The sequence below is a fragment of the Macaca mulatta genome, chromosome 9 (assembly GCF_049350105.2).
Source record: "Macaca mulatta isolate MMU2019108-1 chromosome 9, T2T-MMU8v2.0, whole genome shotgun sequence".
Classification (NCBI taxonomy): domain Eukaryota; kingdom Metazoa; phylum Chordata; class Mammalia; order Primates; family Cercopithecidae; genus Macaca; species Macaca mulatta.
Genome location: NC_133414.1, coordinates 28,743,131 through 28,815,219, shown reverse-complemented (window position 1 = coordinate 28,815,219; position 72,089 = coordinate 28,743,131). Strand labels below are relative to the sequence as shown.

At 38.0% G+C, this 72,089-nt stretch overlaps 1 protein-coding gene across 3 annotated transcripts; it reads right to left on the bottom strand.

The window, feature by feature from the left end:
* Positions 1–15,795: 15,795 nt before the first annotated feature.
* RAB18 (RAB18, member RAS oncogene family) lies at positions 15,796–57,610 on the bottom strand. 3 transcript variants are annotated; one of them, XM_015146650.3, is made up of 7 exons: positions 57,477–57,610; positions 51,927–51,982; positions 29,081–29,142; positions 23,414–23,486; positions 22,131–22,249; positions 21,978–22,056; positions 15,796–18,098 (listed from the first exon to the last, which is right to left on the bottom strand). In XM_015146650.3, the coding sequence occupies exons 1-7, from the start codon at positions 57,542–57,544 to the stop codon at positions 17,923–17,925; spliced, it is 633 nt and encodes a 210-aa protein (XP_015002136.1). In that variant the 5' UTR covers positions 57,545–57,610; the 3' UTR covers positions 15,796–17,922.
* Between the last annotated feature and the right edge of the window lie 14,479 nt (positions 57,611–72,089).

The following is a 72,089-nucleotide window of genomic DNA, read 5'->3' as shown; positions in this document are numbered from 1 at the left end:
ATGGCGTGAACCTGGGAGGCAGAGCTTGCAATGAGCCCAGATCTCGTCACTGCTCTCCAGCCTGGGTGACAGAGTGAGACTCCATCTCAAAAAAAAAAAAAAATCAGTCAAAATTCCAACTCTATTTGTTAGCTTTGTGACCTTGGAAAAGTTATTTAATCTTTCTAAATTCCTGTTTCCTTCTCTGTAAAATAAAAACTGTCACACTCACTTGACTGTTGCGAAGGTTTAAATGATTAATAGGAGTAAAAGCCAAGCATGGGACCTGGCACTTATGAAACAGTGTAACAGTGTTTTTTCTTGCTGTTATCATATTTCTTCCTGGTCTTCATCTTCTGCAACTTGAATGCTAAGTACTTTTCACTGCATCTTCATATCACACCTCTCTATTACTTGGAAAAATTTTAGATGCCACAAACTGGGCTACCCAACATATTCCAACATCATTGCAGCTTCGAATCAGAGTCAGGCAGTTTTATAGACCAGCATGTCCAATGAACTTGTCTTGCCCTTAGCCTCCCTGTATTATCCAACTGTAAGTCTAAAATAAGTAATCATCAAATAGAAAGAAACCAGCCAGAAAAAAAAAAAAAATAACTGAATTCTTGGCCAGGAAGAAAATCTTAATCAATTCCAAAAAATAGAGAGATTTTATGTCTCACATTCTCTAACCATACTTGAATTATAAACTAGAAGTTTACGACAAGAAGGAAAAAAATACCCTAAAGGCAGAACAATATGAAATTAAGGCACACTTCAAAATAGTTCCTATCCGAAGAGGTACTTAAAACTGATATTACAGTCTGGGCAAGATGGCTCATGTTTGGAATTCCAGCACTTTGGGCGGTCAGGGCAGGAGGATTGCTTTGGACCAGGAGTTTGAAACCAGCCTGGACAACATGGTGAAACCTCATCTCTACAAAAAATTAAAAATTAGCCAGGTGTGGTGGCACAAGACTGTAATCGTAGTAATTCGGGAGGCTAAGGTGGGAGATCACTTGAGCCCGGGAGGTAGAGGCTGTAGTGAGCCATGATTGTGCCACTGCATTCAGCCTAAGCAACAGAGTGAGATCCTGTCTCAAAAACAAAAACAAAAACAAAAAACACTGATATTACAAATAAAAAGAATAGTCTAGGCATAGCTAAACTTTATACTACAGTAGGAAATATCTTAAATGCTTCTATTACTAAAAAGAAAAACTAACATTAAACCAAGTAAGCCAACTAATGAACTTTCTAAAAATTGTGATAAATCAAAAGAAAGTCATAGAGAATGAAAAATCAAGGATATTGACCAACCAATCACACTTCTGGCCACACAGTCTCTGTACACAATTGTTCATAGCAGCTTTATTTATAATAGCCAAGAACAGAAAACAATCAAAATGTCCTATAACCGGTGAATGATTAAATCTATCTGTGGAACATACATGCCTTGAAATACTACTGAGCAATCGAAACAAGTTGTTGATATGCCCAACAACTTGCATTAATAGCATAGGCATTACGCCAAGTGGAAAAAGCTACTCTTAAAAGATCGCATGCTGGCTGGGCACACTGGCTCACATCTGTAATCCTAAAACTTTGAGAGGCCAATCACTAAAGGCCAGGAGTTCGAGACCAGCCTAGGCAAAATAGCAAGACCCTGTCTCCAAAAAAATTTTTTTTAATTAGTTGGGCATGATGGCATGCACCTGTAGTCGTAGCTACTCAGGAGGCTGAGGAAGGAGGCTCGCTTGAGCCCAGAAATTCAAGGCTGCAGTGAGCTATGATCACACCACTGCACGTCAGCCTGGGTGACAGAGCAAGACCCTGTCTCTAAAAAGAAAAAATTAATTTTAAAAATCACGTACTATATGATTCCATTTATATGATACTTTTGAAATGACAAAATTATCTATATGGAGAACAAATTAGTAGTTTCCAAAGGTTAGGGAAAGTAGGAGAAGGAGGAAGCATGACTGTAAAGGGACAGAACAAGAGAGACCTTTGTGGGGATGGGCCTGTTCTGTATCTTGATTGTGGTGGTGACTACACTCATCCACACATGTGATCAAATGGCCCAGAAGTACATACATGCCTTGTACCAAGGTTGATCTCCTGGTTTTGATATGTAAGCCATAACCATTGGGAAGACTGGATCAAGGGTACGTAGGAATGCTCTGTACTATCTTTATAACTTCTCATGGATCTATAATTAGCTCAAAAAAAAGGTGTTTTATAAAAAAAAAAAAAAAAAAAGATGAAATTTTAAAATAAAAAGTATTTAAAATTTATTTTAAAGTTTTTAAATAAAATCTTGGTTTTTGAAAACACAAAGGAAATCTCAAACACAGAGTAAATCTCCAACAAGGCTGAACAAGGGGGAAAAAGAGAGATGATAGAAAATATACAAGTAGGAAGAAGAAATATAACCCCAATACAGGTGATATTAAAAGTAAGAGACATGATATACACAATTCAGTGGCAATACATTTGGAAACTTAGGGTAAACTGATCTACTATGGGCCAGACATGTTCTTAGGTAGGGTCTCCCTGGATAACCACATAATTTTTGCTCACGGAATCCCCAGGAGGCACCATTCCCATAGAACACAATGGAACCCCCTAGAAATCTACAGGGGGAATACAACTGTGTCTATGAGCTGCCCTCATTATAGGAGCTTAATGTGGGTCAATTTACAAGACCCCATCTATGCCTTTCTGCAGCATATAGATGCAAAAGCTATAAATACACACACGAGTAAGTCGAATCCAGCAGTGCATTGAAAAAAATACAACATGGACAAGATACATTCTAAGAATGTAAAGATGGTTTTGAAATAGAAAATCTTCAACATAATTCATTACATAAACTAGCAACAAAACCATTTGATTGTATCAATAGGTGGCCAAAAAAAAAAAAAGAATCTGAAAAAAATTAGCTGCTATTCCAAAAAAGATTAAAGTAAAATATTAAAATAATACAGTTAACTCAATATTCTAAAATAGTAAAGATTATTTCTTGAAATAAAAGAAAAAAAAAAAAGCAAATGGTACCTTAAAAGACAAAGTACTAAAACTATTGTTATAAAACAGGAACACACAAAATTATCTTTACTCACACATATTGTGATGAATCTAAAAAACAAGAAACACTAAAAGGAGATTAGCATTAGTAGCAAATTTGGTAAGACACTTTCCATAAGAAATACATGAACAGTAATTTTTTCTTTTTATGGAGAAAAATAAATGAGAAATGGAAATGGAAAAAAAACCTGGACACACGATAGTAACAACATATGATAAAATACCTAGAAATACATTAACAAATGTAGCTAGACAGTCTATATGAAGGAAACTCTAAAATTTTATTAACAGACATAAAACAAGAACTGAATAAATGGAAGGGTATGTCATGTTTCTGGATGGGAAGACTTTTTAAAATGTCACTTTTATAAATTAATACATAAATTTAATGTAGCTCCTGTCAGGATTCCAAAGAACTTTATTTTGTGACTGGGTAAAATGCTTGCCAAAATAGTAGTTACTGAAAAAAAAAATAGTGAGAGGAGAGCTTAATTTACAAATATACTGTAAATCAAAATGGTTGTGATTTTGGCATAGGACTATGTCAGTGGAACAGAACAGAATCTAGAAACAGACTCGACTGTATATGGGAACTTACTCTTTGAAGAAACAGCAATGATTCATCCAGCACCAGGGCCTCCTCCCTTTCAACTTTCTCCCAGGTTATAACCTGGACCTACCCTCAATGTCTGAATGTCAAACATCTCTCTGACATTTCTTTCCAGGTCCCTTGCCTGAGTATATCTAGGCTGAAATATTTGGCCACATTAGGAACACCCACCCTTTGGTTCTATCTACTTCTTTTCCCCCTCCATCGTCAGCTTCTCACTGACCTCACTTCTCTCTTTATCCAGTTCAGATTCCATAATGCATCATTATAATTTGTCCCCTGTGTTTACTTTCAGATAACTTGTGGGGTGGACCTATCCCCATTTCACTACCTTAGGAAAATCCCAGCCCTGCTTAAATTCAAATTTTTACCCACTCTGTGTCCCTAGATGAACATGCCTAGAAAAACACACAGAATTAAACTGACTGGCCTCTATTTTTTACCACACATTTTAAATAATCACTTTGCACTACTGATAAGTTCTATTATATTACCCTAATAGAGTTTCTTTCCTATTGTCCTAGATAATTATTTCCCATTTTCTCTTTTCTCAAATCCTCTCTTCCATTTACCCTAGTGATGATCTTGCTTTTTACATGAATAACACAGAAGCAATCAGAAGAGAACTCTCACATCCTCCTACCCCAAACCTGCAAGTCTGTCCATATCTGTGCTCCCCCCCAGTCTTGTCATCTGACATGAGGACTGCACTACCTCTGCTCCTGTCTGAGGTCACTGTCTCCACTCAAGAAGTAGATCCCTTTCCTTACCTACTCAAGAGCGTTGTTGCTACCAGTTTCCCTTTTCATGACTGTTATTTTCTTTCTAGTAGATCATTTCTGATGTAGGGCAGGTGACCCCCCAAACTGGGGGTTAGCCCAGGGGACCTCTTGACTTTGCCCAGAAAAGAATTTAACAGCAAGCCAGTGATGCTGGACATAACTTTCATTGAAACAGCAGTGCATGGCAGCAGCGGAGGGACTGCTCCTTGTGGAATGGGGCTACCCATCAGCAGTGCACCCAGAGCAGCAGCCCAGGGGCAGTTCTGCAGTCATATTTATACCAGCTTTAAATCACATGCAAATTAATGGACAGGTTATTTAGAAATTTCTAGAAAAACGGTGGTAACTTCTGAGTGTTGCCATGGCAATGGTGAACTGACATGGCACTGGTGGATGCGTCTTATGGAGAGGTGCTTTCACCTCTTCCATACAGCCAGTCTTCATCTGGTCCAGAGTAAAGTCCTGCCGCCTACCTCACTGTCTCATTCCCATCAACACAAAAGTATTCTGTAACATCTCCCATTTTCTCTCTTCCTAGGCCCACTTACCCTCTCCTCACTTCCAGCTAGGACTCTATTCCAGCAAAATGTCTATTCTCTCTGCCTCCATTTGCTTCTTTCCCTATCTTCCTTTACCACTCTTTCTAGGCTTTCATCTCACCCACCTCTGAAATCTGTCAAAGTCACCAGTGACCTCCATATTACCAAATCCAAATGTGAATTCCCTTTTCCTATATGTCTCAGCTCAGCAGCGGGGGATAGTGTCTAAAAGCACCTTACACCAGAGGACAAGAATCTGGTCTTCAACCAACTGTGAAAATATGGGCAAGTTACTTACCTCCCTGTGCCAAGGTTTCCTCATTTGTAAAGGATGATGATCATACTACTCTAACACTGTATTATAGGGTCGTGGAAGGACTCTGTGATTTAATATGTATAAAGCACTTAGACATTGTCTAGCACACCATAACAATTCCATAAATGTTAGCTATTATTAGTATTGATTGTTCGCTTCTTCTTGAAACCTTTTTTTTTTTTGACTGACTTCTAGGATGCCACACACCCCGGATTTTTCTGGCAACTTCCCAGTCTCCTTTGCTGACTCTTTCTTCTACTGTCTAAAAAGCAAAGGGTTCTAGGATTACTTAGCACTTTCTTATTATCTATCTATTTTATAGATATATTCTTCCCTTGGTGATCTCCTATATATCTCATGTGTCTATGGCTTTAAATTTCATCTATGTGCTAATAATCCTCAAATATATATTTCCAGATCTCTATTCTCTCCTAAGCCCCAGACTCTTATACTCTTATATTCAAATATCTATTCAAGGCCGGGCGCAGCGGCTCACGCCTGTAATCCCAGCACTTTGGGAGGCCGAGGTAGACGGATCACCTGAGGTCGGGAGTTCGAGACCAGCCCGACCAACATAGAGAAACCCTGTCTCTACTAAAAATACAAAAATTAGCCGGGTGTGGTGGCGCATGCCTGTAATCCCAGCCACTCGGCTACTCAGGAGACTGAGGCAGGAGAATCACTTGAACCTGGGAGGCGGAGGTTGTGGTGAGTTGAGATTGTGCCATTGCACTCCAGCCTGGGCAAGGAAGAGCGAAAACTCCATCTCAAAAATAAATACAAAACAAAAAAAACCTATATTCAAAATTTCCACTTGGATATCCAACAGGCAACTCAAATTTAATAAGTGCAAAATAATTTTTCCCCACATCTGTTTCTCCCTCCATATTTCCCATCTTATAATGGAGCACCGTTACCCAGTTGCTAATGCTAAACACCCAGGAATCATCCTTTGATTCCTCTCTTTTCCTCATCCAATCTATTAGCAGGTCTTACTGTATTTACCTTCAGAATACATCTTGGATCTGACACTTCTCACTACAACCCTTAGTCCAATCCACCATCATCCCTTCATTAGATTTAAGCAACACCCTCCTCATAGATCTGCTTTCACACTTGCTCCCAAATACCAGTTTAGCAAATTTTTTGAAACAAGTATCAGATCACATTACTTCTATGGCAAAGTTGGCTAATTATCTTCCCAATAACCACCTAACACTTCTTCCTTACTTCCTTACTGCCATTGGAGACAGCAATGTGCCTAACCTAGACTGCATTTTCTAGCTTGTTAGGTGTGGCCAGATTACATCCAGCCAGTGAAATAAATGGGAACAGTATTATGTATATCTTCAGGAAGTTCCCCCAAAAGACAACTGACTCAGTAGGGAGTGTGCCCTTTTGTCTTCCTCTCTTTCCTGCTGCCTGGAATATGGATGTGATAAACAGAGCTCTCCCACCCTGCAGCCACTTTGGACCATAAGGTAGTCTTGAGGATGAATAGAAATGGCCAATAGAGTCACTCTCAACAGTCCTGAATGATCATTTTTGGACTTCTCTGGTATAAGAAAACAAACCATTGCACATTTAAACAATTATTATTCTGAATTTTCAGTTAATATACATCCAAACCCAATCCTAAATAATACAACTCCTCTATTTTTTCTTAGTCAAGCTAGTTAACATATCCACCACTTCATGTACTTATTTTTCTGTGGTGACAACTTTTTTATTGGTACATAATTTTTGTTTGTATTTATGGAATACAAATGATATTTTCATACATGTATAAAATGTGCAATAATCAAGTTATTTGATTATTCAGGCTACCCATCACCTCAAGCATTTATCATTTCTTTATGGTGAGAACATTCAAAATCCCCTCTTCTAGCTATCTTGAAATATACAATATAGTGTTAACTACAGTCACCCTACTGTGCTATTGAACATTAGAAATTATTTCTTCTATCTGTATTTTTGTAACCCTTAACCAACTTCTCTTCATCCTCTTGCCCACCTTCCCTTTCCAGCCTCTGGTAACTATCATTCTACTCTCTACCTCTGTTAGATCAACTTTTTTAGCTCCCACATATGAGTGAGAACATTCAATATTTGTCTTTCTGTGCCTGGCTTATTTCACTTAACATAATAACCTCCAGTTCTAACCATGTTGCTGCAAATGATTTCATTCTTTTTTATGGTCTAATAATATTCCTCTTTCTTTGTCCATTCATCCACTGATAGACACTTAGGTTGATTCCATATTTTGGCTATTGTGAATAGTGCTGCAATAAACATTGGAATGCAGATATTCCTTTCATAGACTGATTTCTTTTCCTTTGAAGAAATACCCAGTGGTGGAATTGCTGGATCAAATGGTAGTTCTATTTTTAGTTTTTTTGAGAAACCTCCATTCCATGGTGGCTGTGCTAATTTACATTGCCACCAACAGTGTATAAGAGTTCCCTTTTCTCTGCATCCTCACCAGCATTTATTTTTGTCTTCTTGATAATTGCCATTCTAAAAGGTGTGAAATAGTATCTCATTATGGCTTTGATTTGCATTTCCCTGATGATTAGTGATGTTGAGCATTACCTTTTCTTATACCTATTGGCCATTTGTATGTCTTCTTTTGAGAAAAGTTTACTCAGATCCTTTGCCCACTTTTTAATGGGATCATTTGTTGTGCTGTTGTTTGTAACTTCTGTATTTAAAGCTCTTCAGTGGTTTCCCATCACACTCAGCATAACATCCAAACTCCACCAGGATCTACAAAGTCTTACATGGTTTGACTCCTGCCTCCTTCTAACACCTCCCTGCTCACTTTCTATGCTACATAAACACTGGCCTTGTTATTCCCTGAACTCACCAAGCAGGATCTGCTCAGGCCCTTTCACACTTGCCAGTTCCTCTCCAGTAAACTCTCTTCTCCCACACATATGCGTATGTGTAGCAACATCTTTTTTCTTGTTGACTAGAGTCTCTGCTCAAATGTCACTTGCCCAGAGAGGACTTGCTTGAGACCGATACACTTTTTATCCAGTCAGTGTGGTCTATTTTCTTCCCACTCTTATTTCAAAATCATGTAATTCATCTGTTTACTCTCTTTTCCATCCTACTACATAAACTAACATGAGGACATTGACTCTGATTTATTCACCACTCTATCCCTAGGACTTAGAACCGTGCCTGGCAAATAGGAAGTCTGAAATAAATCTTTACTGAATAAATCAACAAGTTATGGAATTTCTATTCAGGGGAGAAAAGATTTATTAAATTGTGTTGGCAAAGTTTACTATCTGCCTGGAATAAAATAAACATCATAAAAACACCATAAACACAAATAAATTCCAGATGGATTACATAATAAAATATAAAGACAAATAAGCAAACAACAAAACTATGAAAATAGTAGGAAAAAAATGTTTGAGAATGGCTGTATAACCTTGGGATGGGGATGCCTTCTTGACTAAAAGGGAAATACAGAAGACATAAAGGATTAACAATGTCATCTGCACAAAAGTGAAATAATTAAGAGTTAAAAAACAAATGATTGGCCAGGTGCAGTGGCTCACATCTGTAATCCTAGCACTTTGGGAGGCCAAGGCAGTGAATCACTTGAGCTCGGGAGTTCAAGACCAACCTGAGCAACACAGTGAAATCCTCATCTCCACAAAACAAAAAAAAAACAGCCAAATGACTGCTCTGAACCATTGCATCCGGCCAAGAACAAATGCTCTGTCTCGGACAAGGACAGGAGCTGGTTCTTATGCCCTCCCTGAGAATATGTTAAAAATATATTTTAAACATTAAAGAACTTTGGGAGGCCGAGCGGGCGGATCACGAGGTCAGGAGATCGAGACCATCTTGGCTAACATGGTGAAACCCCGTCTCTACTAAAAATACAAAAAATTAGCCAGGACTGGTGGGGGGCACCTGTAGTCCCAGCTACTTGGGAGACTGAGGCAGAAGAATGGCGTGAACCCGGGAGGCGGAGCTTGCAGTGAGCCGAGATTGCGCCACTGCGCTCCAGCCTGGGCAACAGAACGAGACTCTATCTCAAAAAAAAAAAAAAAAAAAAAAAAAAAAAAAAAAAAAAAAAAAAAAAAAAAAGAAAGAAAGAAAAGAAAAGAAAAGAAAAAAATTAAGGAAAAGAACAAATCTTTGTTGTTGTTGTTTTTGTGATGGAGTCTTGCTCTGTCGCCCAGGCTGGAGTGCAGTGGCACAATCTCGGCTCACTACAACCTCTGCCTCCTGGTTCAAGTGATTCTCCTGCCTCCTGAGTAGCTGGGACTACAGGCGACCACCAGCATGCTTGGCTAATTTTTGCATTTTTAGTAGAGACGGGGTTTCACCGTGTTGGTCAGAATGCTCTCGGACTCCTGACCTCAAGTGAACTGCCCACCTTGGCCTCTCAAAGTGCTGGAATTACAGGCGTGAACCATTATGCCCGGCCAAGAACAAATCTTAATAGTAAAGGGCTGAGGCAGAAGGATCACCTGCGCCCAGGAGGTCAAGACCAGCCCGGGCAACATAGAGACTCTCTCTCTCCAAAAAGTAGAAAATTTGCAGGGCATGGTAGTGCCTACCTGTAGTCCCCACTACTTGGGAGGTTGAGATGGGATGATTGCATGAGCCCAGGAAGCTGTAGTGAGCTATGACGGCAGCACTGCACTCCAGCCTGGGCAACAGGGTGAGATCCTAAGTAAAAATAAAATAGTGAAGGCAGCGAAGAATATTATCCTATGATATATTTCTACAGATTTATGCAAGATAGAGGCCTCTAATAAATAAAGGAAGAAAAAAAGGAAGTCTAGAACACGTAGGTAGAGACTGCAGAGTGATGAGAGCCAACCTGCCTTGGAGTGGCCACGAAAGCCCTGATCAGTGTCAGGTATAGTAGAGGTGGGAGGAAGGAGTCCAAACATAATCACAAGGAAATTTTCTGGTAATGTGAATATTCTGTATCTTAACTGATAGTGGTTCTTTCGGGAGTGGGGAGGAAGGGTCTCACTCTTGCCAGGCTGGAGTGCAGTGGCACAATCACGGCTCACTGCAGCCTTGACCTGGATTGCTCAAATGATCCTCCCACCTCAGCCTCTGGAGTAGTGGAAACCATAGCTGCACCACAATATGCCTGGCTATTTTTTTTTTTTTAAGTTTTTTATAGAGAAGAGATCCCATTATGTTGCCCAAGCTTGTCTTGAACTCTTGGGTTCAAGCAATCTTCCTGCCTCAGTCTCCCAAAGTGCTGGGATTACAGCCATGAGCCACACCCGGCCTTGATTGTGATAGTATTTATACAAGTGCATATATTTATTAAAACCCATCAAGACATAGCCTTATATAATCAAAGTAGATTACAATACTTATGGGAATTTCATCTAAGGCAATAAACACTGAAAAATTACAAATTACATTTTTCCTATTTTTGCCTAGAAAATGAAAGAAATCCTAGTTAAACCTAAGTGCCAAATGAAAGAAATTAATTAGGTGTCTCAATAAACTTAGAAAAGTCTATAGCTTTTATTAGTGACAACTACACAGATTTCTGAAACGAAGAAAACCTATGTTCCATTCACACTGACAAAATGAAATTCATAGGAATAACTTTAATAAAGAAGGTATAGGTCCTATGTGAAGCAAACCATAAACTACTAAAAACTATAGAATCTGAATACAGAAAGATACCCCATGTATCCTCATGGCAAGTCTTGTAACTAAATTATCAGTTTTCTCACAATGAATGCAGGAATATCATGTGATCCCAATTAGAATTCTAAAAACTAATTAAGAATTAAATTTTTGGTTTTTAAAACTTTTAAGGATGTAAAACTTCAAGCAAATTCAAAAGACAAGTCACTGGGTGAAGATGTCAGCAATAAATATTAATGACAAAAGATTAGTAACCATATTCCATTAAAAGAAATAAACCTCCTTCATATGAATATTTTTTAAAGGACCTACCAAAAGGAAAAATGGGTAAGGGATCATTTGAAGATTCACATGTGAAGAAAAAAATATAAGCACATAGAAGAATGTGCCTTACAAGCCATATACTATGTTTTCTGTTATCTAAAGCCACCATCAAGACTTTTGCTTTACCAAACCCCTGTGGCAGTCTGATGAAACCTGCAGAGCTATTTTAAGAAGGTTTTTTAAAACATAAAATACACAGAATTAAAGAAAAACCAATTATACTAAAATACATTACTTTTCAAGGTTAAGAGCCCCTAAAATAGAAGGTCAAAGTAGATTACAGTACTTATGGGAATTTCATCTAGGGCAATAGCGGTACTTCGGCTCAGTAGGAAAAGGCAGGTTTATTTCATGTTTTGTGCAGAACAACAGGCTACATGTATGAAGAAGAATGAGATGGCTCCTTATCTTGTGCCATAAACAAGTGAATTTCAAATTATTCAAGATTTTAAAAGAAAAAATAAAATAAAAATCTCAGAGGAGGTTAAGGAAACTATGTCAAATCTAAGAGTTGAGGAGCCCAGAAGTGATAAAACATTTTTTTAAAAATTGTAAGGAAAATATAGCATAAACAAAAATTTAAAAGGCTGTTAGAAAAAAAATCCTTATAACATACACATTTGGATTAATATCTGTAGTATACAAAGAACTCATATAATAAAACCACAAAAAAACTGAACAGAAAAACTGGCAAAGGATATAAATAATCACTTCAAAAAAAAAGCCCACAAACATGAAAACGACTGCAGAAAATGCAAACTAAGTTACACCTCAGAAGTTACACCTGCTTATAATCCCAGCACTTTGGGAGGCCGAGGGGGGGCGGATCACCTGAGGTCAGGAGTTCAAGATTAGCCTGGCCAACATGGTGAAACCCCATCTCTACTAAAAATATAAAAATTAGTCAGGCATAGTGGCACATGCCTGTAATCCCAGCTACTCGGGAGGCTGAGGCAGAAGAATCGTTTGAACCCGGGATGCAGAGGTTGCAGTAAGCTGAGATCACGCCACTGCACTCCAGCCTGGGTGACAGAGTCAGACTCTATCTCAAAAATATATATATACACTCACTATCTGGGAAAGATTCATTTGTATTCCAAACCTCAGCATCACACAATATACCTTTATAACAAACATGTATAGGTACTCCTGACTCTAAAATAAAAGTTGAAAAAAAATTACACCTTATAAGTATCAAAGTAACTAAAACGTGGTAACACCTCAGGGCTGATGGGGAATGTAGGAAAGAGGGAAAGTGGTATGTTCATAGGTATTACACTAGTGGAAATGTAAAAGATTATAGACTTTGGGAAGCTATTGACAAAATATGTCAACACTTAAAAAATGCATTGTCTGATCTATGGATCCAACTCATAGATATCTAACAAAAGGAAATATGTACAAGGATATTTATCATGGTACTATCTACAGTAGCAAAAAAATAGAAACAAGATAATTGCCCATTACTAGAGGAATAGTTGAACAAATTGTGGTATCCGACACATTCGAATTTTAATACTGTACCATCACTGAAATGGATCTTAGATGTACAGAAATTGGCTTGGAGGGATTTTCACAATCTACTGTTAGGAAAGAAAGGCAGCCAGGCGCAGTGACTCATGCCTGTAATCCCAGCACTTTAGGAGGCCAAGGCAGGATAGCTTAAGCCCAGGAGCTCGAGACCAGCCTGGGCAACACAGGGAGACCTTGTCTGTACAAAAAGATGTTTAAAAAAATTATCCAGGCATGGTGGTGCACACTGTAGTCCAGCTACTCGGGATGCTGAGGTGAGAACATCATTTGGGTCTGGAAGGTCGAGGCTGCAGTGAGCTGTGATCATGCCACTGCACTCCTGCCTGGGAGACAGCGAATGCCTGTCTCTAAAAAATAAAGAAAAAAACAAAGAAAAACAACATGCAGAGATGAATATACAGATGGTTCCAATTTATAATATATATTTAAATGTAAAGAAAATTGTAACTATATATAAATATATATGTATCTATATGTATTTGCATATGAATATAAACATCAAGAAATGCAGAAAAAGCACATGTGCTAGGATGCAACAGATACCTCAGGGAGGAGAGGAATGAGAGGGCGTGCTCGGGTGACAGAGGAAATGAAAAGAAACCACATCATATAAATCAAGAGGTCCTTAAAATAGCATGTATGAAGTTAACTCATTTACAGTTTTCTATGTATATATCCATAAAGAAATATGTAAAAGGAATCTCACTAAAATGTTAATAGTTATTTAAGAGTAGTGGCTTTTCAAGTGGTTTACTTTTTTCTTTCTTATGCAAATAATCAATCTATTATTGATGTAACTAACCTGATGTACAAGTACCTCTGTAAATAAGAAAAACACACACATTCTCACACAACATATATTTGGTTGCAAGAAAAAAGAAAATCCAAGTCAAATTGCCTTCAACAAAAAAGGAATTTATTGGCTCACATAAGTGAAAGTTGAGAAACAGATCTCAATTCAGGTCCAATTTGATCCAGAAGTCCCCAAGGGCTCCAACAGACTCCCTCTCATTCTCTTGGTACTGCCTCAGGCTGGTTCCTTTATATTAGAAAAATGAGCTGCAGCAAGTTCAGAATGTGACTCCTCCCAGCACACTATCTCCAAGGAGATGTCTTCAATAGCTCCTGAAAAAGCCTAGGCAAACATCTTTATCTCAGTGGTCTGGTCTGGTCAGGTGCCTACCCCTGAACCATTGCTACTGGGAAGTGGGGCACTGCTTAAAGGTAACTGGGTTAATCTAGAAAGCCGAGGGTGTGACAATGCCACCCAAACCACATGCATGATTCTTTGCAGGGGTTGGCGGGGGGGGTATGGTGAGAGAAGGAAGTAGGTGCTGGATTGGGCAGCCACAGCACACACGAACAAGAAATTAAAGTCGGTCACAAACATATCCAATAAAATATTAAAAGTACTCAAGCTCACTAGTAATCAAAGAAACACAAATAAAACTATGTAATTTGTTGCTTCTCCGGTCAAAAAAGAGGAAAAAAATAAACAATAAATAACTTGTATATGTATGAGAAATGGTAAAGGGGGCAAGACTGAGAACAGGCACTCACATGACTATTCAAAATATGTGTGTGTGTTTGCGTACATGGAATAGCTTTAACTATGGGGCACTTAAGCAAACTTTATACCACAATCAGAAACATGACTGATTCCTAAATATGAAACAATAAGCTAGCAACAAAACAGTAAAATGTAAAGCCCCATCACAGCAGTCCTCCAGCATGATAGATGTTCCCATTTGGGGAGAGAAAAATCAAAAAAAAAAAAAAAAAAAAAAAAAAAAAAAAAAACCTGGGTGAGTCTATATTCCTTAGTCCCTAGTCTTGACTTAGCTAGCCTATCTATGTCTATTTATTCTCGTCTTTCAATAGTTTAGGCAAAACCCAGGGTGAAGTCTATATAGTCGAGTATACAAGGCAGGGTCGGAGTCAGAACAATGTCTTCTGAAAACTGAATAATGTTTTTACTCCTATACCTAACTAGGGAAATACAGGAAAGACAAAATAACTTCCTAAGTATCACTGGTGAAATGTACCTCCAAGAAATAGAAGCATAATGCTTGAATATGGAGAGGATCTCTGATCTGTAATACATGAAGAATTGTTGAGTTCATTTGAAAAAAATACACAGAAAAAATATGCATTAAGTTGTACTTAAAGATAGACTATGAATATTGCGTAAGTCTGTGCCAACTCACAGGCAGAACAAGTACTGGTGTAAGAAGGATTCTTTCATGAGCTATGGTGCTAGTCCCACCCTTAGTAGAGAATCATGTCTATTTCTTGACTATGCAAACTACAATGAATCAAAATCAAGTCTATTTCCACAACACTCAACTAGAATGTCAACACCAAGTATGAGTTTGTGGATGGCCATCAAATACATGAAATGAAAACATCACCCCCAGATTTCAGTTTTGAGCAAATTACTGTTTCCATACTTTCTGTTCTCACATAGAAAGTGAATGTACCATAAGTCCCTAACTTTGCACCTTTTCTAAGTCAGGATTTTCATTCCACTCTGAGCAGATGAAAGAAATAAGATCACCTACTCCACTACCTTAACTTTTATGTCACATGACTTATGAGGTAGGTTTACATCATGGGATTTACTCTATAACCAAAAAGTCTGAAATACTTCTATTACATATAACAAAAGAGTGATAAAGAAATAGTGGACCTGCCTTAACTCAGTTGTGTTACAAAAAGCTGGTAACCACCCATTGTAAAACGAGTGATGGTGAAGAGTATGGGCTCAGGCGTAAAAATGCCATGACTGGAATCCAGCTCAATGACCGAGTAGCTATGTGATCTTTGGGGGTTACCCAACATACCTACATAGTGTTGTCCTCACCTTTAAAATGGGCATAATAGGATAATCTATTAAGGTTGCTGTGAGGTTTAATGAGATAATTCAGCACTTAGAATGGCACCTGGCACCAAGGAAGCTTTCAACAAATGTTAACTGTTACTCAGAAATTGAATAGTTCTTTATTTGTTTGGGTCAATCTCAGTACTCCCAGAACTCAAAATACTACATTCTAATTGTTCTAATTTGTACCATCTGCAAAAGACCCTTTAAGACTGCTTCAATGATTCTGAAAAGAATTAACAAAACCCTGCTACTAGGTGCCTGACTTTAGATATTACAACTGTTGTCACTTACAAAACCTCCACTACAAAACACTAAGCGTGCAACAAAATAATAAAATGAAAGCCACATAATATCAGTAACACCATAGTACATATTCCTCAGCTGATGAGAGTAATAGGGAAATGTATATACTTCCTGCACAAATGCATCTAGGGAAGGTAGGCTATATTTATTCAAGAACTAGAAAAAGGTTACAATATAAATCTATCAAACAAAATTCATTTTTGTTATATTCAAGTAACTTGTATATATTCAAATTTAGACCAAATCAAGACAACAATCCAATACACAGATGATTATATAGCTCAAGGAGCAAAAAACAACAGTCTTGTCAATACAGACTCTACATAAATACACAAATCTCAAGTTTTAATATAACATGAACAAATCACAAGTACCTGTGTTAGTGTTCTTTCTCCAAATTTCTAGTAGTAAATCTTGTATATTTAGTAAAAGCATATAGAATGTATAAAACCTTCAACCACATGTAATGTAGACTAGGAAGTGTAAATCAAATAAATGTGAGGTTTTTATATGTAAAGATGTACATTTCAGAAAGAACCCAACATGAAGTAAATTAACAAACATATTGCAAAGGTGGTCACTCACAAAAATGCTTATCATTTGCAATCGTATACAGAGAACAAACTGCCCAGAAATTAATACTGGAATCTTACTAAGGGGTATTATAGTAACCAACCTTAAAGGACAAATAACTTATTTGGGGGGTTAAAATAGCAGAGATCAGTGTAAATTAAATAACACATGAGTGAAAAAAATCTACAATATACAATAGCAAGAGGTGAGAAAACTGAATACTATGAAAAAGATGTATTAGTCTGTACAAGTTGGTTTTGATGAACTATTGGTTACTTGTTAAGTAAATTGTCAAGATTTTCATTGTGACAGTATTTTCCCTCACACATCAGAATCTGAAAGTAATATGCCTTTCTCAAATTTTCACTCAGTGTTTTTCTTCCCCACTCCTCAAAACACAGAAATAGGTTTTTCAACGTCAACTAGCCATTATGGAAGCCATAAGATACAGATATTCATCAACATTACACAAGCTACAATTGAGGTACCTGGACAAATACTACCAACATTTATGAAAAAAGATGTTGGTTTTAAAAGTGGTTAGTACGAGGAGTCACAATAAACACACTATTCATGTCCTCCTGAAACCAAAATGGGGGAAAACCTTATTGTCATTCTGCCAAACACCACATAACTAAAAATGCTGCACAGAGTCATGAATCCAATGTACATATCACAGGATTAAAACTCCAGTTAAGCAACTGAGCTAATCATTGAAGTAAATTAAAAGTACCAAGCTTCTTTAACCTATCAATGCTGTTTTAGAAGCATCATCAGAACAAATAGAGATTTAGTTATAAATTGGCCTGGGCTACATTCTGTAATGAGAATTTTGCTTCGTACTAAAAAAGAATCTCAAACATCCTAGAAAAGCTGTGGAATCATGCTCTTTATTATTCCTGAAAGAAAATTTGCCACGTTTGATGATACCTCTATTCTTCTCCGTGGGTCTAGGAGTTCTACATACCAAGTAATTCAGAAAATGATAGGAGTATTTAAGCAAAAAGAATAGCAAAAGCAGACTTTGTATCAACATATACTAGATAGGTGGATTTTTTTTAAAAATTACATGATAAATGTAAATCATAAAATTGAATGTACTTATAAAGGTACACCTATTTTGTGCTACATAAAAAAACTGTAGACTGCAAACTGTGCATGCGTACCATAACATTTTACCCGGGGTCAATGAGTGGGATTTCTTGCAAATATTTACTGCTATGATATAAAACAATTATGTGCAAACTGCAAGGTCCCTAAAATAGCAGTTAAAGAGTTTATATACAGAAAGATGTCACTATCTGATCAAATACACAAGAGATGGAATTTCCCAGAGTTTATAACACAGAACAATAACCACCACAGGCTCCTCCTCCTTGGCCTTCTTCCCTGTGTGACAGTTTGACTCCTTTATTCTGGTTCTCACTTTCCCACAGTCCAGGGGTCTGAATGATCTTTTCAACAAGTTCTTCAAAGGCACATTGTACACCATCACAGGTTTTTGCACTTGCCTCTGAAATTCAAGGAAAAAGGTCATTCATAGTATATTCCTTTCTGGCCATATTCTCATGTTTTTCTGGGAAACGATCAGGGCATAAATATCAGCCTATAATACATTAAGATCCAAATCAGCAATTTTTCCCCACAGTCAACAACTACTGAATTTCCAAATCTCAAAACTGAGTTACTTAAATTCTATCCATAAGAATACTAGTGTATAAATTTATACCAAAAAAATACTGGTTTATAATCTTAAAACTGTGATAGAAGTATAACTTGTAAAGCCCTACTTAACTAGCATGTGAAAGTTTTTTCCTTAAGCTTTCAGTTAATTCTTACAACTTGCTCCCAAGGCAGATATTATTCCTATTTTAAAATAAGGAAATTCATACAAGTTATAGAATTAACCTGATTATTCTGTTAATAATCAGGCAGCTCCAGGTAGCTGGACAAAATGACAAACCACCATGAAAACTGGTCCCACAGCAAATGTTTGCTCATGAAACTCAAGTGGACACTCAGCACTGCTTCCAACCCTACATTTCCTTAGTGGTGATCTTTCTGTCTGAGATGATGACTTTATTCCTGCCTCTCAAAACTCTATCACAGCTAATAATCTAGCTGCATTATGCTGAGAAAATCAGAAGCAATCTGGCAAGAACTACCTGATCATCCCACTAATAAATTTACCAAGTTACCTGCATATGTATCCTCATGCTCTGCCTTCCCTTCTGTGAGAACGGATGAACTGTCCCTGCTGCTATCCAAGCCATCGCCTTCTCTTGTTCCTGGAGTCCCACCCCTTCTCATTCACTGAAGGATCAAACACTCTCTCTATTGGATCATACCAATCAGCCTAAAAGTCTGCCAAATTATTTTCCATCCTATTAAAAAACAAACTTGCTCTCTACGCCACATGCCCTTCTTATAGCCACCCATTTCTCTACTCTCTTTGAAACCTCTTCTAAAGAGTTATCCACATAAGCTGTTTCTACCTTCTTATCTCACATTCTTTCTTCAAACTACTCTAATTAGGCTTTCATTCCCACCACTCCACTGAAATCATTCTTTTCCAAGACCACAACACCCTTTATCTTGTCAAATCCAACATCCTAATTTGATTTGACATCTTTGGTATTTGATACTGCTAATCACTTCTTCTTTTAAACAAGTTGTTCCCTTGACTTCCAGGACACTGAACATCCTGAAAATCCTCTATCTCATTGGCATGTCATGTGCAGACTTATTCGCTGGCACTTCCTCTTTCTGTGGACCTCTAATTGCTGGAGTCCCCCAGGGTTCAATCTTCTGCCATTTTCTTTGTTTCGTTTTGTTTCGTTTCCGAGACAGGGTCTCACTCTGTCACCTAGGCTGGAGTGCAGTGGGAGCTCCACTATAGCCCTGGACTCCCAGGCTCAAGTGATCCTCCCACCTCAGCCTCCAGAGCAACTGGAATCACAGGCACATGCCACCACACACAGCTGATTTTATTTGGAGATGAGGTCTCACTAGGTTGCCCAGGCTTCTTCAGCCCTTTTCTATCCACATTCTTTCCTGAAGTCACCAATCTAATCACGTGATCTTAAATGCCACCTAAATGCCAATGACCACCACGTCCACCGGTTATCAGAAAAATGTCTCATTCTTATGTCAAAGTGAAATTCTTGATTTCTCACTTCCCTACTGTAAACTTGCTCTTATCTCAATCTTTCATATCCCAATTATTGGCAGCACAATCTACCTCACTGCTCATGCCTAAAACCCGGAGTTAGCTCTGATTGCTCTCTTTTCTTTTTCCTTTTTTTTTTTTTCTTTTCTTTTTTGAGACGAAGTCTCGCTCTGTCACCCAGGCTGGACTGCAGTGGCCCAATCTTGCTCACTGCAAGCTATGCCTCCCAGGTTCAAGCGATTCTCCTGCCTCAGCCTCCCCAGTAGCTGGGACTACAGGCGCCCGCCACCACTCCCAGTGAATTTTTTGTATTTTTAGTAGCGACCAGGTTTCACCATGTTAGCCAGGATGGTCTCGATCTCCTGACCTCGTAATCCACCTGCCTCGGCCTCCCAAAGTGCTGGGATTACAGGCATGAGCCACCGTGCCCGCCTGATTGCTCTCTTTTCTTATCCTCCATACCCAATCCACCCACAAATTCTGTCAGCTGTACCTTCACTGTACCTCCCAGAACTGCCAGTTTTCCACCACCCTCTACTGCTACATAGTCAAACCACTGCTTCCTTCATCTGAGCCACCGCAAGAGAAGAACTAGTCTCTTGCTTCTGTTTCCCCTAGTCCATTTTCTACACAACAGGATCTTTTTAGAGTATCAGGTCACACGCTGCTTCCCTGCTTTCCACCACAACTGGAACACAATTCATCTCTTTACCATTTGAATGGCATCTCTCACCATCTGCCTTCTCCTTAACACACACTATGCTCCAGTACACACGCTTTCTTCCTGTTCCTTTAACACACTAGCCTGGTTCCTACCTCAGGAAATATTCGCTCTTCTCTCAGCCTGAGATGATCTCCCTCTAGACTAGGAGTGTCCAGTCTTTCGGTTTCCCTGGGCCACATTAGAAGAATAGTCTTGGGCCACACATAACATACACTAACACTAATGATAGCTGGAACTTAAAAAAATAACTCACAAAATCTCATGTTTTAAGAAAGTTTACAAATTTGTGTTGGGTCACATTCAAAGCCATCTCCTGGGCCACATGCAGCCCGTGGGCTGGACAAGCTTGCTCTAGATCCTCACCTGAGGGATTTCTGCTCAAATGGGACAGTCTCTAAGAACTTTCCCTAATCAGTCCCCACTCCAGTCGTTCTCTCTCCCCTTATAATGTTTTATTTCCTTCATAGCACTACTTACTTATTTAAGTCTGTCTCCCTTACTAGAATGTAAGCTCCATGTGGGCAGAAAGTTTGTCTGTTTTGTCCACTGTTACATCTCGAGTGTTCAATAAATATTGGGTAAACTAATGTATGGAAATCAGGGATATACAGCAAGTAAAAGTACTCAATTCCTTTCTGAAAATCTCAATACTTTCCACTAATTCCACTCTGCTTCTATCTATATATGAAGTCCTCTCAACGTCATTTGCAGATTCCTAGTAGTTTCTAATGCCATGGAATGGTTAAATCAGTAATTCCTAAAGCTGGCTTCACATCAGAATCAACTAGAGTGCTTTTTAATAAACTGCCTCTCAAACCTGTAATAAGGCACAGGGCCCAGGTGATTCTGATATGGCTCATCCAATTTTCTAGATGAGGGGTTGGCAAACTCTTTCTGTAAAGGGCCAGATAGTAAATATTTAGGCTTCGTGGGCCATATGGCCTCTGTTGTAACTACTAAAATCTGCCATATGGCACAAAAGCAGCCACAGACAACATGTAAACACATGGACATGGCTGTGTACCAATACAAATGGTGAGGCCAGATTTGGACCAGGCTGTAGTTTGGCAACCCTTGCTGGACCATGTTTCTCAAAAATTAATGTGCATATAAACCATAGGAAGAGCTTGTTAAAATGCAGATTCCAATTCAGAAAGTCTGGGGTAGGGCCTGAGCTGAAGCACTGCTAACAAGCTCCCAGGTGGTGCTGATGGTATCAGCATATGGATCAGCAAGGCACAACTTTAGCACTGGGTGCCAAACTTTACTGAATGCCATTATATCCTGTGAGGAATGATTTGACTTTTTAAAAATGTGATTTCACATAATATGATCATACATTTTACAGAAAGAAGAATAAAGAACCTTGTTATATAGTTAGATTTTGTAACACAGGGCAACTAGGAACAATAAATACATTTTATGGTTCATAAAGGAATAAACTTAGCAAAAATTCCATTTAAAAATTCCTCATTAATAATGAAAGGATAGATACTCACTCACACACCTACCTATAAATAACATGGAATGCTTTCGTGCAAATTTCAGGCCTTCATTTCTATCGACTTCACGATTTTCCTAAAACATAAATGCAATGATTAAGAAAGGCTACCAAAATACAGAACCAAAATGCCAAGTGTCTACCTTCTTACCTTATCGATTTTATTTCCAACTAGCATGTTTACTATGTCATTTCTTGTACAGTATGTTTCCAATTCATTTAACCAATTATCCAGTTTAACAAATGTGTCTCTTCTTGTGACATCATAAACTGAAATAAAAGGAGTCATTTGTTAAATAAGCATTAAAGAAAGAAGCAATGGTATATTTCTGATACGTAGCTAGGAGTTAGCATTACTAAGCAATATAGGCAAGTCTGTTTTTTATTGTCTCCAACAATTAATAATGAGTGTCTACTGATCCAAATGGAAGAAACAAGTGTTTTGTTTTAAAGCACACACACACATTTCAATCCTATTAACATATACTGTCACAGAAATGAAATTATATCCTGTGTAATAAGTGAAAACCCATTTAATACCCATTAAAGCAAAATAACAGCTCTTCCCATTCATAATGATGAATGAGGTCTAGCCAAAAACCAGAGTATTTAGATTTGAATCTGTGGCAAAATATCAAAAAAAAAAAAAAAGAAAATACATGAATGTAAACATCTATGACCCCATTAATTTGTTTCTTACAAGAACCAAAATTTACAGCTTTGAAAAAATTGTAGTACAGTTAGTGGATGCGTTCCTAATGGTCTTCCTGTTATCACTTTCATCTTACGTCATTCTGCATTACAACAAAAAGCTTATTAAAGTGTTTTACAAACTCAAGAGATGCTGAACCAAAAGGCTGTCACTATCAAGTCATAATATTAAAAAAAAGAGAATTCTACCTATTAATACAATTGATCAATATTCATTTTAAACTGTTTCCCAGGAATATCAAAAACAAGCACTTTTCAACAAATTACACTGAGAAGCCACATTTGGTTTGTAAATTTTGTTTGATTATAAATCAATAGTGTTAAGTGCTTTGTGATATTTTTAGGACTAATAAAGCAGGTTCTACTAATCAACAAATACTTTTCATCCTTTATAAACTGCAGCAAATATTAATATGCTGATGACTGAAGCCCAGTTTCCGTAATACTCCAAGACAGTCGAACATACGCTGATTAATCCTCAATTACGTTCTCATTGACATGTGTTTTCAAACCAAATAGTCTTGTCTTTATTTTTTAAGTGCTAGACAAAAGACTAAAATCAGAAGTTTTAATATTCATTAATATTACATGAAGTTAATACAACTACAAGTTACATAAAAGTAGCTCTAATGAGAAGTAAAACAAAAACACACTAACTTTCACACACTAGGAAAATCAGAAACTCCAATAAATATTTTTAAATTAATTAAAGTAAACACTTACCTAATATAACACCCTGTGCACCTCTATAATAGCTGGGAGTTAATGTTCTAAACCTCTCTTGACCAGCAGTATCCTAAAAATGATCATTATTATTAAATTAAACAAAGTATAAATAGACCTTCAATATACTAGTTTAAGAGTAGAAAGTCAAACAGCATTATTAAAAATAGTATTAATGCATGAGCTCATTAAAAAACTGGAACTTAAATAAGATGTGTTCACTTACTGACAAGTGTCACAAAATAAAATTACTTATAATTACTGATCTCTAGAAAAATGAAACTATGTAAAGGTTTTCTGCTGTTTTGAATTTAAGAGTTTTATCATACATGAAATGAAACCCATGGTTCTAAACTCCAGTTGCACAATGAAATTTTCTGGGAATCTTGAGTCTAACCTCCAAAAAACTTCTGCTTAATCGGTCTAAGGTAATGACACGAATTTTTCAAAAAAAAATCTTACCAGGTGCTTTTAATGTAGAATCAAGGCTGAGAACCACTGATTTGAAGAAAATTATGGGGACGTATTACTTTAGGTAACAGATTTTTAGGTTGGGCTCTTTTAAGTGTTTTCTATGTATCTCCTTTTGAGAGAATGCATATAACCAAGCCATTCTTTATTACATGTTGTTTCTGACTCATGTTAGGGTTAATGAACAACGTACACTAGGTAGAAAATGTAAATTTCATAAAGCAGGGACTCATCTGTTTAATCACCAGTTTAACCGTTGTGCTGAGAGCAATTCTTGAAAAAAGACAGTTGCTCAGAATTTGTTGAGTAAAAACAGAAAAAGAAAAAGAATGAACCTATTTAACAAGCCTTTACCTCCGGGCCCAATTCCTTCTCTCTGTTGTCTTTCCACTATCCTTGGACTATGGATTCAAAGTACCTAAGATTATACAAAGCAGCTCAGCCCACCACCTGTTTTATTAAATAAAGTTTTATTGAAACACAGCAGGCCTATTTGCTTACGTATTGCCACATGGCCCACTTCAGGATTGGACTATTTCCTATCTGGCTCTTTAAGAAAAAGTTTGCAGTCTGCTGATGCAAAGTAACCTAAAGAAAAGTAAAAGTAAACACATGTATCAAACCTCAACTTAGCTACCAGTCCCACTGCTGTAAATGAGGGTTTTCTATGGGACAAGCAGAAGCTCCTCTAGATATAAAAAGTGCTAGAATAACCTGTAAGAGGTTTATAAGATTGGAGAGGAATTCAAACCAGGGGCTTGAGGGGCTTCAGCAACACAGTAGGGAGGATCTGCGGTCATTTATAACCCCAGAAGAGAAACTTAAGAGGAAAGTAACTTTCCAATGTAAACCACTTTGAACATTCAGCACTCTTCCACAGATATACTTACATAAATTTGAATGCCTTTCCTTCCAGATTCTCACCACCACAGAAACTAATCCCCACCCTGCCATGCTTAAGTGAAGAAGTAACAGATTTAAAGTAAATGTTCTAAACAGATAAATTTATAAAATAAATGATTTTTCTCTTTACAAAACTTCTTGCTGCCTCTTAAGTTTCTTACAAAACCCGCTTTGGATTTTAAAATCATTCAATTTGCGTATTTACTCAACTTTTCAAGAACAATAATATGAATTAAAAGCTGCTTAAAGCAAAGTGAACTTGCCGCTATCTAAAGCAGATTATAACTTTGGTAACATGAGACAAGTCAATATTGTAGTCTAATAATCATTAATGAAATGGCACATGGATGCCCAGTGATCTTTTTTGATCACTATGCTCAAGTAATCAAAACCCAAATTTGCAGGGAAAGAAAAAGTAATCAACTAGAAGCCAAAAGATATAACTACTATGCATATCATAGTAAAATGATTACTATGTATATCAGTAAAAGTGTCACCGCTTTTAGGAAGCAATTGGTAATATATACAATAAGAAACTAGAAATGCTCTTCATAGCCTTGTACTAGTACCTATTTCACACAATCTGATTCATAAAAACTCAATAAAAAATGTATATTTTAAAATGACAAATCATTATGAGAACGCATCCTGGCGATTTGCTTATATGCAAAAAATGACAAATTAGTAATATTCAAATTATTCAGTATCCAGATACATAATAACTTCGAGAATTGCACCATGTTAAGCATTTAACTTTTAGTGGTACAGACTATCTTCTTTAGAGAGAAATAAAGAAAAAAGGAAGGAAAAGCCATTATTGAAAAGACAAGCCTTGGGTTTGGAACAGCAAATTAGTGAATTTGGAAATTTAAGCAGCAGCTATTTTTCCATACATGGAACACTGTTCTATATTCATAACAAATAGTTTGGGGCAAAGACCAAGTATGAAATATTTTTAGCCCCAAGACTTTGTGATAACAGGAAAAAAGTTTATTCTATTTGCATATGGAAACTGTGTCCATAAGTTCCAGAGCTGGCAGAAAAACAAGTGAACATGAAATTTGTTCTCTCTGGTCTTCATTGAGATCAACTTCAAAAACTGCCTTAATGAAACACAACATAAAAATCAGAACTGCAATTCCAGTTAAAATATCCATAAATCCCGATGTTTTAAAAGTAAAAACCATAGCAAGAAAGTTTTAATGTTGAAATACTACACTTGACTTTGAAACTTTGCTTGTGAATATTTATTAATAATTAGGCCAGATGTTTAGAGCCTTGCCATTTTTGGATTCACTTATAAAAATGTTTAAATAGGTGTTATAATTTAGAGGGTGGAGGGAACCATGTGCAATAGCATTGGATCAGGATTTATAGTAACTATAAAGTGTATACGCTTAAATAGAAGTTAGATTGTTGCTTGTGTTTGTTTTCAAAACAGGAATATGTGGTAGGTATAATAACATCTTTGTAAGATAAATGAAGTATAGCTTTTTGTCTCTATCCTGTGGTTTTATTTTCTGATGGAGGAAGAAGAGAAGAAATTACTGAAAGATATATAGATCAGGGCTAGGAAATTCAGGGCTAGGAAAGATCTAGAAAGGCTTAATAATAGATGGAGGGAGTGAAAGTGAAGTAAGGACATAGAAAAAGGCAGTAGAAGAAAACAAGGTCATGGTGCGTATGCACTTTCAGGAGGCAGGAGGGGCAGGGCTATGCTTAACTATTCCATTTCATCCTAGAAAAAGCTTCCAAGTAGGAGAGAAACTCATTTTATTTTATAAATAAAACTATAGAAGAATTAGGCAATATGGATTTATATATTTCTAATAGAGAGGAAAGGCCTTCCTAAATACATTACACCCAAATGCCATGATGAAAATAGCTGATCTAACCATATAAATATTAAAACCTTGGTATGACAAGAACATCCTTTACCTCCTCTTCACCTCCCCATCCCCATATTCATCCTTAACAATATTGGAAGGTAAATGACAAACTGGAAAAAAAAAATCTGTAACATATGGCAGTTAGTATTACACACACACAAGAACACAAACATATATTCAACTGAAACACGATTTTAAAGGCAAATGATAGATTAGAAAATTGTACCACATGACAAAGAGCTAATACTTTTATTATATAAAGACTTTAATGACAAAAAAGATGAATGCTAACATATAAAATGGGTAAAATATGTAAAAGAAAACTTATTTTTTAAAATGATCAATAAATAGGCAAAAATCTCTTATCAAAAGAAATGCAAATATAAGTAAAACAGCAACACTCAGAGGCAAAAACAAAGAATGATAACAGTACAGATAAGGATGTGGCAGAATGAATATAAATATAATTGGTGGAAGTATAAACTGAAAAAAAGGCTTTTTGGTGTACATTAATGTTAAGACTTCACATTTATTTCTACTTCCAGCTACACATTTTAAAGTAACTGGACACGTACACACAGACGTATAAATCAGAATGCTCAAAGAGCTCTAATCTTTGTGAAAAGCTGGCAAAAATGTAAGTATCTCTCACTGAAGGTTGACTAAAGTACAGCTATGAAATGGAATACTAGGTGGCCATCTAAATGGCTACAGCACATACTGTGTGTGGGGGTGAGGTGGTAGGAAAGGAGGACAAACAGGTTTAAAAATGTAAGATATAATCTCTTTGTTTTGGAAAACTCACATACTCGTAGGTATAGTGGTATGTATACATATCCCTAGATATTTTAAAGAATGCTCACTAAAATGTACTCGGTGGTATACTTTTATGGACATTTTTCTCTACTACTGTCTTACTGTCTCAATTATCCTTTTTAGAATGACCCTGTATTATTCTTACAGCCAGGGGGAAAATCTCTCTTCTTTAAAGAATGTTTATAGGCCTATGGTAAAAATTCTCTTAAATAATACCTGCCAGCCTTTTTATTAGGCAGGAACTAGAAAGTAAATTTAAAACAAAACGAAACTATGAGAGAAAAATCTCACTGCAACCAGCAAGCCTCAGATACTACTCTAATCTATATATTTCACAAAGCAGCAGCAAGGACGGAAAGGGATAATAAATCAACCACGAAAAGCATATGGAAATCAGGCCCCTACTTTAGTATGGAAAAAGCCAGCATTCTTACATCGTTCAACACATTTTACCATAGTCTAGTCCAACATTTTCCAAATTGTTCTCTGTTAGACATTACTGTTCTGATTGATATTAAATATATTTGCGGGAAAGGGGCAAACAAGTTAACAAATTTAAAGTAGTGTATGTTAGGAAAAACTGACATAAAAACATTAAACACACTTACACAGTTATTTGTTATTTGGGGATAAATGTGTATTAGAAACAGTGTGCCATTCAGAGAATGCCAAGAAATATGACATCATACAATGCATGAACACTTGCTGTTTTCAATCTGTGACTGATGTACAAACAGCATTTACCATTTAACCATCTTGTGGAAATATGTCTCGATTTGATGACTGCTGATCAGTTCTAATATGATTTCTTATGTTACAAACATATATGTATAATTATCAGAGCATATGTGGAAATTAGATATATAAAACAGTATATATTTAGAATTAACATATGTATATATAGTACCGATCATATTTAGATAGACAGATATAGATAGATCGGTATGTAGATGGGTAAATAGACTGATAAAAGGGAGACACACAGAGAGACAAACATAGACACTAAGCATCTTGGATATTTTTGACAGTTAATGCTACCTTATCTGACACTAGCATGAGGAGGTCTAGCTAGTACAGCAATGGGGATCAGAATGGTTGGATTCACAGGAAAATGAAAAGAAGTCAGTAAGGAAAAACGAGGCATTAAAAATAAGCCCAAAGTTTGAAACCTCAAATTTTATAAATATCTATACTAACAAACAAGAAAAATAAAATTTTTCCTAAACATCACGTCATTCCTCCTCCCCTTAACAATTACCTTTAGTGTTAGTTCAGTCTAGACGGTCTTTTTAAAACTTAAAGAAACATATCCAATTATGATTCTCTTTGGCAGATGAGATGATTTTTTAACATTCTGTTCTGTTTTGAAATATTCGTAAAGAATTATGCATTGTAAAAATTTAAACAAAACATAGCTGCCTAATTACCCAATTATATTACTGTTTATCCTTTAATCAGTATCAAATCTCCCAAAAGTTATTTAATACAAATTGTTCATTCACCACCTCTAGAACACTACACAAATCAATTTCTGCATCCTTAAAAAGTAAAGTTTAATATTTTCAAAATACATTTTAAAAGCTCTTACCCATATTGCAAGTTTAGCCTTATTTCCATCCACTGAAATTGTTTTCACCTTAAAGTCAACACCTTAAAGAAATGAAAATTTTGGTAAGTCTCCCAGTAAAACAGACTTTTAACATCCATTACCAAGAAAACCAGAAAACAGAAAAGTCACCTTTATCACATGCCCAGTTCACACCCCAAATTCTTAGAATTCTGGATGTGGAGATAAAATCCAGGATCTTAGGATTTAATCAGGATAAATAAATAAAAATCAAATGCTTGTAGAATTCACTCACTCACCTACCTTCCATTCTTCCAAAAAGGAAAAACAAAAGTCAGTTTAAGGTAATAACTCACTATACGAGCTAAAAGTCAAGAGCTGCAATTACAGTGCTCACATGAAGATTATGCATGGCTGACCGTGGATCATGGCAGCTTCCAGGGGCTCCCTAAGCATCCACATGCTACCGTTAAGAGTGCTGTCCACTGTCAGCCAACCACTAACTCAGATGTTGACTGTAAGCAGCTTGGGGAACCAGTAAAAATATAAAAGGGTCCCTCACTCTTTGTCATATAATTTCTTTATTTTGTTTTTATCCTTAAAAAAATACTATTTTTATGTGATAACCTAATCAATGATAACCTGCTACAGCACAACTTCAATAAAAGAATTTATACATGAAAACATTTATATACAACCATCTAAGAATCTTCATAAGTGAAAGAGGAGTGCCCAAAGTTCTATGAAAAGCTTCTGTAAGTACTAATTTATGTAAAGAAAAGAGTTTCATAAGAAGTCACACAAGGCTTTATTACAGCAGCCAAAAAAGAAACCTCTCCCTTTCCAGGAAAAGGAGTTGACACATGCCATCTGGCTTAAATGAACAGCAACTGCCCACAGGTCTTTAAAGAGTTCAGTCTACCCCACTGGCCAGAGGGAAAACATTAGCTCAAGAAGCTTGGAAAGAAACTTTCAAAAGATCTTATTAGCTTGTCACAATTAATTCAGAACAGCCCCAACTAAGATGAACAGCACCCTCACATACTAAATGCTTAATAGAACACCTGTCACCAATATGGAAATATATTCGTAATTCTTGGAAGACTTGTGTTGATCCATTACAAATACAAATTCGGTAATAAAAATGCACATTCAAAATGTGCATTATGCCAGGTCTTTCTGTATACCAAATATATATATTTTTTAAGTTTGGTGTTTTGAGCTGGGGTGATAAAGGAGTTGATAAAGCCTAGAATGACGGGCAACCATTAGTAAAAGCACAGTGCTGATTACACAGCCCAAGAAAAACCTAAATATAAAATTTCTTCACAGCCAAACAAACAAAAAATCCCACATGCTAAATAATCTTTTATTTACCAGGTCTAAATAAAGAAGCTACCATACCATTTTAAAAGTGGAACCATCTACATAAACATGAAATTATCTACATTTTCTTCCTATTGCTTTTAAAAAGAAAAAAGAAAAAAAAAAGCACAAAACCTGAGAAAATTCAGAAAAGGAAAATGGTTCTGACTTGGCGCAGGTACTAAATGATAGCCACTGGCAGACATTACACAGAGACAGCCTCTGTCATGCACACTCTACAGTTAAATTCTCCAGGTTTTTCAGGAAGTATATAAATAACTAATTTTTTTTTCTTAATAATCCCAGGTACATGTTCAAGAGCAGACAAACATCTTTCCTAACTATCAGCTAATTTGTTTACCCAAGAAAAGAAACCCACCACTTCCAGAATGTATGTGTTTTCTACCCATACCCCATCTCCTCTTTCTTTTCTTATTTCCTGGTTTTGCATGTTTGTTGTCAACACTCTAATGACTGTCTCTGACATAAGAATAATTTGCATGTGAATAACTAACAATGTCTCTAAGTTATGCTTTTGACATATTATATCTGAAACTTACCAATACCATCCACAGGAGACACTGCCCACTGTCGTCCTGCCATCAAAGCTAACAGACACAGGTAGCCTGAAGGGGCACCTAATCTAAATCCAGACCCCTAAAGTCCCCAGTCATCTTCCCTAGGTTCCTCTGGTGAATCTCACATGCAGCAAGTGAATCTCACATGCAGCAATTGAGCTGTTCAGCTCTCACATGCTAAAACTGCTTCTTCACCATGCTTCTCTTTTGTAAGTGGCTGATAATTTGCCTTAATTGGTACCAGCAGTGGGAGTCTTTTTGAGAGATTTGATTTTGCCAGTTTCTTACCAAATTTGATTAAACTGTCTTTTCAATCTCTTTATGTGGATAACATGGAGCTCACAACAGAAACAGAAGAACTGTCATCTCAGCTTTTTCTTGTCCATTTGTGTTTGCATTTTTAATATGATCTTTATTCTTGGCAAGAATCTTTTTTTGGGCACACTGGTAAATTTTCATGTGGCACTTACTGCTTATTTCAAAGGTTCCATTAATTATATTATCTAGTTTTAACTAAAACAACCTTCATTAAAAAGGCCAAAGAAAATATGAATTCAACAGTAGATATATGTGAATGGGAGACCAGAAGATATTAATGGAAGCAGAAGTGTATGTCTTGTCCAAGAGGAGAAAAATCAATCAATTAAAAACTACCTCAGTACTGACACAGATGTTACAACTATACACCACATGTTCAAAAAGTTAAGTAGACATGAGTGACATAAAAAAAGATCAAATAGAACTTTCTAAAGATGAAAATGGGCTGGGCACAGTGGCTCATGCCTATAATTCCAACCCTTTGAGAGGCTGAGGTGGGAGGATCGCTTGAGGCCAGGAGTTCAAGACCAACCCTGGCAAAATAGCGAGACTTTGTCTTGACAAAATAAATAATAAATTTTTTTTTTTCTTTTTTGAGACAGAGTCTTGCTGTGTCGCCCAGGCTGGAGTGTAGTGGCAGCGATCTCGGTTCACAGCAAGCTCTGCCTCCCAGGGTCACGCCATTCTCCTGCCTCAGCCTCCCCAGCTGCTGGGACTACAAGCGCCCGCCACCACGCCTGACTAATTTTTTGTATTTTTAGTAGAGACAAGGCTTCACCATGTTAGCCAGGATGGTCTCAATCTCCTGACCTCGTGATCCGCCCGCCTAGGCCTCCCAAAGTGGATTACAGGCGTGAGCCACCACACCTGGCCAAAAATAAAATTTTAAAATTAGCCAGGCATGGTGGCTTGTGCCTGTAGTCCCAGCTTCTCAGGAGGCTGAGGTACGAGGATGGCTTGAACCTGAAAGGTCGAGGCTGAAATGAGCAATGGTTGTGCTACTGCACTCTAGCCTGGATAACACAGCAACACCCTGTCTCAAAAAAAAAAAAAAAAAAAAAAAAAGGTAAAATTGGCAATGTCTGAGATGAAAAATACACTGGATGGGATTAACAGCAAATTAGACGCTACAGAGGAAAACATCAGTGAATGTGATGACACAGCAATAGAAACTACCCAAAAGGAAGCAGAAAGAAAAGATTCAAAGAAAATGAGAGACCATCAATCATCTGTGGGACAACTTCAAGCAGCCTAATATTTCAAGCAGCCTAAATATTTCCAGATAAAAGGGACAATTTCCTTGAAAGATTAAAAGCTACCAGAATTTACTGAAATAGATCACAAAGGAAATATTTATAGAATATAGATAAAAAAGGAAATGTGAAGAGAGTCAAAGCATATTATTATGAAAAATCCTAAACATAAAAGAAGGCAGTAATGGAAGAATTCAGAAACAAAAACTCTTTCAGGAAATAAATAGCAAAATGGCAGAGGTCCTTCCTTATTGGTATATTAAATGCAAATAGAATAAACTCTCTTATCAAAAGATTGGCAGAATACTTTTTAAAAATTCAACTACATGCTTTCTATCAGAGATTCACTTTTGGTCTAAAAATACGTTGAGAGTGAAAGGACAGGAAAAGATATTCCAAACAAATAGTAACCAAAAGAAAACAAAGGTAATTATACTAAAATCAGACAAAATAGACTTTTAAGTCAAAAACTGTTAGGAGACCAAAGACAAAATATTTTGATAAAAAGGCCAATTCTCAAGATACAACAATTATAAACATATACACCATAGAACAGAAGTCCAATATATATGAAGCAAACACTGATAGAATTAAATGGAAAAACAGTGTTACAACAGTAGGAGATTCTATGTATTTATTTTCCTAAACACAAGCCCTCCACTGAAAATACTGATTATTTTTATTGCCTGACAGAATTCCAAAACGTCTTTTTTCCTTTTTTTTTTTTTTTTTTTTTTTTTACAAATTACATTTTATTTAGATTTTTACAATTACAGTTTTATTACAAAGGATACAATATCAGGACCAACCAAAAAGAAAAACACGTAAGGATGAGGCCTGGGAGGGTCCCTAACGTGGAGCTTTCATGCCTCCCCCCTCCTCTCCCCGCAGAACCAGAGCACATCACCCTCTTTTTTTTTTTTTTTTTTTCATCTTTTTTTTTGTTTGTTTGTTTGTTTGTTTTGTTTTGTTTTTTAAATTTATTTATTATTATTATACTTTAAGTTGTAGGGTACATGTGCATAATGTGCAGTTTTGTTACATATGTATACTTGTGCCATGTTGCTGTGCTGCACCCATCAACTCGTCATTTACATCAGGTATAACTCCCAATGCAATCCCTCCCCCCTCCCCCCTCCCCATGATAGGCCCCGGTGTGTGATGTTCCCCTTCCTGAGTCCGAGTGATCTCATTGTTCAGTTCCCACCTATGAGTGAGAACATGCGGTGTTTGGTTTTCTGTTCTTGTGATAGTTTGCTAAGAATGATGGATTCCAGCTGCATCCAAGTCCCTACAAAGGACTCAAACTCATCCTTTTTTATGGCTGCATAGTATTCCATGGTGTATATGTGCCACATTTTCTTAATCCAATCTGTCACTGAGGGACATTTGGGTTGATTCCAAGTCTTTGCTATTGTGAATAGTGCTGCAATAAACATACGTGTGCATGTGTCTTTATAGCAGCATAATTTATAATCCTTTGGGTATATACCCAGTAATGGGATGGCTGGGTCATATGGTACATCTAGTTCTAGATCCTTGAGGAATCGCCATACTGTTTTCCATAATGGTTGAACTAGCTTACAATCCCACCAACAGTGTAAAAGTGTTCCTATTTCTCCACATCCTCTCCAGCACCTGTTGTTTCCTGACTTTTTAATGATTGCCATTCTAACTGGTGTGAGATGGTATCTCATTGTGGTTTTGATTTGCATTTCTCTGATGGCCAGTGATGATGAGCATTTTTTCATGTGTCTGTTGGCTGTATGAATGTCTTCTTTAGAGAAATGTCTGTTCATGTCCTTTGCCCACTTTTTGATGGGGTTGTTTGTTTTTTTCTTGTAAATTTGTTTGAGTTCTTTGTAGGTTCTGGATATTAGCCCTTTGTCAGATGAGTAGATTGCAAAAATTTTCTCCCATTCTGTAGGTTGCCTGTTCACTCTGATGGTAGTGTCTTTTGCTGTGCAGAAGCTCTTTAGTTTAATGAGATCCCATTTGTCAATTTTGGCTTTTGCTGCCGTTGCTTTTGGTGTTTTAGACATGAAATCTTTGCCCATGCCTATGTCCTGAATGGTACTACCTAGGTTTTCCTCTAGGATTTTTATGGTATTAGGTCTAACATTTAAGTCTCTAATCCATCTTGAATTAATTTTCGTATAAGGAGTAAGGAAAGGATCCAGTTTCAGCTTTCTACTTATGGCTAGCCAATTTTCCCAGCACCATTTATTAAATAGGGAATCCTTTCCCCATTTCTTGTTTCTCTCAGGTTTGTCAAAGATCAAATGGCTGTAGATGTGTGGTATTATTTCTGAGGACTCTGTTCTGTTCCATTGGTCTATATCTCTGTTTTGGTACCAGTACCATGCTGTTTTGGTTACTGTAGCCTTGTAGTATAGTTTGAAGTCAGGTAGCGTGATGCCTCCAGCTTTGTTCTTTTGACTTAGGATTGTCTTGGAGATGCGGGCTCTTTTTTGGTTCCATATGAACTTTAAAGCAGTTTTTTCCAATTCTGTGAAGAAACTCATTGGTAGCTTGATGGGGATGGCATTGAATCTATAAATTACCTTGGGCAGTATGGCCATTTTCACCATATTGATTCTTCCTATCCATGAGCATGGTATGTTCTTCCATTTGTTTGTGTCCTCTTTGATTTCACTGAGCAGTGGTTTGTAGTTCTCCTTGAAGAGGTCCTTTACATCCCTTGTAAGTTGGATTCCTAGGTATTTTATTCTCTTTGAAGCAATTGTGAATGGAAGTTCATTCCTGATTTGGCTCTCTGTTTGTCTGTTACTGGTGTATAAGAATGCTTGTGATTTTTGCACATTAATTTTGTATCCTGAGACTTTGCTGAAGTTGCTTATCAGCTTAAGGAGATTTTGGGCTGAGACAATGGGGTTTTCTAAATATACAATCATGTCATCTGCAAACAGGGACAATTTGACTTCTTCTTTTCCTAACTGAATACCCTTGATTTCTTTCTCTTGCCTGATTGCCCTAGCCAGAACTTCCAACACTATGTTGAATAGGAGTGGTGAGAGAGGGCATCCCTGCCTTGTGCCAGTTTTCAAAGGGAATTTTTCCAGTTTTTGCCCATTCAGTATGATATTGGCTGTGGGTTTGTCATAAATAGCTCTTATTATTTTGAGGTACGTTCCATCAATACCGAATTTATTGAGCGTTTTTAGCATGAAGGGCTGTTGAATTTTGTCAAAAGCCTTTTCTGCATCTATTGAGATAATCATGTGGTTCTTGTCTTTGGTTCTGTTTATATGCTGGATTATGTTTATTGATTTGCGAATGTTGAACCAGCCTTGCATCCCAGGGATGAAGCCCACTTGATCATGGTGGATAAGCTTTTTGATGTGTTGCTGAATCCGGTTTGCCAGTATTTTATTGAGGATTTTTGCATCGATGTTCATCAGAGATATTGGTCTAAAATTCTCTTTTTTTGTTGTGTCCTTGCCAGGCTTTGGTATCAGGATGATATTGGCCTCATAAAATGAGTTAGGGAGGATTCCCTCTTTTTCTATTGATTGGAATAGTTTCAGAAGGAATAGTACCAACTCCTCCTTGTACCTCTGGTAGAATTCAGCTGTGAATCCATCTGGTCCTGGACTTTTTTTGGTTGGTAGGCTATTAATTGTTGCCTCAATTTCAGAGCCTGCTATTGGTCTATTCAGGGATTCAACTTCTTCCTGGTTTAGTCTTGGAAGAGTGTAAGTGTCCAGGAAATTATCCATTTCTTCTAGATTTTCCAGTTTATTTGCGTAGAGGTGTTTATAGTATTCTCTGATGGTAGTTTGTATTTCTGTGGGGTCGGTGGTGATATCCCCTTTATCATTTTTAATTGCGTCGATTTGATTCTTCTCTCTTTTCTTCTTTATTAGTCTGGCTAGTGGTCTGTCAATTTTGTTGATCTTTTCAAAAAACCAACTCCTGAATTCATTGATTTTTTGGAGGGTTTTTTGTGTCTCTATCTCCTTCAGTTCTGCTCTGATCTTAGTTATTTCTTGCCTTCTGCTAGCTTTCGAATGTGTTTGCTCTTGCTTCTCTAGTTCTTTTAATTGCGATGTTAGAGTGTCAATTTTGCATCTTTCCTGCTTTCTCTTGTGGGCATTTAGTGCTATAAATTTCCCTCTACACACTGCTTTAAATGTGTCCCAGAGATTCTGGTATGTTGTATCTTTGTTCTCATTGGTTTCAAAGAACATCTTTATTTCTGCCTTCATTTCGTTATGTACCCAGTAGTCATTCAGGAGCAGGTTGTTCAGTTTCCATGTAGTTGAGCGGTTTTGAGTGAGTTTCTTAGTCCTGAGTTCTAGTTTGATTGCACTGTGGTCTGAGAGACAGTTTTTTATAATTTCTGTTCTTGTACATTTGCTGAGGAGTGCTTTACTTCCAATTATGTGGTCAATTTTGGAGTAAGTATGATGTGGTGCTGAGAAGAATGTATATTCTGTTGATTTGGGGTGGAGAGTTCTATAGATGTCTATTAGGTCTGCTTGCTGCAGAGATGAGTTCAATTCCTGGATATCCTTGTTAACTTTCTGTCTCGTTGATCTGTCTAATGTTGACAGTGGAGTGTTGAAGTCTCCCATTATTATTGTATGGGAGTCTAAGTCTCTTTGTAAGTCTCTAAGGACTTGCTTTATGAATCTGGGTGCTCCTGTATTGGGTGCATATATATTTAGGAGAGTTAGCTCTTCCTGTTGAATTGATCCCTTTACCATTATGTAATGGCCTTCTTTGTCTCTTTTGATCTTTGATGGTTTAAAGTCTGTTTTATCAGAGACTAGTATTGCAACCCCTGCTTTTTTTTGTTCTCCATTTGCTTGGTAAATCTTCCTCCATCCCTTTATTTTGAGCCTATGTATGTCTCTGCGTGTGAGATGGGTCTCCTGAATACAGCAGACTGATGGGTCTTGACTCTTTATCCAGTTTGCCAGTCTGTGTCTTTTAATTGGAGCATTTAGTCCATTTACATTTAAGGTTAATATTGTTATGTGTGAACTTGATCCTGCCATTATGATATTAACTGGTTATTTTGCTCATTAGTTGATGCAGTTTCTTCCTAGCCTCAATGGTCTTTACATTTTGGCATGTTTTTGCAATGGCTGGTACCGGTTGTTCCTTTCCATGTTTAGTGCTTCCTTCAGGGTCTCTTGTAAGGCAGGCCTAGTGGTGACAAAATCTCTAAGCATTTGCTTATCTGTAAAGGATTTTATTTCTCCTTCACTTATGAAACTTAGTTTGGCTGGATATGAAATTCTGGGTTTAAAATTCTTTTCTTTAAGAATGTTGAATATTGGCCCCCACTCTCTTCTGGCTTGTAGAGTTTCTGCTGAGAGATCTGCTGTTAGTCTGATGGGCTTCCCTTTGTGGGTAACCCGACCTTTCTCTCTGGCTGCCCTTAAGATTTTTTCCTTCATTTCAACTTTGGTGAATCTGGCAATTATGTGTCTTGGAGTTGCTCTTCTCGAGGAGTATCTTTGTGGCGTTCTCTGTATTTCCTGGATTTGAATGTTGGCCTGCCCTACTAGGTTGGGGAAGTTCTCCTGGATGATATCCTGAAGAGTGTTTTCCAACTTGGTTCCATTTTCCCCCTCACTTTCAGGCACCCCAATCAGACGTAGATTTGGTCTTTTTACATAATCCCATACTTCTTGCAGGCTTTGTTCATTTCTTTTTCTTCTTTTTTCTTTTGGTTTCTCTTCTCGCTTCATTTCATTCATTTGATCCTCAATCGCTGATACTCTTTCTTCCAGTTGATCGAGTCGGTTACTGAAGCTTGTGCATTTGTCACGTATTTCTCGTGTCATGGTTTTCATCTCTTTCATTTCGTTTAGGACCTTCTCTGCATTAATTACTCTAGCCATCAATTCTTCCACTTTTTTTTCAAGATTTTTAGTTTCTTTGCGCTGGGTACGTAATTCCTCCTTTAGCTCTGAGAAATTTGATGGACTGAAGCCTTCTTCTCTCATCTCATCAAAGTCATTCTCCGTCCAGCTTTGATCCGTTGCTGGCGATGAGCTGCGCTCCTTTGCCGGGGGAGATGCGCTCTTATTTTTGGAATTTCCAGCTTTTCTGCCCTGCTTTTTCCCCATCTTTGTGGTTTTATCTGCCTCTGGTCTTTGATGATGGTGATGTACTGATGGGGTTTTGGTGTAGGTGTCCTTCCTGTTTGATAGTTTTCCTTCTAACAGTCAGGACCCTCAGCTGTAGGTCTGTTGGAGATTGCTTGAGGTCCACTCCAGACCCTGTTTGCCTGGGTATCAGCAGCAGAGGCTGCAGAAGATAGAATATTTCTGAACAGCGAGTGTACCTGTCTGATTCTTGCTTTGGAAGCTTCCTCTCAGGGGTGTACTCCTCCCTGTGAGGTGTGGGGTGTCAGACTGCCCCTAGTGGGGGATGTCTCCCAGTTAGGCTACTCAGGGGTCAGGGACCCACTTGAGCAGGGAGTCTGTCCCTTCTCAGATCTCAACCTCCGTGTTGGGAGATCCACTGCTCTCTTCAAAGCTGTCAGACAGAGTCGTTTGCGTCTGTGCAGAGGTGTCTGTGTGTCTTAGTTTACTGTGCCCTGTCCCCAGAGGTGGAGTCTACGGAGACAGGCAGGTTTCCTTGAGCTGCTGTGAGCTCCACCCAGTTCGAGCTTCCCAGCAGCTTTGTTTACCTACTTAAGCCTCAGCAATGGCGGGCGCCCCTCCCCCAGCCTGGCTGCTGCCTTGCCGGTAGATCACAGACTGCTGTGCTAGCAATGAGGGAGGCTCCGTGGGTGTGGGACCCTCCCGGCCAGGTGTGGGATATGATCTCCTGGTGTGCCTGTTTCCTAAAGCGCAGTATTGGGGTGGGAGTTACCCGATTTTCCAGGTGTTGTGTGTCTCAGTTCCCCTGGCTGGGAAAAGGGACTCCCTTCCCCCTTGCGCTTCCCAGGTGAGGCAATGCCTCGCCCTGCTTCAGCTCTCGCTGGTCGGGCTGCAGCAGCTGACCAGCACCGATCGTCCGGCACTCCCCAGTGAGATGAACCCAGTACCTCAGTTGAAAATGCAGAAATCACCGGTCTTCTGTGTCGCTCGCGCTGGGAGTTGGAGACTGGAGCTGCTCCTATTCAGCCATCTTGCTCCGCCCTGTGTCTTTTTTTTTTTTTTTTTAATCCTCCCACATACTTTATTTTACTTTTTTTTATTTCAATAGGTTTTTAGGAACAGGTGGTATGTGGTTACATGGGTAAGTTCTTTAGGGTAATTTCCGAGATTTTGGTGCACCCATCACTCGGGCAGTGCGCACTGTACCCAGTGTGCAGTTATTTTATCCCTCTCCCTGAGTCCCCAAGGTCCACTATATCATTCTTATGCCTCTGTGTCTTCATAGCTTAGCTCCCACTTATAAATGAGAACATACAATGTTTGGTTTTCCATTCCTGAGTTACTTCACTTAGAATAATGGTCTCTAATTCCAGCCAGTTTGCTGCAAATGTCATTATTTTATTCTTTTTCATGGCTAAGTGGTATTCCATGGTATACATATGCCACATTTTATCTACTCGTTGATTGCTGGGCATTTGGGCTGGTTCCATATTTTTGCAATTGTGAATTGTGTTGCTATAAACATGCATGTGCAAGGGTCTTTTTCATATGATAAACAGTCAGAGATTTTAATACACCACTTCCAATTATGAATAGGGTATTGAGATATATTATCAACAGAAAATAAAGGATTTCAAGCCAGTTAGAGCCAACAGAATACTCCGTACAACAACAAATTTTTTTCAAGTGTACATGAAACATTCTCCAGGATAGGCCATATGTTGGCTACAAAACAAGTCTTAATACATATAAAAACAATGAAATCATGCAAACCACTTTTCTGATTACAATGGAATAAACCTAGAAATTAATATCAGAAGGAATACTGGCAAATTCACGAATACATGAAAATGAAACAATACCCTTTTAAACAACCAATAAAAATCATAGAGAAAAATTAGAGAATGCCTTGAGACTAATAAAAATACAATATATTAAAACTTAGGGAATGCAGTGAAAGCAATGTTAACAGACATTTTTTTTTGAGATGGAGTCTTGCTCTGTCACCCAGGCTGGAATGCAGTAGTGCGATACTGGCTCACTGCAACCTCTGCCTCTTGGGTTCAAGTGGTTTACCCATCCCAGCCTCCCTAGTAGCTGGGACTACAGGTGCCCGCAACTATGCCTGGCTAATTTTTGTATTTTTAGTAGAGACGGGGTTTCACCATGTTGGCCAGGCAGATCTCGACCTCCTGACCTAAGGTAATCTGCCTGCCTTGGACTCCTAAAGCGCTAGGATTACAGGCATGAGCCACCACGCCCGGCACAGAAATTTATAGCTGTAAATGAATATATTATAAAGGAAATAAAACTTCAAATCAATAACCTAACTTCATACCTTAAGGAACTAAAAGAGAAGAGTAAACTCTGTGCAAAGCTAGCAGGGCAAAAGTAACAAATAATATGAGCAAAGATAATTAGAGAATAAAACACAGTAAGGAAAACTGATAACCAAAGTTGTTTTTTCTTAAAGATCAACAAAATAGACAAACTTTTAAACTAGATTAACTTAAAAAAAAAAGAGAGAGAGAGAGTGAGAGAAAACATTCAAATTACAAAACTCAGATATGAAAATAGGGCCATTACTACCAATTTTACAGAAAAAAAAAAGGATCATAAGAGAATACTACAAACAACTGTATGTCAACAAATTGGATAACCTAAATTAAACTGGCAAATTTTAACAAATACACAATCTGCCAAAATTTACTCATGAACAGAAAACTTGAATAGACCCATAACCAGTAAGAAGACTGAATCAGTAATCAATCAAGTTTATTCCCAGAATGCAAGAACAGTTGAACTTCAAGAAAAATGAATCAAAGTAATATATCACATTAAGAGAATGAAGGGTTTTAAACACATGATGATCATCTTGATGCAGAAAACGCATTTGACAAAATTCAATTCCCTTTCATGATAAAAACACTCAACAAATTAGGAATAGAAGGGAATTTCCTCAACATGATATACACCACATATGAAAAACCCATGGCTAAGTCATACTCAATGGTGATAAAGCTTTGGGTTTTTTCCAAGTTGTTTCGGCTAGTCTACTTCCTTCGCATTTCCTAGTGAATTTTAGAATCAGCTTGTTGACTTAAAAATAAAAGCCTGCTGGGATTTTGATAGGGATTATGTTGAATCTATAGATCACTTTGGGGAGAACTGACCTCTTAGCAATATTAAATCTTATGGCTACTGAAAAAGTAGTATCTTTCCATTCATTTAGGCCTTTAAAAATTAATCTGAAAGTATTTTGTAATTTTCAGTATTACACATCTTTGACAATTTTGGCAAATTGAGCCCTAGGTATTCCATAGATTTTTATTTAAAATTGTACTTAAATTTTTCGTCTTCCTTTTATTCATTACTAATATATAGAAATACAATTGACACTTTAAATATAGATTTTGTATTCCTGTGGATTTTTACATTCTTCTTTTCCAATCTGGATGCATTTCTTGTCTTACTGCCCTGCCTAAAAATTTCTAGTACAATAGAAGTGGTGAGAGCTTATATCCTTATTCTATTCCTTATATTAAGGGGACAACATTCTTTCATCATTAAGTATGATGTTAGCTGTATGTCTTTTATATATACCCTTTTATCAGGTTTCTATTCACAGTTTACTGAGTGATGTTATCAAGGATACATGTTGGATTTTTCTCAAATGCATTTTCTGCATCTATTGAGATGATTATGTGATATTTCTTTTTTAGTTTAAAGTAGTGAAGTATGCACTGATTTTTTTATTCAATGTTAAACCAACTTTTCCTTTGTGGGATAAATCCCACTTCATTTTGTGTTGTTCTTCGTATGTTTCATATCAATTGATAATTTTTCAAAAGCACAAAAGCTATTCAGTGTAGAAAGGACAGTCTTTTCAACTAATAGTGTTAGAACAACTGGATATCCATATGCCAGGAAAAAAAAAAAGAACTTCATACCTTACATTGTATTCAAAACTTAATTCAAAAAATTATACTTAATGTAACACTTTAAACTATAAAACTTCTGGAAGAAAATATAGGGGAAAATCACTGCAACCTTCTACCAGACAAAAGATACAACACTGAAATCATCATCCACAAATGGAAAAATTAAGAAATTAGATTTCATCAAAATAAAAAACATATGCTGTTAGAAACATACTTTTACACGAATGAAAAGACAAGCCAGAGACTGGGAGGAAAACATTTCCAAGCATATATCATCTAATAAGGGACTTAAATGCAGAATATATTTTAAAAACTCTCAAAGCCCAACAAAAAGCAAAAAACCCACTTAAAAATTAATGAAAAACTTGAACAGACACTGCAAAAAAAATACATATATACAGTCTATATAAATGTGTGTATAGACATTAAAAAGACACTCAACCTCATTAGTCATTAGCAAAATTCAAATTAAACCACAATGAGATCCAAACACATACCTACTTACCCATTTGAAAATAAGGTGAAAATTTAAAAGGCTGCTCATAGAAATATAAAAGGTGAGGGGTACAGAGGAATAAGAATTCTCATATGAAGCTAGTGGGAATGTAAAAATGATACAACCACTTTATAAAAATATGGCCAAACTGTTTTCCAAAGTTAAATATGCATTTACCATATGACTCAGGAATTCCATTATTGGGTATGTATTCTAAAGAAATAAAAATTAGTATTCATACAAAATCCTGTACCTGAATGTTTACAACAGGACTATTCATAATCACTAAAAACTAGAAACAACACAAATGTCTTAAAATAGATGAATAGATAAACCAACTAAAACTGTGGTACATCCACACAATGGAATATAGCTCAGCAATAAAAAGGAACAAACAATTCACAGGAACTTGGATGAAGCTCAAAGGCATCAAGCTAGGTGAAAGCAGTCTCAAAGGTAACATACCATATGACTCCCCTTATATGACATTCTCAAAAAAGATAAAACTGTAGACCAGATAAGTGGCTGCTAAGGTTAGAGGCAGGAGGACCAGACTAGAATAGAACAGAAAGCGATAGCACCATGTAGTTTTGGGGATGATGGAACTAGTTGGTATGCCAACTGTGGTAGCAATTATATGACCATAAACACTTGTTTTAATACGTATGTTAAAAATCAAACTGTACATCAAAAAAATCAACTTTAATGTATAATTTTAAAAAAAATACTGCTATGAACTCATATGTAAGAAACACGATAGATCAAAAATATTTTCTGAAAGAATAAATTATCAAGAATGTGTATTGTAAAACCTCTACTTCTTTTCAATTTAGGATTTACTTTGTTGTTGTCAAGTCTGAGACTGATTCTGTATAACTGTTCCATGGGCTTTTAAAGTAGTGAGATCTTTATTCAAAAGATTTGCTGATTGTGTTAGTCCAATTCCCTATGCCTTTATCTGTATCTTTTGGGTCTATCTATCTACAAAAGAAATGCAGCAAATCCAATACAACTGTGTTTTCATCAAATTCTTTTTTTTTCTTTGAGACGGAGTCTCGCTCTGTCATCCAGGCTGCAGTGCAGTGGCGTAATCTCGGCTCACTGCAATCTCTGCCTCCCAGATTCAAGTGATACTCCTGTCTCAGCCTCCCGAGTGGCTAGGACTACAGGTGTGAGCCACCATGCCTGGTTAATTTTTGTATTTTTAGTAGAGACAGGGTTTCACTGTGTTGGACAGGCTGGTCTCGAACTCCTGAAATCAGATGATCTGCCCTCCTCAGCATCCCAAAGTGCTGGGATTACAGGTGTGAGTCACCGCACCTGGCCCTCACTGAATTCTTGAGTTTTGAAGTTTTTATAGAGAGCTTCTACGTTTGGTGCCTACTTATTTATGACTGTTATAGCTGCTTAGTTAATTTACTGGGCCAACATTATATACTATCCACTTTATTCTGTCCAGTGCATTAACCTTAAATTCTACCTAACTTAGGCTTTATTTTACCACATCACTTTTGCATTTTTGCATTTGCCTGGGTCATCTATTTTCAACCTTCTCTTACTTCTTTTTCAACTCTAGCTGATAATCTGAATTAGTATGAGAAGTGGACCCAGGCACATTTAATTAATTAACATATTTAATTTTACTGCTTCCCTCTTAATTATATTTAGCATTCTTTGACATTCAGGTCAAATATGTGGTTGATATACTGTGAAATAATTAAAAGAATTTCAAATTAGAAGTTGGGAGGCTGGAGTTAGCCCCAGCCTTCTGACTAAGGTATAGCCTAAGGAATATAGACTAAGGTATAGAAATCAAAGATTTCTTTCTTTTTTTTTTCTTTTTGAGATAGAGTCTCTGTCACCCAGGCTGGAGTGCAGTGGTGCGATCTTGGCTCACTGCAACCTCCACCTCCTGGGTTTAAGTGATTCTCCTGCCTCAGCCTCCCAGGTACCTAGGATTACACACACCTGCCAACATGCCTGGCTAATTTTTATATTTTTAGGGGAGACTGAGGTTTCACCATGTTGACCAGGCTGGTCTCAAACTCCTGACCTTCAGTGATCCACCTGCCTCGGCCTCCCAAAGTGCTGAGAGTACAGTCGTGAGCCACTGCGCCTGGCCCAAAGATTTCAAATGTTCAAAGGGGAAAACAAAACTGAAAATTCAAAGTATCCAGAGCAATGACAAAGAAACACTCCATACCAAAACCTATGGAACACAGAATTGGTTCTTAGAGAACATCTTTAACAAAGAATAAGGATTAAAAATAAGGGGACTTAATATTTATGTTAACAAGCCAAAAAATATGCCAAAAGAAAAGCAGGAAGAACAAGGGAAAAAAATTAAAGCAATCCTCAAAACAGTAAAATAGATACATTCCTTAGGAGAAGAACAAAAATAGACGAAATGAAGAGCCACAATCACAGATAATGAAAAGTTTAAAATAATACTATGTGCAACTAACTTAAGAGAAAATGAATATTTTCCCAGTTACACTCCCAAGACTATTCTAAGAATAGAAAACTTGAAGAGGTTGGAATGGTAAAGAAGGAAGGAGGATCAGATTGATTCAACAGGTAAAATGTAACCCTTAAAGAACAGATAATTCCAATATTATTTAAGCTTGTCATGAAATTTTTTCTTTTTTTTAATTTTTTTATTTTTTGAGACAGGTCTTGCTCTATCACCCAGGCTAGAATACAGTGGTACGATGACAGCTCACTGCAGCCTTGACCTCCCAGGCTCAAGTGATCCTCCTGCCTTGGCCTCACAAAGTGCTGGGATTATTGGCATGAGCCACTGCGCCCAGCAGAAGTCATAGGTATTTTTGAAAGCTCACTAAGGAAATAACATCAACCCATAACAACCACAATTTTTCTAAGTGTAGTTGAAATATGCCAACCCTCAAAAGACATTTTCACATATTTTAACAATTATAAGTCTTAAAATAGATTAAGAAATATGTGTGAGCCAGTCTGAAGTAGAAAAATGGTTTTACATTCATTTTCTAGGTTTTTATTTGAAAATAGTTTTTTAAGGCACCCTTTTTATATTCAAAAGTTACATAAAACGGAGTAAATAAAAAACAACGTAAAGCAAATTGTGCCTAATAAGATTATATAAAATTAGTATAACTAATTTCTACAGGATCTAATTTCCATGCTTACCAATGCCATCTATGCTACCAATTACTTAGATAAGTACCTGATTAAGGACCACCATGTGACCCTGTCATAGCAGAAAAATAAACCTAATACTATCTTTTATCAAACACTCCTATGTAATAAGCAAACAAAAAAACTGGTCAAGATACTTTTGCAGGCTGAGAGCAGTGGCTCACACCTGCAATCCCAGCACTTCAGGAGGCCAAGGTAGGAGGACTGCTTGAACCCAGGAGTTCAAGATCAGCCTAAGCAACATGGTGAGACCCCATCTCCAAAAAAATACAAAAATCATCCGGGCATGGTGGCACATGCCTGTAGTTCCAGTTCAGGAGGCTCAGGTGGATCACTTGAGCCCAGGTGGTCGAGGCTGGAGTGAGCTGTGTTTGTGCCACTGCATTCCAGCCTGGTGACAGAACAAGACCCTGCCTCAAAAAAAAAAAAAAAAAAACCCTGCAATTTTGTGTATATAACTATATTTTTACGTCAGAAATGTTATCTTGTACTACATTTTTAAAAATTTATGTTTCGGTATGTTTCCTTCTGAGTCTCAATATGCATATGTTGGATTTCCTTCTCTGATTTCCACATCTATCATTTTCTAATTCATTTTAACATTTTCATTAATTTTGGAAAATTCTACCTGCTTTTTCCATTTCTAGACTCTGTCTCTTATTGTATCTTCCACTGTTCTCTATTATCTACGTGATCCTTTCAATTTCATCTTCATTTCAGTAAAGGTTTTATTTTCTAATTTCATTTATTTTTCTTTCCACTCAATCAGCTTACCTTGCATTTTCTCATGCACTCACTCTATTTCTTCCCTGGCCTCTTATATCAACTGCTTTGAGCTGCTAATGAAGTAAATACTTCATTAAGCTTTCTAAACTCATGGCAAAATGTTTGGTCACAATGTTCATCTTCTTTATGGCAATATTTTAGGTTACTGTTCTTCATTTGTCCTTTGTTTTTCTGTTTCTTTCTTCCTTTCTGATTTCCAAACATTTGTGGCAGTCAAGCTTAATGAATTCCTTTTGGTTATTCATCTTTGAAGAAGTGCTGGTTGTACGGAACCTGATATTTGTAAGAGGTTCATGCAGAAGGCCAGAGTGCCTCCAGTTCTGGACTGACAACCTTTTCGTGATTCAGAGATTTACCTAAGAGACAGTTTAGCGTTTTACTTCTCAACAGCCAGTGCAGACAGGCAGTCTGGAGGTTTTTCACAATGCAGTCATCTCCTCCCCAACTGCTGTAGAGATAGACACATATTACTTCCTGCAAAAATGGTTTGTTTATGTGACTCCCCGTTTGGCTTCATTTCCCTGACTTCTTAGAATCAAACTAGGTGTAGGAAAGCTCCTGCCTTGAGCTGAAGAAACCCATTTCACTTTTGTAAACAAGGGGTTTAGGTTTTATACCTCAGGGGGGCCTTGCAGTTTCATGTTTCTTGCTGTCTCTGAGCTCCACAGCCATGGCATTCTATCTACTTCTTCCCACATGCAGCCAGCCTGATCGCCACTGCTCCTGGCAACAATTCCACCTATTTTGTGGCTTGGGGTTTTTAACTGTCTTCTAGTTTAGTGGAATGCTGGGTTTGTGTGTCAGTTTTTCCCTCTCTTTGTTGTTTTTAGCTAATTGCCAACAAAGAAAAATGCTAACTTTATAGTACCATCTGCAATTGCAAATCCAACAACTATCTTAAAAGAGTATTTTATACAAGACGGAAACTTAAGTGTCTCACTAAGTTACTAAAAGGTAACAATACACTTTCCTTACTACTATTTTACTGTGGGGTAAAACACCAATTTTGCATAAAACACTAATTTTCACAAGGTCATTAAGTAATTGTTTTTATTTTAAAAACTCATGTGTGGGCTGGGCGTGGTGGCTCACACCTGTAATCCTAGCACTTTGGGAGGCTGAGGCAGGTGCATCGTTTGAGGTCAGGAGTTCAAGACCAGCCTGGCCAATATACTGAAACCCCATCTCTACTAAAAATATAAAAATTAGCAAGGCATGGTGGCACTCGCCTGCAATCCCAGCTTCTTGGGAGGCTGAGGCAGGAGCATCACTTGAACCTGGGAGTTGGAGACTGCAGTGAGCTGAGATCATGCACTACTGCACTCCGGCCTGGGCAACACAGAGAGACTCTCATCTCAAAAAAAACAAAAAAAAAAAACAAAAACAAAATATATATATATATACACATATATATACATGTTATTACCTAAGGCAGAAAGTAATCTGATGCTTCAATGTAAAAGATACTTTGTTCAACATATTCAAGATCCAGGGCCTATTTGGGGAACAAATTATATATATTTTCACCAGCATACTATAATCTTAATATTTGTCTTTGCAGAAGACAAAGCCTTTTTAGTAATAAAGACAACCCACGATTTGGCATGCTACTAGTCCCCAAATTCCATTTGAGTTTGTAATGTAGACAGTTAATATTATATGTATGTTCATTCCTTCAGTAAAATTTTAACTTTAGGCAAGTTTATTTTTCTGCCAGTTGCTACTGCTCTCCTCCTGGCTAGCCATTACCAATATGTACTCAGACAGGTTTTGACCAAAATAAGGTTTTACTACTAAGTAATTTTTATAGGAGTAAATAATACACCAGTCTGGGCACAGTGGCTCACACCCATAATCTCAACACTTTGGGAGGCCCAAGGTGGGTGGATCACTTGAGGCCAGGAGTTCAAGACCAGCCTGGCCAACATAGCAAAACCTGTCTCTACTAAAAATACAATTAGCCAGGTGTGGTGGTGCATGCCTGTAGTCTTGGCTACTCAGGAAGCTGAGGCACCAGAATCACTTGAACAGAGGTAGAGGCTGCAGTGAGTCAAGGTTGTGCCACTTCATTCCAGCCTGAGCAACAGAGCAAGACTCTGTCTCAAAAAAAAAAAAAATTAATTAATTAAATAATAATAATAAAGCCAAATTACAATGGATTTTGAATTAGTGTTTTAAATGATTCCCTTTCCTATGACACAAATAACAGTAAATCTGTAAATGTTAATATCATGCAAAAGCTAAGTAATGCCTAATTTATTGAAAATTTACAGGCACCATGAGTTCATATGAAGAAAAAGAAACAAACAAACATGAGCTCCTCCTGAGCTGGGCATGGTGGTGCATGGCTGTGGTTCCACCTACTTGGGAGGCTGAGGCAGGAGGATCGCTTGAGCCCAGGAGTCTGAGGCCAGCCTGGGCAACACAGCGAAACACTGCCTCATAAAAAAAGAAAAAAAAGAAAGAGCTCTTACTTACAGAATTCCAAACAAGATATGTAGACAGAGTGATGGCATTTTTTTAAAAATCCCCATTTGATAACAATCACAGTTGGAATGACAAGATCATATACTGTCCTTATCACTTGTCACAGGCAAGAATTATCAATGGATGCTACAACAAGAGGGCAAAAGGTGTAAGAAGGAGGATACCTATATAGTCTCAATGTATCTCTCTACAATAAATATATATATTAGTTATGAAGGGAAAAATAATAACTTCACAGAGGAGTAAGCTGGCATATATCACCTTAAGTAACCAAAGTCCCACCACTAGTAAATGGGATAAATAGACACAATGTGCCTCCTAACACTATCCTCTGGAAAACACTTCTGTGGGATTCCTGCCAAAACTGCATAATCTGAATCTAACTGTAAGGACACACCGGACATACACAAATTGAGAGACATTCTACAAAATAATTATTTACTCTTCAAAAATGTCAAGGCCCTGAAAAGGCAAATGAAGACTGATGAATTATTGATTAAAGAGGCTGAAGAGGCTCGACACGGTGGCTCAAAGGTGTAATCCCAGTACTTTGGGAGGCTGAGATGGGTAGATTACTTGAGGTCAGGAGCTCAAGACCAGGTTGGCCAACATGGCAAACCCTGTCTCTACCAAAAATACAAAGAAAAATTAGCCAGGCGTGGTGGCATGCGCCTGTAGTCCCAGCTACTCAGGTGGCTGAGGCAGGAGGATCACTGGAACCTGGAAAGTGGAGGTTGCACTGAGCTGAGATGGTGCCACTGCACTCCAGCCTGAGTGACAGAGCAAGACTCTGTCTCAAAAATAAATTAATTCATTAATTAAATAAAATAAAAGAGACTAAACAGAAATAACTAAATTCAACATATGATCCTGGACCCAAAACAATTATTTGTCTTTTGCTATATGAGACATTAATGGAACAACTGATAAAATCTGTTAATAGACAATAAAATGTATCTATGTTCATTTAAGAAATACACATTAAAGTATGCAGACATTGAAGACATATGTCTACAAACTACTCTCAATTCATTTTTTTAAAAAAGAATACTGTGTATATGTAGAGAGAGAACGATAAAGCAAATGTGACAAACATTAACATTTAGAGTAATTTAATAGGATACACATGAATTATTTGTGCTATTTTTACAAATCTGTGGTCTGAAATTGTTTCACAATAAAATTTTAAAAATAGGCCGGGCGCGGTGGCTCAAGCCTGTAATCCCAGCACTTTGGGAGGCCGAGGCGGGCGGATCACAAGGTCAGGAGATCGAGACCACTGTGAAACCCTGTCTCTACTAAAAATACAAAAAATTAGCCGGGCGCGGTGGCGGGCGCCTGTAGTCCCAGCTACTCAGGAGGCTGAGGCAGGAGAATGGCGGGAACCCGGGAGGCGGAGCTTGCAGTGAGCCGAGATCGCGCCACTGCACTCCAGCCTGGGCAACAGCGTGAGACTCCGTCTCAAAAAAAAAAAAAAAAAAAATTTTAAAAATAGACATACAATAAATGAAAACAAAGGCAGTTAAGAAAAACTCTTTATTTTCCCTGACAATAATGCTAGGATCATCTTTACTATATTCTCCTCATCAGATCATGAAATTTTAAAGCTGGAAAAAAAAGTATTCTCTCTCCCCAAATCCTTCCAATTTACAGATGAAGTTAGTAAGTCAAGTGACTTCATCAAGATTACACATAATTCAAGGCAAAGCCAACCAAGACTATTATCTAGCTCTGACTCAGCTCAGCTACCTTTCAACTATTCCAAGTGGTCTCTTCATCCTTTTACGTTATCTACAGTCTAAACACATGATACCAAAATACTTACCCCTATCTTCTCATATATTCTCATAAGTTAGTGTGACTAACCACTTTCAGGCAATCTAAATTTTATCCTTAAAAGGCATTTAAGTATCATTGCTCCTAACAATCCTTAATAACTAGTATCAATACATATGTAAAGATAAGAATACATGCCAAACACTGTAGCAAATGCTGAACATACAAAATTAACACACTCTGTTAGGTCCATAATGACGGAGACCAAGTTTCCCTGGCATACAATAAGTATTCAAATATAACTGTTGTATATTACAAAATAAAAGACAATCCAAAGTATAGGAAAGAAATGTGCGTACAGAAAATTACATTAGCAGTTTTAATAAAGTGCCATGAGACAACAGATAAGGAAGTTATTTTCTCTTGGTAAGATCTAGAAAAGCTTCAGAGATGTAATGATACCAAAATAAGTCTTGAAGGACAAATAAGATTTCAACAGACATGGAGGCAGTGGGGTGGTGAGAAGAAGGTAGAAGGATTTAGATTAAAAAGGCCAAAGGCAAGAAAATACTGGCCATTTCTATAGAATTTTTAAACACAGGCTTACCTATTGTTGCTGCAAGTTCTGGATCAAATGTATCATCTGTGAACCTCAAGAGCAGGCTGAAAGAGATATTAAAAAGACAGGTTGGGAACTTGAATTTTCTCATCATATGATAAATGTGTTCATGACTATTTGGTCACACATTATTAGATGCAGATAATAAATGATGTAGGCCTTCTCTTAGAGCAGGTATACACAGAAAAATTAAATTACTAGAGCAGGTATACACAGAAAAATTAAATTACTAGAAAGGCAATTTAAAAATCCCAAGAGCAAAGTAGTTTACTATTAAATATATTCCCCATGGTCTCCTACACAATCCCCCAAGTACAAAAGGTGGGGGTTTTTGTTGTTGTTGTTGTTTAACTGTTCTGGTATGTCCTTCTGAGAAAAATGATACTAACAGCATGTCATGCTTTAACTGACATAGATGAAAAGGGAAAAAATAAAGTCCCTTAGAATGCAACAAACTAGCTTTTAAAAATCTGATTGTGTAATCCACTCTGAATTCAAGCAAAACCAGAAACATATCAAAGCCGAGCATTCTGTAACACGCAGTATGGCTACTACCTAAGAGAAGATATAGTAAAAAGAGAGGTAAAAAGAAAGATCACACGACAGAGTAGGTAGACTCGGGCAAACACCAGGTAGAGTGTATAAAACCAAGTAGGCAACTGGAGGCTACTGGAGGCTTTTAAAGAAGTTATGACAAGTACTGCTCTTTGTTTTAAAATGTTAATACTAACAAAAAATAGAAGAAAATCAACGGAAGACAACTGCCAAGGTTATGGCAAGAGAGAACGAAGGACTAAACCTAGGAAATGATAAGAAACCAGAAAGGAGGGATAAAAGATAAAGACGCGTAGGGATAAAAAGGGATAAAAAGCTAAAGATGCCAGATTAGAAGGGTACTCTAAGATTTTACATCTTCCAGAATTATTTTACTTACTACGAAGCAGAAGTGTCAGTTATTAGAAGCTCTTCAAAAATGAAATCTAAGCTTTTGTTAAAGCCCTTGATTTTAAAGTCATCCAACCTTCCCTCATGTTAACTTCTGAAGTATAAGACTATCCTAATTGACCTGTTTGCATGAATAAAATCAAAGAAACAGCCATCAGGTATCTAAATTATAGAAAAATCTTATGACTTTCTATAGGTTGTGATTATTGCTGGTAGAGGTATGTTTTGTCCATAGAGTTTTTGCAAAATATAATGGCCTCCTGGTAGTTTCCAAACCCACTGTCATTAATTATATTTGAAGGATTAACTCTCCCTTACTGGTTTTGTTTTCTTGTGTTTACCATAAAACCAGCATCACAAAATCAAAGTAAAACAGAAGAGTCAAATTCTAGATTTATCCATCTAACATCTTGACTATATTTACTTACTTGGAACGTAGGTAACAATACTAGTAAGACTCTTAAAGACTACCTATAAAATTTTTCTTTTCTCCCAACATACTCAGTTAACCATAATTTAAGAAAAGATACATAATATCTACATGTGGTCACCACAGAAAATATTACTACAAAAACTTAAGTTAACATTACCTTGTAGACTAGTTGTAATAATATCATAATAATACAATAATGATATTGGGTATTATTTACTGAACACATGGCAATGTGCAGACACAAAGTCAGAGGTTTTTCTCTCATAATTGCTAATCCTTAAAAGGCCTTTGTTATTAACAGTACTTCATCAGGAGAGGCAGAGAATTGGTGGCATGGTGTGAAGCAACAAATTTTAATACAGGCTCAGGGTATACATCAGATCTTAGACAGGGGTATCCCGGTAGCCCAAAAAGCATTCTAAATTCTATGTATGTCTTTTTCTAGACAGAGAGTCCATTTCTCTATTAGACTTTGAAAGGGGGAAGAGAGTTCATTTCTCTATTAGATATTGAGAGGAACTGACAATCTCAAAATAATTAAGAAGCCCTTTTTTTTTTTTTTTTTTTTAGAGACAGGGTCTCACTCTGTCACCCAGGCTGGAATGCAGTAGCACAACTGCAGCTCACTAATCCTCCCACCTTAGACCCCCAAGTAACTGGCACGACAGGTGTGCATCACCACGGCTGGCTTATTTTTTTATTTTTATTTTTTTAGAGGCATGGTCTCGTTATGTTGCCCAAGCTGGTCTCGAACTCCTGGCCTCAAGAGATCCTCCTGTCTCAGCCTCCTGAGTAGCTAGGATTATAGAAAGAGCCACTGCACCTGGCAGAAGCACCATTCTTATAGTATTGTATATTTACACACTCATATTTTCAAAGTTAAAAGAGCAAAATGTTTCCCATGCAGAAGTAGAGATGGAAGGAGTAACTATCGCCATGGCACCTAGATGCGACCAAATTTATAATAAACAGTGTGATTATGACTAATCTGCATTTTTTAAATTTACAAATGAAATTCACCAAAAAAAAAAACAAAATGGGAAGGCAAGGGGCATAGGAGGGACAGCAATTTAGATAATAGGTCTCTCTAATCCCTTTCAGTTCTCAATATGTTCTGCTACTCTTTCCCTCACCAGGCCTAGCCACAGAATCCTAGTCTTATACATTTAGGGTCTGAGAGGTTTCTATTCCAACCCCCTCACTTTTGAAATGAAGGCCTACAGCATTCAAGTATTACACACAAGGTCACACAAGTGGCAGCCCCAGTTTCATAATCGTGATCTCCTGACTACTATCACATACCCTTTAGACTCTCACACTATGAAATACACTAGAAAGTAATCCACTAATTCGGATTAAACATATCCTTTGTTTTCCCCCAACAACACAAGTGCTATCTCACTTCCACTAGCTCCAGCTCTGTAATGAAACAGAAACCAACTTGGTTAAAACAATCCTTTAAGATCATATCCATGACAAACGTTTTTGTACTAATTCACTTTAAAAGGCAGAGACTTCTATTTTGGTAGAGTCATTTATTCTCATCTTATCCAGAAACATAAGTGTTCAAGATTGCTTTCCATAGCATATCACATAGGCAAATAATGTATATCCAGCTAGACAAATAAGACAACTTTCTCACTATATGTAATCCTTTCACGAAAGAAACAAAGTGTCAAAATCTTGCTGGGAGCAGTTGATAATCCATTGCCACGTATTGAGGAAAAAGTTTAAAACAGATTAGGCCCATGGTAAATGTGTTTCCGTGACATGAACTAGGGAGACTGATAAATCCACTTAACAGGCCTTACTCTACAAGGAGAACCTTGGTTGGGTGTCATGGCTCGTGTCTGTAATCCCAGCAATTTAGGAGTATGAGGCAGGAGGTTGGCTTGAGCCCGTGTGCTTGAGACCAGCCTGGGCAACATAGGAAAATCCCATCTATGAAAAAAATTTTAGAAGTAGGGCCGGTTGTGGTGGCTCATGCCTATGTTCCTAGCACTTTGGGAGGTCAAGGCAGGAGAATCTGTTGAGCTCAGGAGTTCGAGACCAGCCTGGGCAACACAGTGAGTCCTCCTCTCTATAAAAAATAAAAAACACCAGTCAGGCATGGTGACTTGTGCCTATAGTCCAGCTACTCAGAAGGCTGAGGTGGGAGGATCACTTGAGCCCAGGAGATTGAGACTGCAGTGAGCTATGATCATGCCACTGCACTCCAGTCTGGGTGACAGAACAAGACCCTGTCTCAAAAAAACAGTTGGTAGAGCAGAGACGTTTTGTTTATATACTCCAGTTAACCTTCCAGAAAATTTTAACACGCCCTAACTTGTCATCCATGCAATACATTTAGAAAAAGTGCTAACAGACCATGTATTGGGTTGAACTACATGAAATGACAATCAACCATTCTTGACTTCAAAAACACTAATTTCATATGACTGAACTTAAATGAGAACCATGTCTCAAGGAAAAAAGGAGAAAAGAAAAAGAAAGATCACAAGGCTATGAAATTCCTATTAAGACAATGTTTACATTAACTTTTTAACCCTCAAATATGCATGTGCAATAATAGATGATCATGTAAATAATTTTACTCATCCCTTTTACACACACACAGACAAATCATGCTGGTTTGCTAATTCATAGTATTTCATTATTCTATTCCTTGGTATGTGCAAATCCTTCATTCCAGTAGACACAGAGTACATTACATGAGGAACACTATGAAAACGTGTTGTCAAACTGGTGGCTCATGCCAGTAATCCTAGCACTTTGGGAGGCCGAGGTGGGCGGATCACAAGGTCAAGATCGAGACCATAGCCTGGCCAACATGGTGAAAATCCATCTCTACGAAAAGTACAAAAGTTAACTAGGCATAATGGTGCCCGCCTGTAGTCCAAGCTACTGGGGAGGCCTATAGTCCAGAATCGCTTGAACCCAGGAGGCGGAGGCTGCAGTGACCCGAGATGGCGCCACTGCACTCCAGCCTGGCAATAGAGCGAGACTCCGTCTCAATAAATAAATAAATAAATAATATCAGAATATATTACATAAGTTCTCACATTCTGAAGAAGCTTTTAAAAAGTAAGACTTTACGAAGTGACTTTTACAAGTTATTTGAGGAGAGCTTTCATTCTAGCTTGTAGAATGAAGGCTACTTCAATTTATGAAATATAAAAAATCATTTGAAAGATATGTGTATCAGAAGGTATAGCTAAAATATGAAACTGATTACAGCCCCCGGAGTGTAAATGCGGTTTAAGGATCAGGACGGCCTTGAACATAACCTACTCATAATCAGATGGCAAGAATGACATCACCTGGAGAACTCTGTTCCAAGACCTGGATGAAATCACAACCCTCTAGCAACATCCACCCAGATCCATGTCTTACCTTATACTCAACTCCACTGTCAATATTATTTTCCCCAAGGAAAAAAGTCAAAAATGAAAAGACAACACTAATCTTCTGTCTCCATAGGATGTGGGAAAATGAGAAATAACAACTACATTTTATTTTCAAAGGTGACCCACGGCTGAAGCACTCGGACCTTAGACTAAAGCGAAATTTTCCAGCAGTCACAAGATCCAGGAGTTCTTCCACAGCCGACTAATAAAAAAGTAAAAGAAGCGACATTAAGCTGCGCCCAAACAGGCCAGGAATGGGACCTAAGGCGTCACGAAACTTCCCGAGGATATTATGTATTTAGAGAAGGCCCCACAGATACCCTCAAGTGGGAAAGTTATGTCTCCCGGGTCTCGGGGTGACAGGCAGCCTGAACCCCGAAGAGTTGGAGGCAAGGCGCCCCCCGGCCAGATTCGGGCCCAAACCAGCCCACCACGCCCTGAGCTCCGCGCAGCAAACCGGCCGGCGGAGCGGCGGCCCTTGGAATGGTGTTTTCTCCGCGCCACAGGAGGGAGAGCGACTCAGAGAACTTGGGCCTGGCAGAGGCCGGGAACCAGCCGCGCGGGTGGGGCGAGGGGAGGAGAAGCCGCGGGAGAGCGCAGCCCAGAGGCCGAGGAGGGCGCAAGTGGAGCCGGCCCGAGCCCGGCCCGCGCCCGCCGCCGCAGTTTACAGTTCCCGTCGCGGCCCAGGAGACAGCAGCCACCGGGACAGAAAGAGCCCAGTCACCCTCGTCACGACCCGCACGCCCGCCTCACCTGGACTTGCCCACCCCACTCTCGCCGATGATGAGGATCTTCAGGGTCGTCAGCACGTCCTCGTCCATCCTGACCCCGCTCCGCTCCGACCCCAGCTGGCGGCCCCGGTGCGCCTCTCAGCCCTTCAGCAGAGTGAGCTGCTGCGCATGCGCATCGCTCCACGGCTGCCACCTTCCTTTCACACCGGGTGTTCAGGCTGCCGAAGCCCTGGACGCCCCAGTTCCGCCTTGAGGTAGCTCCACGGCTGCGCAACCCAGAATCCCCGGCGTTTTTCCGGACTGCGTGTTCCTCCCCTGCGCAAGCGCAGGTGGGGAGAGCTGTGTGTGACTTCGTTGGCTTCTTCATGAGGTCTAGCTCCGCCCCAACCTCAACCTAACCCTCCTGTCGAGTCAGTGGGAGGACTGTCAGGAGAGTATCAAGCTGTTTTATTTCAGCAGCTGCTCATAACAGCTGCACTGCGGTGGTTAAAGCACTGTGCTTGAAGCAGATTATCTTAAATTTAGGTCTACCTCTACCTTATAACTGCCTGTCATACTACCCGGCTTTCTGAGCTTTTCTTCATCTCTGAGAGACACAGTAACACTTCTTAGAACATCTGCTTCTTATTGTTATGAAGGTTAAATGAGTTAACTTGTGAAGACTTTTTTTTTTTTTTTTTTTTTTTTGAGACGGAGTCTCGGTCTGTCGCCCAGGCTGGAGTGCAGTGGCCGGATCTCAGCTCACTGCAAGCTCGGCCTCCCGGGTTCACGCCATTCTCCTGCCTCAGCCTCCCGAGTAGCTGGGACTACAGGCGCCTGCCACCTCGCCCGGCTAGGTTTTTTTTTGTATTTTTTAGTAGAGACGGAGTTTCACCGTGTTAGCCAGGATGGTCTCGATCTCCTGACCTCGTGATCCACCCATCTCAGCCTCCCAAAGTGCTGGGATTACAGGCTTGAGCCACCGCGCCCGGCGTGAAGACATATTGTTAACCAAAGCGCTCTATAAAAGGTGTGATCAGGTATTAACTTGCTGGCTTCCCCTCTGTTAGAGTGGAGAGCACCCTCCACACCCTAATTCATCTTGAAATGGAGGCCTAGACTTCAGGTAGGTCAAGTGCATTACTTCTGGTGGTGCAACTTCAAGCCAACTCTTCTCATAAGAACTGCTACACCCACACTGCAGGAAATGTATGTCTACACCTTGCCTCCTGCATTAAGTTGTAAATCTTAGTGAAGACACCAAACCTCATTCATAATACTTAGCACAGTGCCTGGTACATGGCAGGCACTCAATAAACCTCAGTTCTCTTGTCTGATTTCCTTGTACCTGCAGCTAATGTCATATACAATAGATATTTGATTAAAGACTACATATAAATAAAATTTCAAATGTTAAGAAATTAATTTGTTAAATAGCTGGAAAAGCCCTTTCAAAAGATATCCAAATGGCTTCACCTCCTTCAGGTCTTTGCTCAACTGTTGCATTCTTAAAGAGGCCTTCCCTGTCCATTCTACTGAAATATGCAAATCCCTCCAGCATTCTCTAGACTTCTTTACATTGTTTTTTCTGCATAGGACTTAACCACTCTCTGATACACTATATATTTTACTACTTTATTAGAAGTCTCATGAAGGCAAGGATTTTTTGTTTTGTCTACTGGTATGTCTTCAGTGTCTAGAGTACTTCCTGGCACATAATGTGTGCTAAATAAATGTATCCTGAATGAATTAATCGAATGAATGTTGTAGAGTCCATTCCTAACCTTAGAGAATAATGTCAATGAAACAACCTCCCCTTCTCATCAAATAGCCCTTGAAATTTCAGTCAAGTCTATCTAGCTTACTTTTCATCACGACAAAAAGACCTTATTTATGAGGTTCACAGTATTGTCAAGCTCTCCTGCCGTGGGGTCCCCAGATCCCTAGAAATTCCTGAAAACCTTTCAGGGGGGTTGCAAGATCAAACTATTTTCATAGTTAATATTTTTTATGCACATTCTCTAATGATAATATAATGGAGTTTTCCAGAGGCTATATACTAATAACATGTAATAGCAAAACAGATTGAAGGCAGAACAAGATATGTGAACTTAATGGTTTTCTATTATATTAAGCCAGATATTAAAGGGATTTCCTAAAATGTAAAACATTGCCACTGTTCTCAATTTTTTTGTTTTGGTTATTTTCATAAATATTTCTATTAACTGGTAATAGGTTTATTATTGTTTTTACATAAATTAACATGTTTAAAATTTTCTCAGTTTTAATTTCTAGTAGGATAAATAAGAGATGTAATCTCTTTGGGGTTCTTATAATCAAAAGCTCTTTCAGGTCTTCAATAGTTTGTAAGATATACAATAATTTGTACAACCAAAAAGTTTGAGAACCATTGCACGGTACTATTCACACCAAGATAAATACAAAAAACAAAAACTTAATCAATAAATCCAGGGCGATCTCTTGCAACCTGTAATACTGTTGACAGACTTTGGCAATATCATTTTCTCTTGGATTTCCTCCATCTTTTGGCCATTTTCTCTCTTTCTTTTACTTTTCTTTTTTTCTTTTTTTCTTTTTTCTTTTTCTTTTTTTTTTTTTTTTTTTTAACAGATGGGATAGTGCTATGCTGCCCAGGGTGGTCTCTAACTTCTGGGGTCAAGAAGTAACCCTCCTATCTCAGCCTTTGAGTAGCTGGAACTGCAGGCATGCATCACCACGCCTAACTAATTTTTTTAAAAGTTTTTTAGAGATGGGGTCTTGCTATGTTGCTGGTCTCAAACTGCTGGCCTCAAGCAATCCCCCTGCCTCAGCCTCCTGAATTACTGGAATTACAGGCATGCACCACCTCTTGGCTATTTCTCAGTTTGTGTTTTTTTTCTGTAATCTTCTTGCTCATTTTTTAAACAATTTTGTCTTTAGGATTTTAGCCTGGTTTTATCTTCTTGCTCTACTTACACTGTCCCCGGTTGCCTTCTTGGCTTCTTCATCCCCAAATGTATATCTCTGGCTGAGATTTTTCTCCTGAGGTTCAGGCCAACATACACAACTGCCAAGACATCCCTACATGGGGGCTGGCAATAAACAGATGTATGTAAAAGACATAAGGAATAATTGTCCCATGCTTAGTGAAGGAGAGGGGAAAAAAGGGAAAGAAAAACATCAAACATTTCTCCAAATGTTTCAAGCCTCAGCACTACCAATCCAAGAGAAAACCCAAGATAGAAACAAGAAGGAATATGAGCTTCGTTTCAGCCATAGTGAATTTTATGTAAAGGTGAACCTTGAAGGCAAAATTTTTCAGAACTCTTTTAGAGCAGTGGTTCCAAGATTCAGGGCAGATAGCAAGACACTAAAAAAATGAACCAAGGAGATGGCATTCCTAACCAACAATTTGGCCTAGGTGTTCTGTTCTATATGGTATTATGCTTACATCCCTGGAAAACAGCCAAATCCTTTCTTAGGTTTCAGACATACCTGACTGCCCTTTCCCCTGTGGATCCATCTTCTAGTATTAATTATTTTTACCATACTCCAAATATATGATCACCTCATAAAGAAATGTCTATGGCAATATTCTTAAGACCTGAAGTTTGGGATGAGCAATGAGCAAGCCCAGTACATAGGAAGAAATTGAAATGGCGATACCACTTGGAGATGTGATGGAGAAGGCCCATCACATGTTGCTGTCAGTAACATTCCTACAGCGGGCAGCCCCAGAGATAGACAACAGATGACAGATAAAAACAGATTCAGGCCATTGACTTTTCTCCACCCTTAGTAATCGCATCAGTAATGAAGAGAAGAGAAATGCTGCTTGGAGAACTCACATTCTGTGAACAGGTACCAGCATGAGCACTGTGACTCATGGCTTATGTAGGACTGCTTGGGTCCAAGTGTAACAGGCGTCTGTGGCTGCAATTTAGGAGTTTAGTGAGCGAAGTCATACAGCATTGCCACCTCCGCCCCCAGCTCCATTGTCCCTGGCTGAGCTAAGGTTCCAAAACTACCCTCACCCTCTCCAGGTACTGCTTCTCCTTGCCTCGGTTGGTATGCACAGGAGCTTTGGTATGCAGTCACGGAAGAGTTTACCTTTTGTTGTTGTTGTTGTTGTTGTTGTTGTTGTTGTTGTTGTTAGAGATAGGGTCTCACTATGTTTCCCAGGCTGGACTCTAAACTCCTGGGCTCAAAAGATCCTCTTTTCTTAGCCACCCAAGTGGTTGGGACTTCAGGCATATTCCACCATACCTGGTTTAAAGAGGAGTTCATTTCATTGTTTAATTATTTGGGTGAAGACTTGGGGATTAGAGAGAGGGGTTAGAAGTAAAGTCTGTGGAAGAGGTAGCTGAAATGTCATTTTGACCACTTGGGTGGGGTTTTAGCCCTGTGATTAGAAGGGTCAGGGTCAAAAGCTGGAGTAGCTGCTTTAGGCTTGCAGGCTGACACAAGCAGCGCTGTCTGAGGGTCCATGGGACAGGATAGCTGGAGCTGAGAAGAAGGTCATTGCACTGTTTTTTCCATTTGACCCCAGACCCTTTTCCAACCTTCTCTGTTACAATCTGTATAATATCACCTTCTACCAAGGAACTTATTTTACAGCAGAAGTGTGGCTGTGGGTTCAGGCATGCCCTTGGACTTCACTGGTGTTATCACCAGACCCCACCTCAGGAAGCAGCTACTATGATAGACAATGGGATGGTCCAATGCCCACTCAGTTAAAGTGCCAGCAGGGAGATAATATTCTGTCAGGTTGCACTGCTGCTCTACAGGATGTAGTAAAAACTTTAAACTTGCAACCTACAAATGATGCTGTTTTCCTAATAAAATTCAGAGTCGATGAGGAGTATCTGACCTCCTGGGTCTATATTACATGTTCCTCTTATGTGACTCCCCAAGCTGACCCCAGCACTCAGTGGGCTATGGTAACACTATCTTCTGCCTTTGCTTCCTCAGATCTAGGGTGGAAAAGGCTGCCTACCAAAGTTAATCTCTAGGTTCCTCTTTTCCTGGTGCCCTAACCTGACCATGCTGCTGTAAACAGTCTTTTGGTTATACTCCATACTCTCTTGAGACATCTGAGTTAGATTTTGTTTCATGCTGGGACCCTGACTAACCATTCTGTTCATTTACTCATTGACCTGAGCACCCAAAGCTCACTTCCTTGGAAGAATTAAGAGACAGCATCTTCGGCACAAACAGTGTTTTCAGGAAAGTTACCATCAACAATGATGATGAAACTTTTTTTTTTTTTTTTGAGACAGTCTCACTCTATTGCCCAGGCTGGAGTGCAGTGGCGCAATCTCGGCTTACTGCAAGCTCTGCCTCCGGGTTCACGCCATTTCCCTGCCTCAGCCTCCCGAGTAGCTGGGACTACAGGCGTCCACCACTATGCCCGGCTAATTTTTTGTATTTTTAGTAGAGACGGGGTTTCACCATGTTAGCCAGGATGGTCTTGATCTTCTGACCTCATGATCTGCCCACCTCAGCCTCCCAAAGTGCTGGGATTACAGGCGTAAGCCACCACGCCTGGCCGATGAAACGTTTTGAAGAGGCAGTTTTCTCGCTATGTTCCCAGGCTGGGGTGCAGTGGCTCTTCACAGGAATGATCATAAAGCACTGCAGCCTCTAATTCCTGGGCTCAAAGGATCCTCCTGCCTTAGCCTCCCCAGGAGCTGGGACTATAGGTGCATGCCACCATGCCCAGCTATGATTATGCAACTTTAAGAGGCTTTGTGGGCAAGAGACATCAATCCATGATAGCATGAGCAGGACGAAAAGATGGCAGAGTCAATATGATAAAAGCCTGGGATCCACATAAATAGTCAACTGATCTTTGACAAGGGGGCAAAGGCGATACAATGGATAGGAAATAATCTTCTCAACAAATGGTGCTGGAAAAACTGGAGAGTCACATGTGAAAAAATGCATCTAGAAACAGACCTTACACTTTTCACAAAAACTAACTCAAAATGGATTACGGACCTAATGTGTGACACAGAACTATAAAGCTCCTAGAAGATGTCATAGGAGAAAATCTAGATAACCTTGAGTATGGCAATGACTTTTTAGATACAACACTGAAGACGTTTCATGATCCGTGAAAGAAACTGACAAGCTGGACATAATTAAAACTTTAAAAATTTTCTCTGAGAAAGACAATGTTAAAAGAATCAGAAGACAAGTTACAGACTAGGAGAAAATATTTGTAAAAGATGCCTCTGCCAAAAGACTGCTATCCAAAATGTACAAAGAAACCTTAAAACTCAATAATATGAAAACTAACAATCTAACCAAAAACTGGACCAAAGACCTTAAGAGATACCTCACCAAAAAAGATGCACAGATGGCAAATACGTTTATGAAAAGATGCTTTAAATCATATGTCATTGGGGAAATAAAAATTAAGAAAACAATGAGATACCACTACACACCTATTAGGATGGCCAACATCCAGAACACTGACAACACCAAATGCTGAGTAGGATATGGAGCAACAGGAACTCTGATTCATTGCTGGTGGAAATGCAAAATGGCACAGCAACTTTGGAAGTCAGTTTGATGGTTCCTTATACTACTACATTTACAGACTCTTACCAGGCAATTCAGCAAATGTGCTCCTTGGTATTTACCCAAAGAAGTTAAAATGTATGTCCACACAAAAACCTGCCCTCCTATGTTTGTAGCAGTTTTATTCACAATTGCCAAAACTTGGAAGCAAGTCAAAATGGAAAAAACAGTGCAATGACCTTCTTCTCAGCCCCAGCTATCCTGTCCCATGGACCCTCAGACAGCGCTGCTTGTGTCAGCCTGCAAGGATATCAGCCTGCCAAGATATCCTTCAGTAGGAAAATGGATATATTAACTGTGTTCGAGCCAGAGAATGGAATATCATTCAGCATGGAAAAGAAATGAACTAACAAGTCATGAAAAGACATGGAGGAAACTTAAATGCATGTTACTCAGTGAAAGAAGCCAATCTGAAAAGTCTGTATATTATATAATCCCAACTATATTACATTCTGGAAAAGATACAACTATAGACACAGTAAAAAGATCAGTGGTTGGTAGAAGTTAGTAGGGAGGAAGGGATGAATAGGCATAGAATAAAGGATTTTTTTAGGTCGGCGAAACTACTTTCCATGATACTATAATAGTGGATACATACCATATACATTTATTCAAACCCATAAAATGTACAACAGCAAGAGTAAGCCCTAATACATACTGTGGTCTTTGGGTGATAATGATGTGTCAATGTAACTCCATAAATTATAACAAATATAACACTCTGATGGGGAAGGATTTCTTTTTTTTTTTTTTTTTTTTTTTGAGACAGAGTCTCGCTCTATTGCCCAGGCTGGAGTACAGTGGCACAATCTCGGCTCACTGCAAACTCTGCCTCCCCGGTTCACGCCATTCTCCCACCTCAGCCTCCTGAGTAGCTGGGACTGCAGGCACCCACCACCACGCCTGGCTAATTTTTTTTTTTTTTTTTTTTTTTTATTATTAGTAGAGACGGGGTTTCATCATGTTAGCCAGGATGGTCTCAATCTCCTGACCTTGTGGTCCACTCACCTCAGCCTCCCAAAATGCTAGGATTACAGGGGTGAGTCACTGCTCCTGGCCTACTGTCTATTGTCTTTGTCTAATTTTGGTATTTTATGCTGACCTCATAAAATTGGTTGGGAAGTCTTTTCTTCACTATTTTCTAAAAGAGATTTTGGAAAATTGACCTAAATTCAAACTTAACTCTTCCTTAAGTGTTTGTAAAATCTACCAGTGAAAGCATCTGGGCCTGGTGCTTTATGTTTTGGAAGGTTATTTGTTATTGATTTAATTTCTTTAGAAGTTGCATGGAATTGGTTTTATTCCTTCTTTATATGTTTGGTAGAATTTACCGGCAAAACTATTTGAGCCTGGAGATTTCTTTTTCAGAAAATTTTCAACGGAGAATTAATGATTTACAATAGTCACAGGACTATTAAATTATCTATTTTATTTTGGTCAGTTTGGGGAGTTTGTTTTTTTTAGAAATTACTCCGGTTCAACTAAGCTGTCAAATTTATGTGAGGGAAGTTGTTTATTATCTTTTTAAAGTATGCAGGGTTATATAGTGATTTCCCCTATTTCTTTCCTGATATTGGTAATTTGGACTTCACATTTTTTGTGTGTGTCACTCCTGCTAGAGATTTATCCAATTTATTGATCTTTTCAAAGAACCAACTTTTAGTTTTATTGACTTTTCTCATTTTTCTGTTTTCAATTTCATTGATATTCTTACCTTTCTTATTTCCTTCTTACTGCTTGATTTTTGTTCTTGTTCCTCCAGTTTTACATAAGGAAGTTTGGTTATTGATTTGAGATCTTTCTTCTAATAAAGTATTTAATGGCAGAAAATTTCCACTAAGCACTGATTTAGCTGCATCCTACAAATTTAAATATGATATATTTTCATTTATTTCATAGATTCCTGTAACTTCCCCCTCTTCCGTTATGGCTGTCTTGTACATTACATCTACATTCATTGAAATCCTCACCAGACATTGTAACCACCCAGTGGGTTCACCTTGCCCGCTGCCTAGACAGAGCCAATTTATCAAGACGGGAATTGCAAGAGAGAAAGAGTAATTCACACAGAGCCAGCTGTGCAGGAGACTAGAGTTTTATTATTAATCAAATCAGTCTCCCCAAGCAGCACTCAGTGATCAGAGATTTTAAGGACAACTTAGTTGGTGGGGGGAAGCCAGTGAGCCAGGAGTGCTGATTGGTGTATCAATCTGGGTGGTGCCAGCTGATCCAACAAGTGCAGGGTCTGCAAAATATCTCAAGCACTGATCTTAGGAGCAGTTTAGGGAGGGTCAGAGTCTTGCAGCCTCCAGCTGCATGACTCCTAAACCATAATTTCTAATCTTGTGGTTAATTGGTTAGTCCTGCAAAGGCAGTATAGTCCCTAGGCAAGAAGAAGGTTTGTTTTGGGAAAGGGCTGTTATCCACTTTGTTTTAAACTATAAACTGTAAACTAAGTTCCCCCAAAGTTAGTTCAGCCTATGCCCAGAAAGGAACAAGGATAGTTTAAAGGTTAGAACCAAGAGATTAGGTTAGATTAGCTCTGTTTCACTGTCTCAGTCATAATTTTGCAAGGGAAGTTTCAACATTGTTAAAATTTTTGCTTTCAAACATACTTAAAGGACTAAAGAAAAAATAATAGCCCATTATATATGCCCATATACCTATCATTTCTGTTGGTTGTTCTTAATTAATAGTTTTCCAAGTATACTTAATCTAAGAATGTCTTCCACTTTTATTCCTGAAACATATTATTTTTTACCAGACATACAATTACGAATTAACAGTTATTTTCTTTCATCACTTGAAAACTGTCTCACTTTTTTCTGGCCCCTATGGTTTCTGAGGAGAACTCCACAGTCATTTGCATCATTCTCTCTGTATAAGTAATGAGCTATTTGTGTCTGATGGCTTTCAAGACTTTTTATTTGTCTTTAATTCATGGTTACATGTGTCTTGGAGTGGGTTTCCTTGGTTTTATCCTATTCAAGGTTTGCTGATTTTCTTAAATCCGTAGGTTTATGTTGTCTGCCAAATTTCAGGATTTTTAGCCAATTTTTTAAATAGTTTTTTTGGCACCACTTTTTCTTCTCTCTTTCTGGTGACATAAAGGTTAAATCTTTCGTTATTGTCGCACAGGTCCCTGAGTCCATGTGGGTGTTTTCATATCTTTTTCTCTGTTACTCAGAGAAATGATCTAATGATCATTTCTATTGAAATTTGTTCACATATACTGGGTCTTTCCTCTGACATCTCTATTTTGCCATTAAGCCCATACAGTGAGTTGTTTTTGTTTTTGTTTTTGTTAGTTTCAATTACTGTGTTTTTCAGTTCTAAATTTCTATTCAGTTTTTATGGCTGGAATACAGTAGCTATTCACAGGCATGATTATCGCACACTACAGCCTCAAACTCCTGGGTCCAAGCAATCCTCCTGCCTCAGCCTCCAGGGCAGCTGAGACTACAGGCATCTGCCACCATACCTAGCAATAATTTCTGTTAAATAAAAACTGTAGGAGGTCACTTTTTTGAACTAAGCTCTTGCTCTAGGCCCCAAAAGACCAGACTAAAAATCAAAATGGAGTCATCCATGCTACAGTTTCATGTCACCAAACCCAAACTAAGTTGTTACCTGACCTTCAGAGAAATCGCAAGAGACATAACAGCAATCTTCAGTCTAACCTTCAATCCCTATGATAATGAAGCTTCCTCTACTTAAATCCTTACACAAAAGAAGTAGCTTAAGAAATCTCGACAGTGTTTTCGTGGACAATATCTGTGTCCATAAAGTGGCTGTGCTAATTTATGTTCCCACTAACAGTAAGAGTTCCCTTTTCTTCACCACATCCTTGCTAGTTTCCCTTTTCTCCACATCCTTGCCAGTATCTGGGTTTTGTTGTCGCTGGTTTTTTGTTTGTTTGTTTGTTTTGTTTTGGGGTGTGTGTGTGTGTGTGTGTGTGTGTGTGTGTGTGTGTGTCTTAATAGCCATTTAACTGGGGTAAGATAATATCTCATTGTAGTTTTGATTTACATTTCCCTAATGATTTGTGATGTTGAGCATTTTTTCATGTACCTGTTGGTCATTTGTATGCCTGCTTTTGAGAAATATCATTCATGTCTTTTTCCCACTTGCTTATTTTATTTTTTACTATTGAGTTGAGTTCCTTGTATATTATTGATATTAGTCCCTCGTGGGATGAGTAGTTTGTGAATATTTTCTTCCATTCAACAGGTTGTCTCTTCACTCCGTTGATTGTTTCCTTTGCTGTGCAGAAACTTTTTAGTTTAATATTGTCCTATTTGTTTATTTTTGGTTTTTTGCCTGTGCTTTTGAGGTCCTAGCCATAATATCTTTCCCTACACCAGTGTCCTGCATTATTTCTCCCGTGTTTTCTTCTAGCAGCTTTATAGTTTTGGGTCTTGCATTAGTCTTTAATTCATCTTGAGTTGATTTATGTATATAGTGAGAGATGGGTCCAGTTTCATTCCTCTGCCTATGGATATACAATTTTCCAAACACCATTTATTGAAAAGGGTGTCTTTTCCATAATGTATGTTCTTGGCACTTATATTAAAATTCAGTTTGGCTGTAAATACATGGATTTATTTCTTGGTTCTCCATTTTGTTCCATTGGTCTAACTGTCTGTTTTTATACCAATACCATGCTGTTTTGGTTACTATAACCTTATAATATATTTTGAAGTCAGGTAGTGTGCTTTTGGCTTTGTTCTTTTTGCTCAAGAAAGTTTTGATTATTCACGCTCTTTTTTGGCTTCACATGAACTTTAAGATTTTTTTTTATTTCTGTGAAAAATGATATTGGTATTTTGATAGGGAATGCGTTGAATCTGTAAATTGCTACAGAATAAAATAAAATAAAATAAACATACATTATGGAAAAGACATCCTCTTCAATAAGTGGTGCTAGGAAAATTGTACATCCATATGCAGAGGAATGAAACTGGACCCATCTCTCACCATATACAAAAATCAACTCAAGATGGATCCCATGAGCATGGGATGTCTTGTCTGTGTCCTCTCAAATTTCCGTCATCAGTGTTTTGCAGTTTGTCTTTAGATCTCTTTCACTGCCTTTGTTAAATTTATTCCTAAATATTTTATTTTGCTTTGTTTTGTTTTATTCTGTAGCTATTGGAAATGAGATTGTTTTCTTGATTGCTTTCTTAGTTCATAATTGGTGTGTAGAAATGCTACTGATTTGTATATGTTGATTTTTTAACCTGTACCTTTAGTGAATTTTTTTTTTAATCAGATATCAGAGTTTTTGAGTGGAAAAACTAAAACTTGAACTTCTTTATGCTCCTGCAATCCCACTACTGGGTATTTATTCAGAGGAAAAGAAATCAGTATATCAAAGGGATGCCTTCACTCTTGTATTTACTGCAGCACTATTCACAATAGCAAAGATACAGAATCAACTTAAGTGTCCATTGACAGATAAATGAATAAAGAAACATGGTACATGTACACGATAGAATACTACCAGCCATAAAAAAGAATGAAATCCTGTCATTTTCAGCAGCATGGATGGAACCGGAGGTCATCATGTTAAGTGAAATACACCAGGCACAGAAAGACAAATATCGAATGTTCTCACCCATATGTGAGAGCTAAAAAAGTTGATCCCAAGGAGGCAGAGTAGAACGATAGATACCAGAGGCAGGGAAGGCTATGTGCTGGGAGTAAGGGAATGAACACAGATTGGTTAATGGAACAAACATACATTTAAATAGAAGGAATAAGGTCTAATGATTGATAGTGGAGTAGGGTGAGTATAGTTAACAACGTATCATATATTTCAAAATAGCTAGAAGAGACCATTTGAAATGTTCTCAAAATATAGAAATGATAATTATTCAAAATTATGGACACCTGAAATATCCTGATTCGATTATCACACATTCTATGCATGTAACAAAATATTACATATACCCAATAAATACATGTGAATATTATATATCAATAAAAAAATTAAAACACACAAAGTAGCCTGAAGTAAACTGATATTAACTAATCAGTTATTTTTCTATTGTTCTTTCTCCCTGTCCCAGCCTTACAAGAAAAAGAATAGCTTTGAAATAACTAATATGCTTTTTGTTCTTTGCTTCTGCTTTCTGCGGCTCTTCTCTGTCTATAAAGTCAACCTCTTCTGCTCAGCTCATCAGAGCATTTATTCTGTTTTATGGAATGAAGTTTTGCCCTATTCTATAATTGCAATGAAGCTAATTGAAATATTTAAACTTGTCCTACTTTTGTTCTTTGATATTTCAAAATCTGCATCATCTCAGTACTGGAATCTGCTTATTGTCTTTTTGAGTTGTCCCTGATTCTTTGTAAACTGAATAATTTTGGATTATATTCTGAACAGTTTACATGTTATATTATGAGACTTTGAATCTTATTTAAATCCTATGTAGAATGTTTACATTTTGTTTAAGCAAGGAGCTTACCTGATTGGGTTCAGGAAACAAATTTCAACCTACCTTCTTCAATTTTCAACAATATTGCATGGCTATTGGATCTATCCAATGTATGCACTACCCAATGGCCATTTTGGCATAAGAGCAGTCATCTTTGGTATGCTGAATAGGATCAGACCCAATTTTGTGATCTTGGTAATTTGTCCAGGATAGTTACCCCTACCATGCCATGAATGTTCATAACTGAGCCCATGTCCATGGTCATGATAGAGGCAGGAGGCAGACAAATCCATGGCAGACAGAGGCAGGTCCCAGTGAAACCCTACCTTCAAGTCAAAGACAGTCCCGTGTAAATCCTTGCACCGGATTGAGAACCTCTCTTCCCATTTGGTGTGCTTTCCTCGGATTGATTCCCACCCTTCACCTATTTTACATATACCAACCCTTTCCTAATTGGTTTTCTGAACTGTTGTGCCCACCTTTGAGTGGTGCCTTTGTTTTAGCCTTATTTTTTGCATACTCACAAACCAATCAGCACGCATTCCCCATTCTGAGCCCATAAAAGCCCCAGACCCAGTCACACTGAGAGACCGCCAAACTTCAGGTGAAGGATCACCCTCACATCCCCCATCTTCTGAGAGCTGTTCCATTGCTCAGTAAAATTCTTCTCCACCCTTCTCACCCTTCGATTGTCAGAGTAGCCTCATTCTTCTTGGACATGGGACAAGAACTCAGTACCCAACAAATACAGGTACAAAGAAGGCTGTAATACTGTGGCCTTCTGCCCTCTGCCATCAACCCAATTATATTGTCAAAGGAGTATCCATTTAGAAATAGACTGCCTCTCCCTCCACCAAACGAACAATGAGCCAGCCCAGCACCATATCAAAATCTCTTGCCCTACTGTTCTCATGTGAGAGTACTCATGGCAAGTATGCCTATAGCTCCAGTGCACCAGTAGGTGTTGGCAAATACACACTATGGAAAGTCTAGGCCCCTACCTAACTCTCCTACCTACAGCACTTGGAGAGTCAGAGCTTCTCTACTCACAGTGTCAACTGGCTGGAATCTGATCTATGAATCAGGCCAGCTGGCTAGAATCTGCTTCCGGCCTCATTCCTGCCAGCCCCATTGCCTGGGGGCTGTGTCCTGTTCTTTTTCTCTAGTTTTGGGATAATTCTTAGAACAACCTGGCTCTGTGTCTAATACTCCCACTGCTACTGTTCCAAAGCATGCTTGTGTCTTTGTCTTTTAGATTAGGTTCTTCTTGCTGATAAAGTGAACTGAATCTGTCCATGTCTGTTAGTTTTGATCTTTTGTTGATAGGACAATTCTCTCACTTTCTATTTACTATAATTTTTGTATCTGCTTTTTATTTTAATGCATTGACTACCATTTTAGAAAAAATAAAATAATAGTGACAATAACATGCATCACTTTTTTTCTTATTTCTAATTTTAGTGGGAATATCTGTAGAGCTTCACCTATGGTTTGTCATTTCTCATAACTTATTAATGTAATGTATTATGTTGGATCTTGTAATGGATTTTGTTGTATTATTTTATCCTAAGATTTATCTTGATTCATCTTGGTAAGTTATTCCTTTATATACTGTTCAATTACATTTTCTG

Excerpts from the sequence above, each read along its gene's own strand:
- RAB18 (XM_015146650.3), bottom strand. The coding sequence starts at position 57,544 with ATGGACGAGGACGTGCTGACGACCCTGAAGATCCTCATCATCGGCGAG. Across the intron at positions 51,983-57,476 it reads AGTGGGGTGGGCAAGTCCAG|CCTGCTCTTGAGGTTCACAG; the intron begins GTGAGGCGGGCG and ends TATCTCTTTCAG. Across the intron at positions 22,057-22,130 it reads TTGGAAATAAAATCGATAAG|GAAAATCGTGAAGTCGATAG; the intron begins GTAAGAAGGTAG and ends TTTATGTTTTAG.